Below are 72,089 nucleotides of genomic sequence, written 5' to 3'. Positions count from 1 at the left end.
GCCACCGTAGAGGGTTTACAGATGATTTTGTGCATATCTGTGGCTGGCTAATTCATACCAGAAACCTGACGTGTTCACCTTAAAATTGCCAGTGACTCACATATGATGATAAAAATTTGTTCACAACCAATGCTGTGAATTTCCTCAGCAACTGTGCTACTTGATTATTGCCTCCTACCATGTCGACTCGCATAAATACATCCATAACTGAATAAATATGAATAAAAAAGCAATGTGTAACAACCCACACTGAAATGTATGCAGAATTTCAAACTTTTTAATGGCCTCCACTGTAAAGAAAATGTAAAATTGAAAAAAAAAAAACTGAGGAGAAGAGCAGAAACTGCAATTTACCATTTGACCAGTCCCGCCTCTGTCTCTCCAAATCTATCAGCAGTTATGAATAATTAAAGAAGTAACTATGGTTTTGCCACATGTGTAAATGTGTGCCAAAAACTGCCATTTCTCTTACCGCCAAAAGCCCTTCAAAAGCTAGTTAATCCCTATGGACTCTCATGTTAAGATGGCCAGCTTCACAACAGAAATAAAATTGTTTACAGCTTGGATTTTGTTGAGGCTTAAAGTCTTCTAGAGGCCCTGAAGACCTCTGAATCATGTTAGTGTTGTTGGTGGTTATTTGAGTATATCTGAAAATGCCATGTTCTGTTGTGTGGTGCAGCCCAGAAACATTTGCTGAAGTTCTGTTGAGTCAAATTATATTTTTATTTTTATTTGCCTGTCAGATGAGATTGATAAGCGGGTATATACGTTTATGCAGTTTATAGATGCAGCTTGCAAACTAGGCTAACTGGCCTAAGATGATACTGTAGCATGCAATGCGACATGGCAAATATGGCAGCATCTGGATTGAAAAGCACAATATGTGGCCAAAACTTAATATTGTGGTTCAACTTCAGTCTTATCTGCTCACAACTTTGCAAAGACAACTTTTGAAGGGTCAATTTCTTTGAATCAAAATATTGTATCAAATGGTATGGAAGTTTGTTCCCGCCACCGAACAAAAACAAAAAAGAATAAAAACTTCATTCATAAGGTGAAACTTCAGGTCACAACCCTAAAAACTTCAACTTACCAGCTCAAAGGTTTTGAAACTAAGTAAATAACCCAAAAGTTTGATTTATGTATGGCCAAAAATTGGTTTTAATGGTGGATTCAATACAAAAAAGATGTAACAACCAAGTATGTATGCCAGATAAAATGGCAGCAATTACATCATATAAGCGTATACATTTTTCTTCAGTATATACTGCACTTGATTTGCCTTGTTTCCATATAAGATAATGACAAAAACATCTCACTCACACAGGCTCAAAAATAACATACCGGTGAAATAAAATGGTGTGTGCTGATTATTGTGATACTATGGTTAGCTCGCATGCTCCCCAGAAGTACATTTGTGATCTACATTATAGAGGTAGTTTCCATTTTTATTTTGTTTGTTAGACTCGGGAAAAAAATGAATAATAGGATTAAATCTGTACACTGTGAAAACTTTACAGTGTTTCACTGCCACAGTAGCTTCTTCCAGGTTTTCACACTGTTGGTGCATATAGCTGTAGTCACAATGGTGACAATTATGATGGCTTGATAACTTCAGTAAACATAGTTTTCTATAAGTCAACAAAAACAAAATTAGATGCAATTCACTTCAGACCACTTCCTTAAGTATTCAAAAATTGGGTACTGCAAATGCTGTAAATAGTATCTCTTTCAATCTGCAGGGTAATCTCTTCTCAAATAAAAAGAAAGTTGCTTGAACGGTTCTTTGGAGGATTCAATAAAACACCACAGACAGTAAATCAAGTCTGTCTGCAAGGGAACAGCAGCGTCTACTGAAATTGGTCTTCTTTTCTAGGTCACAGAAATGAATAAGGTAAATCAGCAACTTGTAATCTGGCTGCTGTCACCTTACTCCACAACTAAAGGTGCTTATCAGTGTTGACAGTGGCTGAAGCCATTTTGTTTTCAAGGTGTAAATAACATTACATTGGTCAGGAAGTGAGATAAGGTGTTTTGTGAAATGCGAGCCCTAACAGATTTTGACAGGTGGATGAGATTTGGTTCACGGAGGAGCGCGTCGGAAATGAAATACAGAAACATGCAGAATCCGTGAGATATCAATGCAGAAATGGGACCGTGCATTTGACACTGAGGGTGTTGTCAGTATCATTGTGGGGTTTTTCTTAAATGTGTGAACTCCAGGGAGAAGCGAGAGCTACATTTATTTATTTATATACAAGCCTTTATTGCTTTTTTTCACATGGTATGATGTGTAATTTACCAAGGCTATAATCAGCAGAGAAATGAAGGAGAAAGTGGACAAAAAGAAATGGTTGCAGGTATAGCTCCCGAGCTGCAGATTCTGTATTTGTCTACTCCCCTCTCGTTATAATAAACTCCTTACTCGCCCTGAGAAGGAAGCTTCTAGCAATGGGCTTCTTAACAGGAAAGAAAGCCACGTCTGCCCCGTGATTTGTTATTCAGTGAACCGCATCTCTGGAGAAATGGATTTACTGGCATGCCCTCTGTGGAGGGATGAAGGTCAGCCCCTACCTTGGAGATGCCATTTGCAGCACGATACAATTGTTAATACGCAGCTTTGAGAAAAGCGAGCAGAAAAACATTCATACCCGTTTGGAATTCTGGTGATGGAGAGAGATGAATACAGAAGGGTGGAGGGATTAGGAGGGCACAGGCAGAGCCGGCTTGTGGTTTCTTTCTTTCTGAGCAGTGCTCTGCAGTTTCTTACACTTGCCGCTACAACCTGCTGCTGTTTAGTGAGAGAAATATTAGAACCGAAGCTGCTGTCAAACCACATGCATTCGTGATTCTTCACCGAGCTTGAAGGAAAATTTCACTTTTGACCCCGACGATGTGTGAGGCCGCACAGCGAGGGGGTGGACATGTTTGGTTTTACACCTGGCAGTGCTTCACCTTTATTTGCATGTACATAGCCTATAGCCAGCAGGTTGCTGAACAGCATTTCACTGAGATATTACTGAGGGTTTGCTTTGTAAATCATTTATTTAATGTTGTAGCTTGAAAAAATAAATATTTATTTTAAAAAAGTCCATAGCAAGCAGATGTTAGCTTGAGTTAGCATAGAGATAGAAAATGGGGGAAAAATCGTAAAACTTCTACATGCATTCCACCTACACAAACTTCCAACGCATTATAATCGTGATGCGTATAAAGAGTCTTCCTCACAGGTTTTGCATTTTTGCATCTAAAACACACAAAACACAGAAACCTCTGAGATGACACTACAAGGTGTCCAAGAAAAAAAATACATAATGATGAATATGCTTATGCTTCACTTACTTATACTTCAGCCAACCCTAATTTCTTTATATTATACTCATAATATGGGAAATGATTAAATAATTACAGAGATATTTTTATCATTTCTTTAAGTAGTCCTCAGGAACAGTTCTTCTTGCTTCCTGAAGGACATTTAAAAGCTCTTCTTTATATGTTGGCTACCTTTTGTTCACTTCTCTTGTTCTCTTGTTAAGATGATCCCACTCCAGGCTCTGCGGAGTTTGATCCATGACTGATCGTCACTGTTCCACTGTGTGTTTTTCTATCCAGGTTTGCTTTTATGGCATTGACGGTGTTTTAAGGATCACTGTCACACTGAAAAATAAAGCCAATAAGATGTTTTCCACGTGGAAGTACATGGTGGATCAAACTGATCATACTTTTCTGCATTCATAATTCCTCCAGTTTGACGAGTGGCAGAAACAAGTGGCAGAAATGCAGCCCCGATTCATAATGTTGTACAACCACTCTCACCGTGAATTATTTTTTATTACTTTTTAAACAGACTTCCACAGGTTGTGGGGACAAAGGACCTGTGGGACTAAGAGTCAGGTTAAAAAAAAATTAAAATAAAATATCGTCTTTATTAATGCAAAAAAAATGCACAGAAAAAATGGATAATGAGACACAAAAGATTAGGAATAAAAGGCCAAAAGGCAATCAGACATCTGACACTATATCTGCACAATTCAGGAACATTGGAAATGAAACACAGTTGGGAAGAATTGCACACTAATGAGGCCAAGTACGACCAGGAACAAGAGCAAGACGTAAAACCCCAACAAAACATGAAATAACCGAAGAGGGAAAAAAATAAATAACTCAATAATAATAATAATAATAATAATAATAATAATAATAATAATAATAATAATAATAATAATAATAATAGTGGTGGTAGTAGTAGTAGTAGCAACACATGAAGAAAATGAAACTGGGGAAATGTAAATAAAATCACAAATGGGTTATAATAAAAGCAAGATGACAGCTATACATGGTCCTCACAGGACAGCAATGCTTCAAATAAGGATGGGGATCCAAAACCGGGTTTTGTATAGAACTGGTTCACAGTAGTTCAGTTCCTTTGATTTGATGGTCTCCTTGCCTATCCCTCTTATTCCTCTATTGGTTCCTCTTGCATTTGTGCTACAATCAGCTGATTTCAGTTCATGTGCTGGAGGAAGAAAATAGTGTAGTCTATGTCATGGATATGGATATTTCATTTATATTTTATTGAAGAAAGGTTGAGAGCATGATAGTAAAGTGGAAACTGTATCCAGGACCGAAACAACGGCATTATGTTGCTAATGCAACTTAAGCTCTTTGCAAGCCCTGCACAGATAGTATGCTAATGCTAAGCTCGCCAAGAACCCAGAGTGATGTTAAAGCTAAGTGAGTGCAGACCCCAGCCCAGCAGCAAGACCCTACAACTCCACAGGTAACAAAAGTAGTAATGTACCGTCAGGCTGCAGCCTCTGTTTCTGCCTGTTCATGTTTCTAAAGTAGCATCACTGTGGCAATCACTTTAACGTCTCTTTTTGCTCGTTTTTGTCTTTGCTTTGTTTTGTCGGCAAAGAATGACAAACAATATTCATTATTTGTTAAAATATATATCACATTTCCTGAGATTAAACCACAACAAGGACATAAAATATTTAAAATGAGTTCAACGTTAAATATTTGCAGTCAGGTTTTATTTTTATGCAGATTGTTGCAATCTAAAGTGCTTTACAGATTACGGACAAGCCAAGCAATAGAACAAAACACATTATATGCAATAATAAGCGATTAAAGTGGCCCATAAGTACAAGAATTTTTTAAAAAAAGATGTGAAATAATAAACTAAACATACATAAAAACAAATAAATCCAAAATAAAGACAGAAACATTAAAAAGACAAATTGTTATGATTTTCAGATTGGACCTGAAAGCAGGATGCAATAGTTAAAAAGTTAACAGGCTTTACTGACAGTCACCAGAGAATATTGCATCAACAGGGGATTAACTGACAGGAGCCAGTAAGCAAACAATCCAGAATACGTGCAAAGAGGGGTTTTCCAGTTAGGGGTATTAAGGGGGTGGCAAAGGAGAGACAAGGATAAGGGTGACGGCAAACAACAGATAAGTATGCAAACACGTTCACATTGCAATAAAAGGCCTGAGCAATGATACTCCATGATGCAGGACAACAGTCTGGAAAAGAGCAAAGGAGAGGACCAGGCCTAAATACTGCTGTTGAGTGAAGATCAGAGACAGTTGTGCTAACTGAGAGCCCTCCAGGTGTCCACCTCCTCTGTGTATGTGTGTATATCTATCGATCTATCTATATGTCAGATATATCTATATCTATCGATAGATATAGATATATCTGACATATATGTCATCATGATGTCCTGCTGAAGTTCAAACTGAGAATCAGAATGAGGAAGGATGGTGATTTAAGTAACTTTGACATGCTTGTCGGTGCCAGATGGGCTGGTCTGAGTATTTAAGAAACTGCTGATCTACTGATTTTTCCAGAAAACCATTTCTATGGATTATAAAGAATTGTCAGAAAAAGACAAAATATCTGTGGAACAGCAGTTCTTTGAGCAAAAATGCCTTGCTGATGTCAGAGGTCAGAGCAGAATACTTCTTTAATAAGCTGATAGGAAGAAAACAAAAACTCAAATAACCACTCATTAAAATCATGAACCTTAATGGATGCCATCAGCAGTAGACCGCACCAGAAACCCTTCAGCTTAAAACAGAAAATTGAGGTTATCATTGTGATTGGATTAATAGAATTGGAAAAAAGAAGATTTGAACAACCTTGCCTGTTGTGATGAGTCACAATTTCTGCTGATGTATTTCAATATGGTCAAAAATTGTCATAAACAACATAGAAGCACGGATTCATACTGTGCTGTATTAATGGTTCAGCTAGTGATATATAATGGTTGAGGGAGGTATGTTCCTGGCACACTATGGGCCCCTTAGTTAAAGCTGACCATCATTTAAACACCAGAGCCCATCTGAGTATTGCTGATGACAATGTCGATCCCTTTATGACCGTTGTGTATCCAGCTTATGATAACTGCTTCCAGCAGGATAGCACGCCATGTCACAAAGCTCAAGTCATTTCAAACTGGATTCTTGAGCATGGCAGTGAGTTCAGTGTACTCAAATGGCCTCCAAAGTCACCAGATCTCAATCCAATAGAGCACCTTTGGGATGTGGTGTAACAGGAATTTCACATCATAGATGTGCAGCTGACAAATCTGCAGCACCTGTGTGATGCTGCTATGTCAGATCAGAATCTCTGAGGAATATTTCCAGCACCCTGCTGAATTTATGCTATGAAGAATTAAGGCAGTTCTGGGGGCAAAAAGAGGTCCAACCTGGTATTAGAACAGTGTATCTATCAAAGTAACTGGTGAGCAGAAGAGGAAGACAGATGGGGACTACAACAGAAACATCAAAAAATAGAATTAAAAGTACGATAATCAGAAACCTCGAGTCAATAATTTAACACAAGTAATTCTGGAGTAAAGTGCATTATGCACATCCCAAAATGCCACAGTAAAATCAATAAGCATCACATATAACAATAAAACACCGACATGGAATATTCTTTTTCTTCTACAGAATACGTTATGCTTCAGTAAAAAAAAAAAAAAAGTAAAAAAACAAAACAATGAATAGCACATAATTTTAATAGTAGTGGGCAATTTTACACCCATCCTTCTATTTTCTTCCACTTGTCCAATTGACAGTCCTGGGAGGACTTCAGCCTGTCCCAGCTACCATAAGGTGACCACTAGGGACAGGTTCACCAGTCTGTGAAGGGGAGTTTTCACTGAGTGCTGTTGCTACTTTTACTCCAGGAAATCAATTAGCATCTCTGCTCGCCTTCCTCTAAAGATCACTACAAGTCATCGCTATATATTTAGTGTATTGGTATGCAGGGTTGTTTCAATGTCCTCATCTATCTCCTCTGTTTATGAGAATAGGCAGCAGAAGACCACAGAAGACCACACCTAGGAACACTGTTGTGCAGCAACATTTGCTAATACCAAACAGTTTTACTTGTAGTGCAGCGTTTTCACAGTGTGGTATTGCTTTTTTTTACTACAGGAAATCAACTCTGCTCACCTTTCTCTAAAAGTAACCACAAGACACCGACGTATATTTAGTGATCAGATATGAGAGTTTTTCAGCATCCTCATCTGACTTGGTACAAGACAGAAAGAAAATCGTAGAAAATAAGCATATTTCCAGAAGTTCTGAATTAGTTCTTTAATGAAAGTTCCTTCCCTAATATACAAGCTGAACTAAGAAAAAGGGCACTGTCTCAGTTTGATGTAATAATTTCATCGCCTTGCTCGGAGCTGTTTTGAATATGTAGGACAAGGTTTTGCGTGGAAAACGTCTATATGCAGTCAGCTTCAAAAACTCTTCTTTAGCCTGTCATATGCCAATGAAGCCATTGTAACACTGCCAATGTGTTTTATATGATTGCTGCACTGTTGCTGCACTTTTACTTTACTCCCTGGAGAAGCAGTTTGGAAACTCATAAAGTATTAATTCATCTGAGATGTACTGTAAGATGCTGGAGCCTCTCAAACTGTGTGAGTGACTGACTGTTTTCATAAATGCCAAAGTGTACAGTTTAAGCAATTTTATACAAAATAAAAACATACACAAAATACCTACCAGAAAGAAGAGTTTAAGACACTGGTGCATATTCAGTATCTTCTCATCATCCTTTTTCATTTTGATCCATAAATTTACCTCTATCTAGTCTATGCCTCTCTTTACTCAAGAGTCTTCCACAGGGACACACATTAATCTGGTGTCTCATGTGGCCTCTCTAAGTATCATGATGGTGTCAACAGCTCAGTTTCTAATTATCAATAAGATAAAGACAAGATGTGTTTCCACAATTGTCTGTTTAAAAAAGATAATCCTTCACTGAAGCTGTGGGAGAGTTGGAGACAGCCCTGTGTGGCACGCACTCACAGAAGCTGAACCTTTCTAGACATTACTTGACAAGCGTGCATGTGAGGATTGAAATGTCTGAGGCAGCCAGATGAGACATTAAACAATCTTTAACCCACATCTTCCATGCTCTGCTCAAGCAGCACCTTAACAAACACCAAACTGAATATCCAGAGTCATGTGAGTGCTGCTCACACAAAATTATATGCCGTGTTACATGTGAGAAAAATCTACTTTGGAAAGTGTTCCAAGCTTGAGTCATTAAACAATTTCCAGTATTTGTATGTGGGAAAAAAAAACGAAATAAAAACAAAGCCAACTGCTGTTCGTGGCTGTGGTAGGTAAAAAAAAAAAAAAGGGTATTATAACAGTGGTCACACTGTGGTAATTACTGCATGCATCCAGTGATTTTTTTCCTTGTTATTGTCATGGAAATATCTGAATGAAGCCAGCAGGAACATAACTGCAAGAGAGTTCTGATTGAGAGAACAACATCTCAACACATAATGACAGTAGTGTTACATATCTCCAGTACCTATTAAACTGAAATTGTGGTTCAGCAGTGGTAGTCCATGGACAGCCCATCTACCTGCAGAGAGCGTCTGTAGTCGATGAAGGCAGTGCACAAAGCATGCGATACAGCCAGTCTGTGGTCTATTCTTGCTTGAGCTGTTGTCGGTCCATCATCCAGCCATGGAGAAGAGCAAAGTCGTAACATATAAAGAGCTGAAGTGAGACTGAGTGTTAAAAATAATGAGAAGTGTCCACTGCAGTCACTGTGTGTGCTTTTCATGCTGTGTTTTTGATCACATTTTCCTGCTCCTTCACTGTCACTCTCTTTCCTGTTCTGGAGCCTTATCAATTAATCAGCATCCACATCGAGTGATGTGCATTTGGGATTTCGGAGTACTGCATCGGAGCACGGTGTTTGAAAATCTCACAAAAACAGCGTCAATGCAAAAGGGACACTGTCTTTTTGTTTATGCATTCAGAAAATTATCCAAAATCTCCACTCAACTCGAACAAGCTACAGGTTTGTCCACCCACAAAACAAACAAAAATCAAAAACAAAATAAGAAAAATACAACAATCAATCAACCAGTACTTTAGCTTTTGCTACACTGATGACAAATCAGTTAAAATCTGTGGAAAAAGATCAATCTTCCATGTTTTTTAGCTTGTCAGGACAGTAGTTTTTAAGTGGTTGTTTTTTGGTGTGCTTCGCTTTAGAAGGCCTTAAAAGGTTAACACCCACACTCTACACTTTTTATTAATCATTTAAAAAATTGACCTGTATAATACTAAGATGAAGGTCACCAAGACAGATGAACAATCACTAGTTTATTTACTTTCCCAAAAGGTTGATTTTGTTGAGGAAACCTGCAGTCAGCTGAGACTGAAGACGTCACTTGGATGAGTAACACAACGTTTCTCCCACTGAAAGCTCTACGTCCAGATGAACAGAATCAACCTTTTGGGATTTACTTACATGGATGATTTAACACGCATCAAGACATTCATTTATTTTCCCCACAACAATTCAATTAATCTGACTGACTTTCACTATTTATTTTTTCCCTGGTGGCCTTATGTCCCACTAGTGAGGCATAAAGTTTGAGAACCACTGATCAAGTGCACTGTGCTGTATCCCCCTGCAAAGCCTTCAGTTACTTACAAACCTCTCACCAAACCCTTAATCATATGTTCCCTGTGTGCATTTCTGCTAGGATTCAAGTCGATCATCAAACCTGACCCTGCAGATGGGCACAAAAAACAGGCAGGCACGTGGTCATCGAGGCAAACCCTCAAGGTCACCATCACAAAATTAATGTTACTTGATTTAATCACTTAAGTCACCCATTTTGTCTTTTCACCTCTTTCCCCCAAAATGCTGGGACTCTAAGGTTCCATATACTGCATTTTCTAACATGTGAAATATTTTTTTCACATCTGTGAAGTAAATTTTTTGCAGCCAATATCCAATTAGCCCAGCTGAGCATAAACATTTAGGAAAGGGGAAAAGTGAGCTGGTGATTGTGTGAGACAGATGAGCTTATTCAGTTGCTTCTAATCTTTATGCTACGCTAAGATAACCAAATTCTGTAAGTATCATGGTTACTGTGTTAGTGAATGGCATCACTTGTCTCATCTAGTAGGGTTTTTCCATTAGCCCAGGTTGGAGAGCTTTATCTGTGCGGTGCTCTGCCAAAGGTATGATGATATTTGTTTTCACAACACCTATTTAGCACACAACAAGAACGACCAAACCATGATGCTGATGGCCTCCACCCCCATCCTCAGTGACTAAACTGAACTTTAGAAACCTTTTTGTTTACTGAAATCTCCACTGAAAGGAAAAGTTTAACCTTTATGTTCAGTGGATTGTTTCTGTTGTCAAGCAGGCTAGTCTGGTAAGACCCGCAAACATTCAGGTAACTTGTTTTCTAGAAATGCATCAGAAAAATTGGGTTTGTTTTTTACCCAACAAATAATAAAGCCAGTTTCAAAAACTCCAAAATTCTTCTAATTAATACCCAGTATAAGCAAAGTATGAATAGAAACTGCGATTAAAATATATATAAAAATCAGCTTACATAGGTTACATCCCCCAACCCCCACCCTTGCCACATTATTTCCACATGTTTACATTTAAGTTTTGTTTGAATTTCACTCAAGATTTGTCCCCAGATAGACATTTTTTGCATAAAGGAAAATCCCTGCACTGACTTCTTTTTCAAAATAGAAATGCTCATTGTGACTGCTTAAATTAAAAGTTGCAGTCAGCGACTTGATAATAAAATCAGACAGGCCAGTCACGGCTTGTTTCCATTCTCAGCCCAGAGTCGTTAAATTGTCCCACAAGGGGCTCGGGTGAACAAAATAACTGTAACACTGCGACCTTTCCAATTTAGAAGCACCGGACCTGAAATACCAAACCTGCTTCAAATTTGACAAAATGTCTCTGTCTTTGAGGCCAGCCAGTGTGTGTGTGTGTGTGTGTGTGTGTGTTTGCGCACGCAAGTGTGTGTTAGATGGGGAAGCGAAGCCTCATCTGGTCTCTGCAGGAGAGTAAAAAGATGGTCTCATCTTTAGAGGTGAAGGAGTCTCGCAGCTGCTCTGTTTCAGAGACGATTTACACAAACCTTTCTGCTGAAACTCTAAATAAAGGTTTTATTTTTCTGCCTTTAATCTACTGCAGAGGAAAAAGAAAATGTATAACCTCAGCAATACACATGCTACCATTCATTCTGTGCATTCTCTAAACCAAATATGTATTTTAAAGAGAAAACACCAGTTTTATTTTATTTTTTCTTACACTGTGTTTCTCCATGACATCCAAATGACTCCATATTTCTCATTGTCTGTTGATGAAGTCACTCACGCATGGGGAAATGAAAGATGTGTGATTACTGGCACCACCAAGTGGTGGCTTTAAAAAGAAAACCTGTACATGAAGAGAAACTGACACAATCCTTTACTTATTTACTTTAGTAAGTAAATGAGACCCACAGTTAGAGGAACCATAGAATGTGCATTTTTAATCACAATTTCAACATTCATACACAGTCTGTTTTTACACATATGTCATGGGTTTGTGAAATATTTTGTAGAGAACCAAGGGATTGAAACACTTATACACAGCAAAATCTCCAGTGTTAAATTAACACTAGAGAGTATGGGTCCACACCTCTGAGTGTTAAATACAACACTGTTGAGTGTTAAATTAACACTTTTGACAGTGTTATATGTTTAAAAGTGACGTAGTCAGTTTTGAAGATTAACAATGGCTAACACTGAGCAGTGCTGATTTTCTAACACTGGAATATTTCTAACATTTTGAGTTATTTTCCAGTGTTAGAAAATCAGCACTGCTCAGTGTTAGCCATTGTTAATCTTCAAAACTGACTAGGTTACTGTTAAACATATAACACTGTCAAAAGTGTTAATTTAACACTCAACAGTGTTGTATTTAACACTCAGAGGTGTGGACCCATATAGACACTCTCTAGTGTTAATTTAACACTGGAGATTTTGCTGTGTAGATAGTAGTTTCCTTTATGACTTCCTCTTTCAGTTGAATGAACACCTCAAGGTAATGCAATACGTCATGGCGCGTATGATAAAACAGAGATAAATAGGATGAGTTTTGATCGCAACCTGTTTGCATGTTCCGCAAGGAAACCACAGCAAAGATTGAGGCATGCATCTCTCTTCATGCTGCGCATGCTATACTCTGATATGATTTTGCATTTGAAGCAAACATAGCAGAATTCGATCAAGCAAATGCTACAGGAAAAGGATGTTGTGGTTGAAAAGATTCTTTTTTAAATACATCTTATTAGGAGAAATTATTAGTTGCCGTGAACTAATTAAAAAAAGAGGTTTAAAGATATTCTGGTTTCTTTGGTTTTTTTATGGTTGTCCTTAATACATATATGTGTGTGTGTGTGTGTGTGGGGGGGGGGGGGGGGGGGGTGAGTGCCGCATAACTATATAAAGACTGTGTTGTTTAAGTGTGGCTGAAAACAGTGCTTTACCATTCCTTCCGGTTCGAGACACTTGTTGAAAGGCGCAGTGGTAGGAGTCTATTTTAGGAAATTATTTTCCTTTCATAAATCAGTTTTAATTTGTATTAATTTGTGCCAAATTCCAAAAGGTTGTGTCTTCAATAGTCATTGTTGGTCTCAGTCTTTTTCATGAAGTTTCTTGGAAATTACAAAAGTGTCAACTTTTTTTTTTTTAAACAGGCGGCATTATCCTTTTTTCAAGTGTGTAATGCAACAAGTTCAAGTTCAACATACATTTGACTGGTTAACATAATAGAAATTTATGACAAACGAAGGAGTTCTGCGTTTCATACCATGGTTTTTTTTTCAGTTTTTTCCATTAAAATAAGTATGGTATTGTTTTCTTTGCTTTTAAATTCATTTATTTATATTTTTTAACTAATTTCTGCATATTGTAAATCAAGGATCCCTCCACTGTTGCTAATTTCTTGCTTTAGAGTCCAGCGATTATCCCTCTCCACACAACTAAATGTAAACCAACTATTTCTTCTTATTTTACAGCTTTAATCCCACAGTGACACCCTTTAACCCTCTCAAGGCAGGCGTTGCCGATTTGCAACAGTTAAAAACTAACAACCTGATTACCCCACATACAGGTTTTATTTGTTTTTTTTACTCAGAAGTACCACTGCAGGACTTGGTTGTGCATTAGCAACAAAAAGTTTAATTTGAGCCTGGGAGGGTTAATAGCACTAACACCATTTACGATATCATCATCTTATAAACAATTAAAAAAGAATTCCTCAAGCATCCATATTAATTTACTTTTTTTATCCACTGAGCATTACATAAAACTCTTACTATATACAATACAAGTTGATGTACTTCTACATAGCTGTCATACTTTTTGGCCTGCACAGCAATTTAAGTAGTCTCAGCCTGGCCCCGCTTCTAAAAATTGTCTGGCTGTAGTGCTGCTTTCAGGTCCATTTCAGATTTTAGGTTATATAAGGAAAAACTGAAAAGCAGGGCATGTGGTACACAAGGTTAAAAATTATGACAATAATATTTAATATACAGCTGTTTGAAAAAACGCAATCAATCTTCCGTGTGGGGCACCTTTATTATATTTGACTTAATCCTCACCAGTATAACAAACAACTGTAATGAGGGCATCCTGTTTATATAACACATTTCCTTTCAGCCGCAGTGATAAATACTGTTAGCTAATTCCAGCTGTGGACAGTCACAGTCTGCAGAGACTCATGATGGTTTTCACACTCAGGCTGGGATCAAATCATTACAGTCATCGCACAGTCAATTAACTTCCATTCTCTGCCCCGCCGTGCCCTTTAAACCACTTGAACCTCATGAGCACATTGAGATCTTTGGCTGATATGAATGAAGTAGCTGTCGGATGTAGACACTGTAGGCAATGAGGATGAAAAAGGCTCCTCCTGCTCAAAGTTAATGTGGATGGATTGCGTCCGAGGTGATGTACTGCCACATTTACTGGAAGCTGCAGCTGGGGTGAGGACCTGAACTGATAGCCTGCTAAAGTGCAGTGTCATAATATGACTGAAACCTGCTCTCCCAAAAAGGTATTACACACACGACCAGACGAAAGGTGGCCAGGAGAGTAAAGACCAGGTTTCAGTGGTCACAAGACTGCAGGATTTAGACTCCACCGTGCTACTGCTTATGCATTATTCTTGGACTCACGGTTGCTTATTTATAATTGCTAGAGCAACGCCTTCCTCCCAAGTGAATGGTGGTATGTGTCTGTGTGTCCATACCATTTCTGAGTAGTTCAACAGTCCACAGTGTTTGCAAACTAAAGTGGATGAAGACAATGTGAATACTCTAGTTTCTGAAGAATTATTTCAATCACACAATTTCATAAACTTTACATTAAAAATGCAGTTTTTGAATCCAGTTATTATTGATTTGATTTCATTCATTATATATTCAGGGATAAGATTCCCCCTACGATTCAAGTAATTTCTTGAATCTGTGTTAATGTCATCCCTACTACCTGCGAGCTTTGTTTCCAGCTATGATCAGCCACATACATGTGGTATTAAAATACGAACCACATGATGACATCTGCAGTTTTTCATCAACACAACCCACCCACTTTAAACCAAAACACATCTTACCTTAGCTAGAAGCTATTTTAAACCTGTTTTAGGTGGTGCATTGCTGGTGCATTGTTATTCATTAATAATAATGAATAACAATGCGCAAGCATTGAAGCAATAAATGCCTGAACTAGCTGTTCAGCATCCGTCTGAGACAGGATATTTCTGATTTTGGAGAAATGGAAGTGTTCCTGGACCAGTGTGTCATGGTCCCAAGGTCTTTGTGTGATTGATTGATTGATTGATTGATTGATTGATTGATTGATTGATTGATTGATAATACTTTATTCATCCCGAGGGAAACTAGGTTAAGGCTGCCAGCCATGCCAGCACCATCTTTGTGTAGTTGGAGATCTTAGATTTTTTTTTAAAATATTAAAAACATTTTTGTTGTCGTTGTTGTTGTTTTTAGTTATTTTCATGTTTTTCATGTTGTTTTTTGATTGCTTGGCTTACCTTGGTTTTCTGTTTGTTTCCATCAGGGGTTCTTAGAGTTTTTGTGTTTATTCAATGTTATATACTTCCTTTTTTATTTTGTAACATTTGTTTCCTGCGTTGTTTATCTGGTTGTACTTTCCCCCATCTTGTTATCTTGATAACAAGATGGCCTCGTTTCCCCCCGGCTGCCTGCTCTGCCTCTCCTTTGTTCTTCGTCAGAGCATCTGTGATCCTTAAGCGTTCCTCCCTCCGTGTTCATATTGATTTTGTCTTTCTCTGGCTTTCCTGCCTTTTTGGCTTCATGTTATGGATTTTGCAAACAACTTCAATAAACAGGCACACCTTTTGATTAATCCAGCCTGCCTCCCACGTCTGTATTTGAGTGCTTAATCGTACTTCATGACCCCATGCAGTGTTTTTCATGAAGAATCACGCCTGTATTTAATGCAGTATTGCCCAAATGCCCAATAATCACCGACATCAATGCTGATTTTTGGGCTTGTCCTTTGCTTACAGAGATTTCTCTAAATTCTGTACTGTACTGTAGATTAAGAGATATTTACAGTCTTTACATTTTTATGTTGAGGAGAAATTCATCTACAATTTGTAGGTAAAGTTGGGGGTTTTTTTTTTATTATTTTTTGTTTGTTTGTTTGTTTTCTTCAGATTAGTGAACTTATACCTGTTTTTGCTTCTGAGACTCTTTGCTGCTCTAAGATGCTCTTTTTATGCCCAACCATATTACTGACCTGGTGCCAATGAACCTAATTAGCTGCAAAATGTTCCTCCAGTGGTTTATTTTAGCACCACTAACTTTTCCAGCCTATATGTTAAGATAGCCCAAACTTGTTTTAGATATGTTGCTGCCATCAAATGTTTTTCCCCACAATGGTATATTTTAGACATTTAATGCCTTTAATGTCTTCGATTTTAAATAAAATAATGCACCGTATTAAGTCTTTTTTGGAATTTTTTGAAATGTTTTCATCGTTTGAAATTTGTGATGGCAGATAATGCCAAGATATTGCTGAAATAAGTTCTGCTATATTGTGGTTTTGATATCATTTGTAACAAAAATCTGGGCGACAGGAAATGAGACACAAATCATGTAAAAGATAAGATAAAGTCACTCTTTGTGTAAAAGATTAAGTAAGTTTACCTAAGAAGCTAGGCAATGATAAGCAACTACCTTGTGTTACGTTTATATGTGGCAAAATAGAACTTAACACTATAGAGTTATGTATACTGACAACAATAACGTGTCTTACTGAGGCGTTGGGTCAGTGATTGACTGCAATGATTCACATCATGTTTAGATCTCTGGAGGAATGAATGCCTTTAATATTGGCATGGTAAATGGCCTGCATTTGTATAGCGCTTTTCTAGTCCCTAAGGACCCCAAAGTGCTTCACACTACATTCAGTCATTCACACACAGGCAATGGCAAGCTACATTGTAGCCACAGCTGCCCTGGGGCGCACTGACAGAGGTGAGGCTGCCGGACACTGGCGTCACCGGGCCCTCTGACCACCACCAGTAGGCAAACATGGGGTTAGTATCTTGCCCAAGGATATTTGGCATGCAGCCAGGAGGCAGCCTGGGATCGAACCACCGACCTTCTGATTAGTGGCTGACCTGCTCTGCCACCTGAGCTACAGCCACCCCGTGATGTTGATGGAGAGAGATCTAAAAACAGACTGTGCCGGTATTCAAAAAACCAACAGACATTACAATTGCAAACTTAACAGCACTCCAAACATAAATTTAAAACAGAACCATATTTTTAAAATGGTTCGACAGCGACCAGAAATAAAATGGAAAACAAAGAAAAAAAACGTCTCTCTGAAACTCTGAAACACAGCTCACAGGGTAAGTGGGGAACATGTTTACTTGTTTTATTTTAACAGGAAAAAAACACATGCTGATGCTATCAATGTTTCTCGCCACAGGCAGATGATGAGAAACGTACAGCTGTTTGCCAGGTGCCCCACATCAATAGGAAATGAATGCATGAGCTATGATCCTTCCAGAAATGAGAAGCTTTTATCAGTCAGGCTTTTGGTAGCGTGCTTTACACAAAACGTTAAAGAAATTGAGATTTGTCAGGGGTTTGTTTTTTTCTGATTAAAGCAAATGCATTTGCTGTAACTTAACTTTATACAACTAATAATTAGTAAATTACTTTCTAGTTAAGACACTAAATTAAATCAAATTTAACATCACAACACATAAATGTATAATTTGCACAGTTTGCAGACACGGATGTGCTAAAGTCCTAAACTTCTCAACAGCTTCTTGAATGCATTTTCACTAATGTAGTTATCTGAATGTTGTAACTACTTCAGTACTACCATGTATGAACTATACCATTTTTTTTAATAAATATATGTTACTAAAAAATATATATAGCTACTTTTTTGGTGGGGTGTGTGTGGGCAGTACCAGTGCATATTTTATTTTATACAAAATCAAATTAAACACTGAACACAAAAGCTCATCATATGTATTTTTTTTTAAATACTTTAGCCCCCAGCAGAAAAAAAAGTATCACCTCTCTTAAATATGTATGTACAGAAGTTATTGGTTTCATACAAGCTAATCTTAGAAAGTTAAAAATAACACGTTACATTACAGCTTAACTGCAAAAAGTAAGAGAGATACTAATCTATTTTTGTCTTGTACTGTAATCCAACACTTGGATAGGCACCGATACCTTATAGCAAGAGGCAGGTACACCTTGTACCGGTTGCCAATTAAACTAGAGCTAACACAGAGAGACAGACAGACAATTGCATGCACATTCACAGTTTTGGGCAATTTAGAATCACCAATTAACCTGACCCCACAAACTGCTTGTGTCTGGACATTAGGAGGAAGGAGAAATTCAGTGGACAGTGGACTCGGAACCAGCTAAACACCTGACTTTCCTTTCAATGTCTCAGCACAAACTTTATGATTTTGAGTTAAATATGCTAACAAGTATTGGCTGTAACTTCATGGCATCTGGTACAAGAATGATCACTACTGTGTATTTATGTCAGTGCTATATTTTTCCAGTGAATATGAAGCAAACACCCAGAGGAAACAACTATCTCAACAACCACCACAGCCACCTCCATCATACAGTCTCTTAGCCTTTACTTTGCATCTAGGGTTGTTATTTGGTGAAAGTGTGTATATCTCCATTTTTACTACAAAATGAATAACAAACTCCAGTCAGCTTTATCTTACCTTTGCAGTCAGTGCCAATAAGCAAATAGCATGCTAACATGCTAATCTGAGCTTTGTAAATCAAAGCAACCCTGTGCCTAAAGTCTCACAGAACTGATAGCATGGCTGCAGATTGTATGTGACAGTACTGGAATGTTTTTGTCTAAGTGCTGTTGATATAGCCATTTTTTTCCCTTGTCAGATTTTGAATCACCTCTCCAGTGGAACAACCTCGAGTTACATGCATATTGAGTGTTTTTATCACCATAAAACGAGGCAGTAAACACCTACACATTTGCATTACTGACTTGCGTCACTGGCCTGCATCAATCTCAATGCAGGGTTGGCCTTCTGATGATTTGAATGTGCTTTCTGAGTGGGTTGAAGCACAGCTCCTAGCCTACTAACAATCAGCAGGCCAGCTCTCAGCTCATTAGCCCTGGCTCCACTCACTCAGACACACATCTTCCAGAGACTCCACACCACAGCAGGGGGAATGACTGGGATAAATAAGGAATAATCAAGGAATCGTTCTGACTGTGAGTTGACCTGAATATGGGGTTCCTTGCCATCCTGGAGGCTCTGCTGACACACTGCTACCATTATAATGAATGAAGCGATGCATGGATGCAAGATTGAGAGAAAAAGACTGAGTACAGTCACACTGATGCTCAGGGTGGAGGAGGACGCTCTTTTGTGGTTAGGTTCATACAGATGCTTGTTTCAGAACAACTTTTGCATGCTGTGACATCTACCCACAAGCTAAATTTAGAGTAGCTTCATTTGCAAGCCAAACAATATTAGTTTCTATAAACATATGCAAACAATCAGTGAGTGGGCAGTTGTGCCTTTTGCAGTAGACTAAACAAAAAAAAAACTCTTAGTAAAGTTTACGCTAACAGTTGACTGTGTCTCTGTGCAGCTTACATGAAAGACATCTGGCTCAGAGAAAGCAGCAAGATAAGAGAGAAGAAAATGAAAAATCACTATGTAGGAGAGGAGAAAAACAAATCTGTCACTATGACCCTTCAAATTCAGCTCACAGACACAGATCAGGCAGTACATCCTTTAATCTGTAGTTATGATGAAGAATTTAATGACTTAAATTCATTAAATTCTTCATCATTCATCTTTAAGATGAATGTCTAATGAATCATTTTCATGACAATCTGAAAGCGTTCTTATGTGAATTAACATCACCTTTATGCATTTCTGAATAATCAACACAATATATTTATCCGTCTTTCCACATTTTTCAGTTGAAGCTGATGAACCACAGTCTTTCACAAAGTTCACATAACCATGACACATCGCTGCAGTATCAGATCAGGTATCTTCCTCCATGAGGATAATATTTCATGTACAGGACATTCGTTTTCTAGTCAACTTCAGTGATGAGCCATCGCCGGTGTCTGTCCATCCATCATCTTCTGACCTTCAGCACTGTACCCTGACGGCTGCCCGGGGCACACTGGAGAGTGACTAATGTCATCTCAGCTGCCACCTCCCCGCACCAAAGGCCTCTGATATCCGTCCAGTATTATCCGAGCCTGGCGTCTACAGATTCCTATCTCTGCTCCCAGCTTTAATTATTCACGCCACTGAATCACACGCTCATCGGAGAGATAGCCAAACTGGTCAGACTGCCTGCCCTCTCCCTCTCCGCGATCTTATCTGGCTGTTTGAAATTATCTCATCCTTCTCCTCTATCTAACTAAAGGAACAATTCTCTGCATGTATCTCTGTATGTGTACACCACACTTAGTGGGTGTATTGTTGGGGATCAAAAGAGGAGAAATGTGTGAAGTTATTTGGATGAACCGTCTTCATATTTTATGTTCTGCCAACATATTTTCTGTGATGTCCTTGCTGGCCTTCATCATCAATGGGCACTGACAGCGTGTTTACAACCATTTTCAATCACACTGTCAGCAGGCTCAGAACTCACTGACTGCAGGTCATTCAATCTTTTCCAGATAACATGTGTCTTCTTTGCATAAAGGCCATCTACTGCTATATCTAGAGCTTTTAATGTCAACTAAATAACGCGTGGCGATAAAAGTAAGTTTGTTTCCATAGTGACAAATAATGCAACAAAGAAAGAGTCACATGGTGTCATTTTTGTATCATTAAAGATTGAAGCATAATTCAAGCTAAGTGCTTATTATGGTGAACACTGACCTTTATTGACAACTTTTGAAACTTTGAAAAATGACTGTTCTAAAAGCATGCAGTCATATGTGGAATAGGTGAGAATCAAGACTGAAATTAAGACTTTTCACTTCTATCTCACTATTAGTTTATTAGGAAATACCTAAAGGAACTGAACATATTAAAAGAAAGAGGCTCTTAAATAGATCACAAATGCCAAAATGCAACAACAACAACACAAACAACAACAACAACAACAACAACAACAACAACAATAATAATAATAATAATAATAATAATAATAATATTTGCATAGCACTTTTTCAAACTCATACACACATATAATTATAGTTAGTTTCAGTTCCAGCACACAGACACAGTCAAGCAAATGGTCTTACATTCATCACACATATAAACTTCCCTACATGCATTAGATGTAAAATGGTGAAAATTAATGGAATAAAGATGAAGCAAAAGCTAATGTAGAAACATTTGTTTTCAACACTTGTTTAAAACAAACAACAGATACACATCTATTAATTAGCAGCCAGGTGCTCCTGTACTTGATTAATCGTCTGAAAAGTGACCACCTCTATTAAAGCAGAAGTGTTGATGCTGTACAGGTCTGGAACATTCGGGTGTTAACATAATGCAATGGAGGAAAAACAGTAACTCTTGCTGTCCATTAATCTGGGAAGGGTTGTAAAGGCGTTCCAAACAATTTGACATTCATCATTCTACAGTAGGAAAGTGGAAAACATTCGAGAAACTTGCCAGTCTCCTAGCAGTGGATGCAAATTCACCAGCAAATTCACCAAAGGTCAGATGGAGAAATGCTTAGAGAAATTGCAAAAGCCCCAAGAGCCACATCTACAGGCCTCATTTATCATTTCAGTAGCTACCTGGGGACTGCAGATATATCTTAAATTTTCAAGACAGCCAAGTCAGTGTTGCCAGGAGAAATGGTCTTCTCAGAACATGGCAGCACAGCTTAGGTCTGTGAAAAATTGCATCTGACCAAACAACAAAGTCCTTTCGGCAGATAAGACCAAAGTTGCCATATTTGGTGAAACCAAAGACACCACGCCAGCTCAAATATGTCATACCCACTGTAAAGCACAGGGGTTGAGGTTTTACTTTTTGTTTTGCAGCCATAGGACTTGGGCACCTTCCAGTCAAACATGAGGCCATCTGTCCCACAGCTAAAGCTTTGGCTGAAACCGGCCAATGAAAGAGGAAAATAAATCCAAGCACAGCATCAAATCTACAGCCAAAGGGCTAAAGAAGAAAAGAATCAAGGTCTTGCAAACAGGCAAAATCAACGTCCAGACCTCAGCTGTGGTGTGACTTTAAGAGATCTGTGCTAAAATGAATGCCCTCAAACCTCAATGAACTGAACACTGAAAAGAAGGATGCCCCAAAACTCCTCCACAACGATGGAGGAGACTGATAAGGTCACACACAAAATGTCATGCTTCATACTTAACTTAAGTTATTCTGCTAAATAGAGTTCTACATTCTATTAGATCATGTTTAGTTATATTTAGATTTTCACACTGCTTTGGCATTTTTAGCTTCATTTTTGTTAAATGCTTGAACTTATTTTTTGTGGGGGGTTTTATACAACAGGGCTTCAGTGAGTTGTCATTACAAAGTGCAGCATTGCCTAAGCCTCGCAGTTCCGCTAAGACGGCTTTACACACTGAGTCTTGTCTGTTTTCATTTTTATTCTTTCAGCTTTTGAGACATAAAAAAGCTAAATAAATCTTTTGATTGGTTAGAACAACAAATCAAATATAAATATCTATTGGGAAATATGTTTAAACCAATCCATTTGTGAATGTTAGGTAATTTCTTTGCAGTAAATGTCAGCCCACAGTTACTGTCACTTTGTGGTTCTTCTGTGTAGAGGAGGGCCTCCTGATACAGACTACTTCTGCAGCTGTTCAATGATGCTTCTTTACGTGATGTGGTTTATCAGCGCACTCACATGCATCCTTCCTGTGGAGCTAGGAATTCAACATCTGTAACTTAAACAAGACAACTATAAATACACTGAAGCTTAGGTTATATTAACCCTCTCAAGGCAGGCGTTGCAGATTTGCAACAGTTAAAAGCTAACAACCTGATTACCCCACATACATATTTTATGAGTTTTTTTTACTCAGAAGTACCACTGCAGGTATTCTTTTGTGCATTAGCAACAAAAACTTAATTTGAGCCTGAGAGGGTTAAACTGAAACTTTGATCATACACGTACACAAATCTCTCCCATATTCAGCCTTTGTGTTCATCACACCCCAGACTGGGACTCTGGATCTTATTTCTTGATGACAGGTCCAGGATAGAGGAGGCTCATTTTTTGGCTGCTGGGATGAGGATGAGAGTGGGGGTTGAGGACACAGGATGGACTGCCAGATTGACAGGCCAGTGGAGCTGTCACTGGGGGCCAAGGTGTAGAGATGTTCAGGGAGTTGGCATTTGTGGCTCAAAAGATAAGCATCAGTGAGAATACGAGAGGCTTGATGGTAATCTTTCACAGGAAGTCAGGCTATACCATTGCAGAAGAAACCACAGGAGAGAGACTGACCTTGTGTGCTCGTGCTGCTGCATCGCTTTTTAGAGGGGACCAGGCCTCTTACCCTCTGCAGACAGGAAGACACTTTGCTGTAGCATTACTCTGTTTAAACAGAAAGGCAGGTCAGCTCTAGAATGGATTTGCTGATCGCTGAGAAGTCGTCTGAAACTTCAGTATTTCAGTTTTTCATAACAGCAGCATTAAAAGCATTTAAATCCCCAATAATGTATAATGTAATTTATTTTTTACTCAGTTGCTCTAGGTGGCTTCTTTAACCTAAGCAACTAAAATAAACAGTACAAAGGTTAGCAGTAAGGTTACTATGTGCCCACAGACTATGTGAACTACTGTGAATGTGGGTGTTCAGCTCAGCCACTGACAGCTTATTAACCGAACTCACCAGAAACAAAATAAAAAAGTTGTTATTTTTCTTTCATGTTTTTCCTTCCTTTTGTGTTTACTTAAAAAAAAAACAAATTATATTCATAAATTATGTGTAACCTGATCTGTTTTGTTAAAATTACACTGATCATGGCCAAGTTTTCTTTAGCATGACTGACAGGGTGGTAAATATGACTAGAATTATTATACACAGAGGAAGAACATGGGATCAGGAGTCAGGTGAGAAGCTCAGGGTAGAACACAGAGACGGATAAAAATGGATTCATGAATACAAAAGCGGCAGGAAAAGGATCGAATGACTAAAGTAAACACATGAAACTCTTCCAAATATAACAGGAAGTAACTTTAAAAAGACAAAAAAACTACTTGCTCGCATGAACAGGAAGAACAGAGAAGCTGGCCCGGAAAAGAAAAATATGTGAAAAAATATTTACGCTTTTATATTACATCTTTTAATATAACTACTTTCTTTTAAAAAGTATTTATTTTGTAGAAGTCTTGGTTGTATTGCTTGTATTATCATAATCGTTTGCAAGTTAACTACTTAGATCCCTATAAAAAAATATTTACTTGGATCAAAGTACATGAAAGTCACAATTAACAGAAAAATAGCAGTTACCATCTAAGAATGAAGCAGAATTAAATGTCAGCAGTGCATTGATTCCAGGCTTTACCATTTACAGGTGGCCAAAGCAATAAAAGTGAAGCTCTAATAATGTGTGCAATCTTTGGACTGAAGGACCAAAAAGTTTTCAATTTCCCTTGCGCTAAAAGGTAATCTTAAGTGCGTGCACAGGTCACCACTTTCTGAATGTGAGAAAATGAGGCTTTTAAAGAGAACATTCGTTATATACCTTCCTGGATTTGTTCCAGATCAGGTTTTTTTAAAAAAGAAAAAAAAAACAATAAGTACTGTCTGCACGTTTATCGTGAGCTATTCTCAGTGAGCTGTGTTAATAGGGCAATAAAGCTTCACTCCAGTGTCACTTCATGGCGAACAATGACGCATTTAAAACATGATTCAGCAGATTTCCTTCATTTGAGCTATTACATTACTAATATTAGTTAGTTACATGTTTACAGCTGTCCAGTTTGGGTTTCTGGGTTTATAACTATCACATTAAATGCTAAAGGGTTGAATGTGTGAACAAAAGCTTTTCTTTTAGCAGTGCTTCCTAAGTATATCCTCAATACTTTATTAAGTGCTATAAAATGAGTAAATATTGCACTGAAGTCAAATTTCATGCTAAAATATTTACTCAGATTAAAATTTGGGCTCACCCATATGGTTGTTACATAAATGAAGCCAGTTGATGAATGGGTAAATGTCACCGTGCTTCCTTTACCGCTTGGCAGAGCAGATGTCGAAATGTCATCATGTTCCTTTTAAAATCAACAGAAAAACCTACTTTAGTAAAGATTCGTTCGACCCTGATTTACTGAGCATCTGGTGTAGTGTTTAGCTTTATGCATGCTTTTAAAATAGTGTCAAACAATAAGCTGTCAAAATCACAGGACGAAACAACACAGGAAATAATTCGCACAGAGCTAAAAGTTGCCACAGAAGCAATAAAGAAACTTAAACGAAGACTCGTGTTAGAAAGGACGCATCTGATAAATATTTTGTTCATTTTCTGAATTGACAATTTAGTGTTAGTAAAGTCAGGGCACAGATGCACAAGTAGAAACTGTCTGCAAAGAACCATTTTATTATCTAAAACAGAGAAGACCTCGAGTTATAGGCCAGTTACTCACCACACAGGAAGTTATTTTAGGTTACAGTGGGCTGCTTAACTCTGAGACTTAGAGACTTGATGCAACCTCAGTGTCTCTGCGCGTACACTGGGAAGGAAGACATACTGCAGACACTTTCTCTCTATAACCATACACAAACCAAAGAAGCACAAAACTGCTGGTCACTTACTGATGAAGGTGTGCTTGCTGTATAATCTTCAGAAAAGGTGGGTTCACTTAGAATTGAATGTTGAAATTCTGCATTTGTGAGTGTGTAAATGCTACAAAAAAACAAAGCGCGGATGTTTCTCTGTGCTAAAAATAGATGAAAATGTGTGAATAGGAAAGGGGGTCTTTAAAAGGCAAGAGCTGCTGCAAAAGATGAGAAACTCACTTTGATTAAAATTCAAAAACAGGATTTCAGTTGGTTTAAATTTTATTAAAAAGTCGTTTTATTCTGTATTATGAACATTGAACTTCCTAAAACTGAAGTGTGAATGAAACTGTGTCAAGTTAATTATGGTAAATTCTAAAAATACATATATATGTATGTTAAAAATATAAGGTGCCTCTAATTTTGATTCACAAAAATAATTACACAGAGCAAAATTGAAATATTTCACACTGCGTAACCAAATTACAGGCGTAACCAAATTACAGTCATAAAATGAAAACTGTCAATGAGCGCTTTTATTGCACAACCTAAAAAGTCAAGTGTGCTAAGTGAATTTGATAAAAGATGCACAAAGAGCGAACCAATCTACTTGCTTCTAACTACCTGCAAATCGATACAAATCGATTAACGTGTGTCAACAGAGGGAAATAACTTTTAATGATAATCATCATAATTTGTTGATGGCGCTTCCTCATACTGAGCTTATTCTCGCTCTCTGCAGTTGATACGTTCTTGATCTCCGTAGCAAAGCCAGGTCACAAATCCTTAAGTAGTCTGGTGGTTTGAGTTGCCACAATCCTCTGCACCCAATTTCCATGGGGCACAAGTTTATTTTCCAGACTAACTGCTTAACCTCAGATGCTAGCTCCATGTATCTAATCTCCTTTTTCATATGTCTCGCCCCACCCCACTTCCCGTGGCCCAGTAAGCTCTGCAAAGTAGTCAGGCAGCCCCACAGAGTGTTAGACCACAGTGCCAAATCCAATACTGAGTTTGCTGCTACTTGAGTCGGTAGCCTCTAATGTCAGCTGGCATTTTCACAATCCCTCAAATTGCTGAAATGTCCTAAATTCTATTTTGGGCAGGTTTCCTTCCTGCTTTCTGTTTTGTTTTCCTTCATGGCCAAAGAAAACTATCAAAAGCTGTCAATCAAAGACTGGTGGATAACTCGTGAGGATGTGGTTCTTTTCCTCTTCGTGTCCTTTTTGAAAACAGGATTTTAAAATTCATGGAATATTTTTAACCTCCTAAGACCCGAACTCTTCCACGGCATGCATTTTTAATTTCTCTTTGATATTTGGGCTGATTGGGGCCCGATGAATGTAAAAACAAAGAATTACCAGATTTTTTATTTTTACGTTATTTTTGTTTTTAAGAAAAATGAGAGCCACATCTGAGGATATTCGTTTAAAATTTTGATAGAACGGTAGCAGTATATTGTCCTTGTAAGTGGATATCAGGCCCTTGTAGAGCAAAATTGAGTATTTTGGTCTAAATATCCCAAAATGTGATGTCCACATATGTGGACGCCAGGTCCTAGGAGGTTAAAGTTTGAAAATTACACAAGTGAAGGAACTGTGACTGCACAAGTCTGTCTCAGTGCAGCGTGCTAATGCAAAAGCATAACAACTGTCTTTTTGCCCTTCAGTTGTTTCATTGTGAGATTGGATTTCAGTTCATTTGATCTGAGTGATCTAATGTGATCAAATTTAAAACGATTTCACAGCCACCTTTGTGATATTCATGAACTTGTGGACCACGTAAAATCTGCTCACTTTTATTCACTTTAACCCCCGTTTTTTGGCATTAAGAAAGAATGAAACCTCTAGAGCACCTAATTATTGAACTGTTAATGAGAAAACCGTCTGTGGCACATTGTGATTCAACAAGTATGTGCCTCTAAATTACAGAAGAAGTAAGACGTCTATTTTACTTTGGACATACTCTCGCTAGTGATGTGTTAACCATTTGAAATAACTGTTATCGTGAGGATTTCTGTTTTCAAACAGTGTAAAGGTAATCAGATTTAATGTATATTAAGTTTATTTGATTCAAAATACACCAGCACCAGCATGTTTGGGGTAAGGAGTGTTGACAGGTTAAATTATTCATGGATTAAATTCTCACATTGTATATGGTTGTGAGTTTAAATTTTATGGATTTTTCATGAATTAATTGTTAGATTTTTAAGACAAAAACTGTAAACAAAATTGTAAAAATCAGCAACATTATCTTGAACATACAGAGAGATACTTTTAGACACATGCAGTGATATTACCGAGTTGCAGGGAAGGCTCACGTTTAATCGTGTTTGATCTGGTCTTATTTGGGTGATCTACAACTTGTTCGGGATGCTAATTACTTTGCGTATTTAGTCAAAATCTAATGTCATGTTTCCTCTGCCTCCCATAATCCGCCAATACAGCCTTATTGCTCATTATGCTGATGACACTTGACCAAACCTTTTAGAAAAGTAAGTTATATAAAACAGTCATCACTGATGTTTAGGTATACTCATCTGTATGACTGAGGCCCTACATAAGAACACTTCTCTGTGAGTGTGTTACTCAATATTTCAAAATCTAACAGGTTATGCTTTTGGTGCATAACTATACTGAAGAACTTAAATTTTGAAAAGAATACATGACTATCTAGAGCAGCTCTGCATTGTCAATTACAGTGACCATTTTTCCCCTCAGAGTACAAATAGCAGTTCAAACTCAGCAGGTTTGACCAGAATAAATAAAGAGCTTATGACACTAGAATTACATCATCCACCAATTTATTGTAAAAATGAGCAATAACAGAAAGGTGGATACAGAAAAACGAAACTGCTCTAAATTAATCTGACCAGCTTTTCACTGTGAAGGCAAGAGTGTGTAGCACTGACGCTGGTCTAGAAAAGTTATAAACTGAGGGTCCTCAGGTATTAATATGAGTTACCTCCATAAGCACCTCCATAAATCTAAACCAGGTTACGTCTCTTCCTTCAAATCCTGCAGAACCTCATTTTAAGTAGGAATAATGTTAATATGTGAACAATTATATTTAAAAAGTCAAATATAATCATTAGCAAACTTGATCATCATCATGAATTTTAACTAATACAAGTTTTTTGGTTTGTTTCTTAGATTTTTGGGTATTTGGGGGGTGGGGTGTCAGAACTGTTGACCATAATTCAGCTATGACCAAGAAAAACTCGTTGTCAATGTTAATTTCAAAGACACTTTGTTACATGTAAACTCGGTGTGCTTAACATCAAGATAAAAACATAAACAAAGCGATACAAATCCTATCAGATAAGAATAACTGGATAGTTCTGGTATTTTTGTTTTGCTTGGTTTTTTGTTTTTGTTTGTTTGCTTGTTTGTTTTTTGCTTTTTGGCATCATCAGTCCTTCCATTTGAAGAGCAAACTCCAAAGCCAGGTGATAATGTCAAATTTCAAATGATCAACCTTCAATGGATGGATGGATGAATGGATGGATTGAGTTAACATTTTTTTAAAAAGTGTTAAAAAAATTCCTGAACAGTTTCTGTTATGTTAAAAATATAATTCAGACCCGAAAGAAAACCATCGTGGCACCAAGTGACAGCAGCAGGAGGCCACAAACGGCTCTGTTTTGTTGTATATAATGACCTCATTCCTCTGCATGTGTAACTGTTGAGTAAGAAAAGTCCAAGGACAAACTGTATTGGAAGGCCACATTCTTTTGCTGAACACCCAACTAATGATGTTTTTCATTTTTGTTTCACCCCCTCGTTAGCTGCAGATAGAGGGAACAGCCATGAGTCTGCTGTGATAATGGTGAGTTATGGCGGCCGTATCCACAGCGTTTCGCTGCTGGTTCCACATGAATGTTCCCAGGGGATACGCTGGGAGTCTGCAGCCCCCTGTGTAATTACCTTTTAGCACAGAAATGACTGAAGTGAGATTCTGCTTTGTCATTGTTAGTGCATGGTAAAAACAACACATTGTAGGCGACAAGGATTGTTCTCTGTGATTTAGTAATATTATTTCTAAACTGAATTTGTGAAATATTTTATATTAGTGTCACCAATTATACAATAATTTTCTCATAAGTTTACATGCACTCTGCTGACATGAGTTGGTTACTATTAATAATACATGATAATCAATTAATACATTATACGTCTATCATTTAAAAACACAAGAGGTTTAAAGAAATTAAAATAGTTGTTATATATTCTAGGTAAACGTATTGTTTGGGCGATTACTATATAATGTCAGCCCAAGGTATTACAAGGAAATGCTCTGTGTTTAGAGGAAAGCTTCTTCTGTACTTTCCTAAGCGCTTAGGTTCACGATGCTTCTCAGAAGTGCAGAGCAGAACGATGTTGCATAGCGCAAAGTACTAACACTCAAACTTAATGACCAAAGTCCTCTGGAAAGAGGAAACGGCTTGCATGTACATCAGAAAGGGACGAAATCTGATCTTAACTTAAAAACCTAAACGTATGTTTTTGTTCTTTTCTTATTCATCTGGATAACTCTATTGAACTCTATTGAACTCTATAATCTATATGATGATTCAAAGACTGAAAATGTCGAGTTAGAGTTGATTTCTATAACAAAAACATTATAGTTCAATCATATTCTGAAAAACTTTTTTGAACATTGTATCATGAACTACAGAAAACTACAAAAATGTGTAACAGACCTGAAGTAAAATCTAATGTTGCATATCTCAAATGTTTTCTTTTCATAAAAGTGTTTTTAGCTGAGTAGGGCTAATATCTGTTTAAAAACCTATACTGTTACTTTTTTTTTTATTTGGTTTAAATGTCGATTAAGGATTGCTTGCAATTTAATTTTCTCATTAATTAAGACTGCGTTAGTCAGGTAGTTTAGATAGATTAGTTTAATAAATGGGGAATTTAAAAAAATACATTTCCAGCCCAGTATTTTTAAAATAAAGTCTCAGGGTGCATCATTAGAGACAGAAAACATGGACACGTGGTTTCCACTTTATTCCTGTGACAAAATATTCAGGTTGGGTGCTGCACAAATGTCTAATGGTGACACTGCACCTGCTGGACACAAACATCAATTTCCTTGTGGAAAAGTCAGTCTTGACTGTTCTCCTCATTAAAAGCAAAGGAGTTCTGATGTGGAGGTTTTTTTAACTAAAAGAGAGGAGCAGGTTTGATTCGGCACGATCAATGCACCCGTTAACTGTGTATTCACCGTAATCTCACCCATCTTTCCAAATTTGCAACAGGAGGAACAAAATACCAAACATGGTCACAATGCACTTTGTGTCATATGTCATTAACTCCCAGAAATAGACACTGCTGATTTTTAACACTGTGTCACAAGCTATCACCTCTTTTTCTATGATGTGTTGGCTTTGGTGCCTGTGTAATTGTAAATGAGGAAATCCCTGGGGGACAAGCAGCGGGTTATATCACCATAGTTGCTTCCTGTGCTTAGTGTTGTGTATGTGCATCGAAACTGCAAAGAGTTGCCTGCTCAGAATATGTTACTTTATACTGATGTTGAGGGCAAGAAAAGGCAAGTTAAAATAAACTACAACAAAAAACAAAAATAATGGTAATAATAACAGCAGGCCAGTGTAATTTCCCACTCTAAAGAAGCTGCAATTTTCTTTTCACAGGATCGCAGCAGAGCAGAAAGGAACAGAACTCAAAGATATGCTAACGACGTAGAGGAACCTGAGTACGATGTGGTGGATAACCAGGAAGAAGTGCTTAATGTACGCATTCTTCCTGCGAGGCCCATAAATGATGACCAAGAGTATGCAGGTAGAAAGAAAGTCTTTCATTTCTATTTTAATGTTAGTTTTGTTAATACTAACATCTAGTACTGCTACTACCTCAGCTATAGCTTGATTTTAATTTCATGAGTTGAAAATGTATTTAAAGCATCTTTAATCAGACCACTGAGAAAAGTTGTTTATTTGGTCCTAATAAAGCACATTAAAACATGAAAGTAAGATGAGCTTAGTGGATCGGCACTTTTAGTGATTATTATTATTATTATGTTTAATAGTGTTTTATTATTTCCTTTTTTCATTATTTCTTAAATGTATACATATACAGTGGATTAAGGTCATACGTCCACAAGTAATTATTAAATGAATTTTTAAGCAGTTATCTTAATCTAAAACCACTAAAATGATTTTAATAATTCCCAAACTTCTTCAAACTTGACTTAAAGTACTATTTGTACTTGACTCAGGGACACTGAGTCTATTTTACCTTCCTACACAGAAATGCTCTCATGAATGTAATTAGAATGAAGCTGAATGAAGTGCAGGGGGGGTGGGGGGGAACAGATCTACCACAAACTGTGGTGAGAATGAAAGCAGCCTGGATCTGAGAAAGAGCTCATGCTGAGTGAGCATGATCTGCCAGTGGGTCTCCAGGGCCATCTGTTGGCTGAGTCAGACTGCAGGAGATTACAATTATCCAGCAGCTGAGGGGGAAGAGAGGGAAATGTGCAGTGCGAACAAGCTCGCTTTACTCTCCTGCTTGGATGTGGCCCGCAGCCAGGGGCCTCACAGCTGCATGTCTACAACTTTATAGTGAATGTGGCTTTTAAATTTGTTCACACTTGGAGCATTCTCCCTCTGTAATCAATACAGTCTGCTGCTGCAGTGCACTGCTGGGACTGACATCGACCGACTTACAGGAATGATACAAACTCACAGGGTGTTTAAACTGTCAGCTTACACTGGAACTTCTTAAAGTACTATCATCACAGTCATTGATGAGAGTGTTTCTTTGGCTCTTAAGACAGGGATCTCCCAAGGTCATCATCAGCTCACAACCTTTCATCACTCTCCCCTGTAAGGTTTCTTTTTTGGTCTTCTTTAATAAATATACAATTTGAATGGAACTACCTTACTGACCGTACTCCATATTTCGTTGTGCTCTTCAATCAATCAGGGTAACTCAAACATCCTCCCAAGATGTCCACCCAGAGAAACACCATTTTCAACAGGTAAACCTACAACGCATTTAAAATTGAGTGATTATTGTGGTAAAGACACTGAACAGTAGCAGTGAAATTCAAATCAGAGACATCTTTGTTTACCTTGAAAAACAAAACTATTAAATCACAGTTAATTAACAATTAAAATAACTTAATTACATAATCACGCACATCCATACTTTGCCTGGTAACAGCAGCTTGTGCTGGCAAATATGATCAATGAAAATTAGAAAACATTGGATAAATATTGAAGGTAACTTAGTCTTTGCAATGGCTTAATAATTTCTCTCTTCTTGGTTGCTGCTCATCAAAGCACAGAGTCACTTAGACGGCATTACTCATGCTGAAAACCCATATGCTGCAACTAACTTCATTAGTTAGTTGCTGTCTGCCCTTGCGCCTTTGCACTGCCAGGGTGGGCAGCGACTAGCTAATGAACATAGTGAAGCAAATACTAGCTCTAATTGTCGCTTAAAATCAAAGAAGAATGAAAAGAAAGTACTTCAAAAGAAATCTGAAGTTGTGTTTTACACTTGACTGACAAAGTAGGAAAGTCAACTCCACCTAAACAACTTGGGGATTTAGTGGTGGCTGTCGATATTCAGCTAGTTTTTAACTCAACCAGATAACATGAAGTTATGTAGTTCATTTCATCAGTCTGTATGTCTTTTAGTTGTATTGTTTGTGGTAATGCTCAGAAATGAATGGATAGATTGACATGAAAAGTTTACCAGAAATGGCACAGAGGGTGACATAGAGGTGACTGCACCACTGGGAAGGGCAAACATTTAAAATTAATAAACATTTCAAAAATGGGAGACATTGTCTTGAAATTCTTAAGAATTTTTTTTTTTAACTAAGCAGGATCTTGATATACCTCTCATCCATGCATGGTGTGGTGAGAAATATTCAGCCTCTAGTAATGTGCAGTCTTTGGCTACTCTTTTTTTCTGTTTAATTTAATGCAGCTTAACATAAAATACTTTTTTCTCATAGATTTACAACTTCTGATCTCAGTAGATTTGGCATCATCTAATACTAAAGCTGATTATTACAGATTAATTGAAGGATACTGGTTGTCTTTAGTTAAATGTACTGTAATGTTTTCCGTAAACTGAGTAAAAGCTGATTCTGTCCCAGAAGAAGTACCTTTTCACCTTTGTCTTCTGTGTTTGAAACACAGCACCTGTGATAAATAGAGATCTGAAGCCTGGCCGACAAAAGATGAAAACAGGTAACATCTCAGCTGACTGAAATTGTTTTGCCTTTCTGGGTCACAGTTTAAATCTCATATTGTATATTCACGTGGTGTAGTTACAGATAGGAGGAACCCACCTGTGCCAAAAGGAGACCAGGTAACTTCATGTGCCAAACAATACAGTATACTGTACTACTGTTTGTTTGTTTTTTAATCTTTCAATAAATTGTAATGCTGACAAACTATTAAAAAGGTGACCAACTTTTTCTCTTTCTAACATTACAGCACTCACAAAGGTAATTTGCTAAATTATAGTTTAAGTTACTCATTGTTGTATTTATCTGCCTTATGGATGCACTTACTGTTTGATTCTTTGTTCCTGCAGGAGTTTGCAATCACCATCACCTTTTACCCTGGAGTTGGTCAATGTCTTGTCTGGAAAGGCTGTACAGCAAGGTTGCAGGAGAGAGTGAGTACTGTTTTATTTTATATATAGAACCTGACACTTGTCCCAGTTCCTTGTGGTTTTAATTTGCTGGAGTTGACGATAACCCAGTGTGACTTTTTCCCCTGCAATAATGGTGTAAAGCAAAAACAACACCCCACAGTTTGTACAGTGTAGCGATGACACCATCTGCTGGTTGGAAAAATTATCACAGAAAATGCTGGAGGCTCTTCTGACATATTATTTAATGTCATTTGATTTCAGCAGAGAGCACGGGACCACTAGAAATGTAAGTAGCTAAAAATGCTGAACCTATTAGAAGGTGTATTGTTGTTTGCATTTTATTCACCATCTCTTAACAAACTAAGTCCTGTGAGAAATACTGTAAAATAAACATGCTTTCCTTATTCATATATACATTTGATTTTATTCTACAAATTTCGCCATGCATTGTCATTTAACTCAATATTTATACTTTTAACAGGCAGAGTTTAGTTCACATATGAAAGGTAAGATAAAAATTACAGCCTCTTGTTATAAAGTGTTACCAATAATTGTTTACAACTGTATTAACACATAAAGGGGTTTTTTTTTTAGGTCCACTCAGTTCTGAAAGTCTTACACACGGCAGTTACAGGCATTCACTGGATTTGGAGTCTCACTTAGAAAGAAGGTCTGACTTTATATTTTCAGGCTTCTCAAGATGCTTTTTTAAATGTTATGTCTTATTTACATGCATCTTTTCTGTCTTTTATTTAGGACCCATCAAAGTCTAGGTAAGTATCTTTGGGCTCATCATTATCAGTCATTATACAGTTACTGACTTAATAAGTCCCCCCTGACATCTACTTAAAGAAAGGGTCCCATCAAAACGCCATCACCATGAATGGCCTCAGACGAAAGAAGACTTTGACCAGCACGACTTTGTCCCAATGGAAAAGCCTCAACAGGTACATGTGCTGCTACAGTCGTGTGAAAAAGAAAGTTTTTGTTGAAGTATGTCTGTAAAGGTTCTCAGTCATCCAGGTCATCGTACTCTAAGGAGCTTGGAAAGAAGCGTCTGGACTTCTTTAAGTTTCCTTTAAGACTTTTCACCTCTCATCCAAGAAGTTTCTTCAGTTCTAAGAGCAATTGGTGGATAGTCCCAGATTCCCTGCCCTATGGGAGTGTCCCCAAGAGGGTCATGTGCCCCCTATGGATCCTCTACCTAATCACATGAGCCAAGGTGTGAAAGTGTGTGTGAGTCACAATCAGCCAAGGTTTCAGGTGAACCCATTGTGAAACCGAGCCCAATGGGTTCACAACATGGAAGAGCCACCTCCACGGGACACAACTCGCATGCATCTAAAGGACAAAGGTCATTGTTTCAAGGACGCCAATGTTCACATTTTGGATAGAGAAGACAGACGGTTTGAAAGAGGAGTGAAAGAAGTCATCTATGTCCACTGTGAACGACCATCTTTGAACAGAGAAGGTGGCTTACGACACCAACTGTCTGATATCTATAATCCAGTTTTGAGATCCCTCCCCAGACACCTTAACACCCACTCACATCCTGGGCCATTTAACCTCAGTAAATCACATGACAGTGTGGGGATAGGTTTCACAGTGGGTTCACCTGAAACCTTGGCTGATTGTGACCCACACCCACTTTCACACCTTGGCTCGTGTGATTCGGTAGAGGATCAAGAGGAGGTCCATGACCCTCTTGGGGACACTCCCATAGGGCTTAAAATCTGGGACTTTCCACCAACTGCTCTTAGAACTGAAGAAGTTTCTTGGATGAGAGGGGAAACATCTTCAAGGAAACTTAAAGAAGTCCAGACGCTTTTCTTTCCAAACTTAAAATTTTCATAGAACTCTAAAAAAGACATTTGAAAGGTTAAGTGATTCAGGATTCAAGAATTACTTTAAAGGACTTTACCAGTCCCTTGTGTCATTGTGGAGGAATTTTGGCCCACTCTTCTTTTGCTTTGCTTTCTTTTGCTTCAGTTCATTGAGGTTTGCAGGCATTCGTTCGTGTGCAGCTTTCTTAGGGTCCCACCGTCTATTTTAATCAGGTTGAGTTCTGGACTTTGACTGGGTCATTCGTTGTAGATTTGCTGCTGTACTTGGGATCATTTTCCCGGTTGCATGATCCAGTTTCAGTCATAGTTTAGCTGTTGGACAGATGGCCTTAGACTTCACTTAAGAGTACTTTGGTATGCAGCGGAGTTTATGATCAACTGCACAGGTCCTGTGTCTGCAAAACAAGACCCAACCATCATACCTCCACCAGTTGGTAAGAGGTGTTTGCACTGACATGCTATGTTTAGAATGTGGCAGCAGCAAGTATCTTTGCTACTATGAGTCACTTCAGTATTGCATAGACACAGTTCTTAACACCTATTATTCAGTAGGAGAGCTTAATTAGCAGATGCACTATTCTCTTCAGCTGGCACTTCTCCTAAAACCACTTTGCTCCACCTTTCCCTCCAGCAGCTGAGCCAAGAAATTACACCTCGCCACCACAGTTGCACAGTTCACTATGGCCAAATATCTCCACTTTGGTCTCATCAGTCCAAAGGAGACTGTTCCTGAGATGTTGTGGTTTGTTAAGATGCAACTTTGCAAACTTTAGCCATGCTACTACGTTTCTTCAGAAAGAAGTAGCTTTCTACTGGTAACCCTTTCAAAAAAAGCCAAACATGTTCATTCTTTTTCTAATTGTACATTCAAGAGCTTTGAGATTCAGCATGTTAACTGAGGCCTGTAGAGTCTAAGATGTAGCTCTTGGGTATTTTTCACTTATTTTGCAGCACCTAGCAATGTACAGTTTGACCTTGGGGTGAATTTCTTGGGGGAATCCACTCCTGGGAAAACTGTAGTATTGTGTAAACAAACACCTGAATAATCATTTTCAGCAAAATGCCAAAGCTTCTGTGTTTTTAGAGATGATCACATGGGCTGATGATCAGGTAATCAAGTGTATTGGCATCACCTGGCTGCTAATTACCCCTTTAATTCCTATGGAAACAGTGGAGGTGTATTTAATTTTTCACAACTATCCATAATTAATCCAAACTAATCCTGTAATCAAGAATGATATCCGTCACAACGTGATATTAACTAGTTTTGAATCCACTGATCAATGAACTTTTCTGGCAGACCTGTGAGGAAGATTGGTACATCGGGACATGTAATCGAGCAGATGCTGAGCACGCCTTGCACCTGGTGAACAAGGTATATCAATAAGGACTCTAAATATAAAAAATATATATAAATAAAAATATAACTGAACATGTCTTAACCTTGGGCAGATGTTAAACATAGTTATTTGGATCTATATCAGTTGAAAGTGTAAAAACAACACACCAAAAGCACAGTTTAACAGGAATATTCTTTTCTTTTTGTAACTCCTCCCATTAGGATGGTGCATTTTTGGTACGAGACTGCTCCACCAACAGCAACTTTGAACCCTTGGTATTGGTTGTGTATCATGAGAAGAAGGTTTACAATGTCAAAATTCGGTTTGTCGAGAGCACAAAAAAGTACGCATTGGGCACAGGATATCGTTCAAATGATGTGAGTGAACACATTTCAGAAAATGTTTCATTAAGAACCCTCAATCGCACTATATTTACTCTAATTCCCTTTATTTTTCCTCAGATGTTTGACTCTGTGGCAGACATCATCAAGTTCCACTCCATATTTCCAATAACACTTGTCAGTGGGAGAACCGCGATGGGAAACAAGTACCCAGACAACTGTGTGCTGACATTTCCTATAACAAAAGGGGATGTTGAACGGTTGCTACAATAACATGTGAACCTTGCCAACAAAGATATGTCAATGTGTTTCTTGTGTCATGTGTGTTCACAGTTCCACAAAAACTGTAGCACTGTCATTCTGAGCAAGTTGGGGTGGATGGAGTTTGTAAAAGAAAAATATATACGTTGATCAGACGTACCTATATTTTCTGGTTATTTTGATAATAATGTGCTAATGGTTTTTTAATTAATTCCATAGACAAGTGGTTCTCAAATTCTTTGGGTCCAGTGACACAAAATCTCCTATAATCAAAATATCGATTTGGCTGGTTCTGCCACAGCATTCGAAAATCTCCCCACACCTGTTAGCTACCAGGCTAATAAACTAGCAAGTGATTTCATTGTTGCAGTGAGTCACAATCATATCAGTTCTTCCTGTTCCTCCATAATGTGGTAGCAATTACTGGATATAATATGTTTTTGTTATTGAATCAAATTGTCCCCAATCTATAAAATGCACTTTTTAATGATCTAGCGCAATTTAATGAATTATTTTACAGATCCCTTGAGGGTCCCCGGACCCGATTATAGACCAACTTCTCTCTGACAGATAATAGTGATCTACCCTAATTATCCTAATTTAATGTCTTCAAATTGTATATTTTGTAGCAACAATCTAAAATAAAAAAGTCTGTAACTGTACAATTATACAAACCAAAAAGCTGTAACCAAATAGCTTAATCTTTGGTCATTTACTGAGAAATGAAACAATTATTAAATATTAATCTCTTAAATACTAATCTGGTTTTTGGACAGTTTATTTGGAATTCAGTTAAACACTGATCATGCAAAGAATTGTGACATATAGACCACTAAGCCTAAAATGGTTCTCTAACTCCATGTAAAAAAGTTAGCATTTTCATGTGTTTTGCCTTCTTCTATAATTTTCTTGGCAGGAATGGACTTCCATACCTACGTCACATTTTCTTTTCTTTTTTTTTCTTAAATCAGACTTACTTCCCTGGCCTTATTTTTTAAACAGCACAATACTGTTTTTCAGTCATGAACTGCATGAAATGTTATAAAGATTATATTTTTATTTTATCACGATTTTATTATAAATTATTACAAGAGTTAGGAAATTCCCAGTGCTGGGTTTAAATTAGCTTGACTCAGTGCCATTCAGTGGCTCTGGCTTAAGTGCAGTGAATTGATTTAGAGAGTGCTCTGCAGGTAAGATTTCTGTTGGTAACTTAACTAAAGATAGCAAGTGAAACCATTTATAACATTTAACTAAAGTTTACTAATTTTTACAATATAAGTGGAAAAATTGACAGATTGAAAGCCACTTTTACAAGCTAAATAGCAAATTTAAGGCTAAACAAACTACTTCAAGTCACGTGATTGATTGATTGATTGATTGATTGATTGATTGATTGATTGATTGACAATACTTTATTTATCCCGAGCCATCATGAGCACCATTTCCGACCACAAATAGAATACACAAACATAACATTGGGAAGACACGTCAGAGAGGTACGAAAAAAACAATGGAAATACACAATACACGAGGAAAGAGGAGGAGAAAAAAGATATCCTCCCAGACTGAGCTCCTGGGGGAGAGCAGTTTGAGAACAAAAAAAGACACTAGAAACACAGAAAGCACATGACTTGCAGCAGGGGGGAGTCAGGAGTTAGTCCATGTACACAGCAGCCAGTCTTCCAGTGCTAGACAGATCCGCCTGCCCACTTCGGGTGGGAGTAAGCGTGGAGGCATTTGCGTGTGTGTGTGTATCCTGTGTTCAACTTGAGAGAGAGTTTCACCCGGTTAAGCAAAAAGTCAGCAGTCCTCCAGCTGACCCATGTGACCTTGAAGGATAGGAGCAGATGGTCAAAAATAATGAACTGGTATGCATAATTACAGCCATACCAGATAGTAAGCTCATGGAGAAATGCAGTCAAAGTTAAAAACATCGATTGATTGATAGATGGCAGAGTCAAAGCAGGAGAGAAACAAAGGTGCAGAAGTGGCTCAGTAAACTTGTGAGAGCATAATATTAACAATTTTTCCATTAGTTTTACAAAACCAGAGTGAGGTCATTTAAATCTATACCATGAAGCTCCCAGTGCACAGCATTTGTGCTGATGTTAAGGAGGGGGAGGTTTCGAGGCTCTGTGGTTATTGAGTCAGCAAACCCTGTTATGCTTTGTATCCCTCAGCACTGCCCCCACACTGGTCATGATTTTGGGGGGGTTCTAAACACTTCCCCTTTCCAATAGAGATTGAAAATGTGACGTCATTCTGGGGTAAAACCGCAAAGGATTCTGGGAACTCGTGGCAAGAGGTACTAGCGTATGCAGGCTTTCAATTGAAATCAGTCACACAGCGATAAAAAGAAACACAAAAAAATGGCAAGAAGCTGTTGTATTATTAACTGCAATAGCCGGTCGCATGACAGCCACGGGAAGCCGACGGGTAAAGAGATCGGTTGTTATCGGATTACGTCGTTGAAGAGAAATTGTTCAAGCCATGTTTCCGAAGTAACAGACGGATGGCCTGGATTGCAGCCATTCAAAGACCAAATATAACGTCCTAGAACACTCCAGCTCACATGTTAGTCTGCTCCAAGCATTTCCACAAAGGTCAGTGTTTTGTAGTAGTTAATACGTCATTTTTCTTAACATAATTGGTGATATAGGTTACAAGCAAGTCTGGCGCTGAACAGAAATTGTCGCGCTATGCTCCTTTGTTTATTGTGCATAAATAGTGAATTGTCCTGACACAATATTGTGTTTCGCTTCTGTTATTACCATGGTACATTGACAAAAACATATACTTTTATTCACAGGATAAAACAGTTTTTTTTGTATCACTAACTGCCCAGTGCGATTTCAGCATACAATATTATTGTCACTGCTACATTTCTGTAATGCGTACCAGAAATTATTTCCGCTACTAATTAATTACCGTTGAGCTTAAAGGTCCTATTAATAAACGGTTAACGAATGTGTATTTATGAAGACGATTTGTGAGACTGGTAAACGTACGATACATACGATGGTCTTTCGTTCTACACGGTGCATTTCAAAGTTCTGTACCCATCCGTCGGTAAACTGTACCTGGGCTTGATGCAGTGACCTGAAGTTACTAAACTTCATGAGTGTATGCACTCACTCCAAGAACCGTATAATTATAAATATGAGCGTGGAGAAAGTTGGGCAGCACGCTAACGTCTTTTGTCCACTCTGTGCTCCTAAGGGTCTAACCCTTTCACTCCTTTGATTTTTTCCTCGTGTCTTTTCTTTGACTTTTCGTGGAGTCTGTCTTTGTACAGACCGGCATTTTTCTCCTTCATTTTGTACATTCCTTTTTTCGGGGGGCAAAGAAAAACCAAGAAGGTATTAGAACCGGAGAATGAACGTTTTGCGTTGCTGCAAATGCTTGCATTTGATGCTGTACTTGGATTGTTTTGCCACGAGTTCCCGGCATGCAATGCGCGAAAGTCACGTGGTCTGTCAATCTCTATAATAGGGCTTTGGAGTTGACATAACACCGCAATGTGGCGCCATATTTCTGGGCCACGAATCAAAACAAACACACTGTGTTGGAAAGACGGTTGCTAGGGAACATGCTTAAAATTAGTTTAAAAGAAAAAAGACAGTACAGAGACAGATTGCGTCTGGATGCAAAGAGACGGTACTTGCAGAAAATAGTGTGCATTGCAAATGTGTACTTACAGCTGTGGAATACATCTAGGAAGTTAGGAATTTCACAAACTTGTTGCAACAGTGACATCCTATTACAATACCGATTTCAAATTCAGTGAGCTGTTTAGAAACAACCTATTATTTCACAAACGTTTATAACACACTGAATGGATTGCGTGCTTGCTTTTATACACTTATACTAATGTGATTGAAAACAAATTCAAAGATTAAGAGTTGTGGCCTAATAGTGTAGATGCACAATTTAATGAATGACTTCTTTTTAGGTCATATTCATATTTGAGAGGTACTTCCCAAAATCTGACCTGCATAGGTCCGGTCCAGAGTCTTCCTTAGTCGTGATGGTTACATGATTGTTGCAGAACTATTGTTAACTGAATTAGCTTAAGCTTGAGCAGAAAAACTTAACTGGCAATGTATAAGTTTAATTCTTCATTACCGTACTTATAAACTGATCATATAGTTGTAAAAGTGCATCGGCAGAAGTCAGCTGAGGGTCACAGTGATCTCTTTGGATGTCCCTGCACCCTGTATGTCTGTCCAAACTGCAGACATTGCATTTTGTAGATAGGAGATAACCCATTTAGGACTGTGATTATTAAGTGTACCAAGTGCCGTCGACTGCATGTGTCAGGAGTATCAGAACAGTTGAGACACATTTTATCTAATGTGTCTCTGTGGCTTTTAAACCACTGCGCCGAAAATTGGTCCACCCCAAGGATCGGGTCCCCCGACACAAACAGAGTATCATAGTGTACGCTGTTAAGTGCCAGGAGGATTGCCAGGATTTATACATCGGGGAAACCAAACAACCTCTGGCGAAGCGGATGGCACAACACAGAAGAGCCACATTGTCAGGTCAGGACTCTGCAGTCTATTCACACCTACAGGCCAGAAGACACTCTGTCAATGATGAGGATGTACACATCCTGGACAGGGAGGAACGCTGGTTTGAGCGCAGAGTCAAGGAGGCCATTTACATTTATTTTTAAAAGTAACCTAGTCAGTTTTTAAGATTTACAATGACTAACACTGAGCAGTGCTGATTTTCTAACACTGGAATATTTTTTAACATTTTGAGTTATTTTCCAGTGTTAGAAAATCAGCACTGCTCAGTGTTAGTTATTGTAAATCTTAAAAACTGACTAGGTTACTTTTAAAAATACAACACTGTCAAAAGTGTTCATTTAACACTCAACAGTGTTATATTTAACACTCAAAAGAGTGGACACATATAGACACTCTCTAGTGTTAATTTAACACTGGAGATTTTGCTGTGTGTGTAGTTAAGTCCTCTGTTTTCAGTGTGTCATTGTCATATCGTCTGCTGTGTTTATAGGCCAAGAGTTCATGTCACGTTGTTTCATGTTAGGTCCATGTTCCTGTTGTAGGTATATTTATTTAATTTAGCTCACCCAGTTTAGTTTATTGTTAGTCTTGCTTTTTGCCTTTTGTTTGCAGTTATTTTGCCAGCCTCAATAAACGACTCGTGTTTGGTTATTCAAGTCACGTTTCACGTTTTGTTACGTCTGCATTTGGCTCCGCTGACTGTGACAAAAACAGTCTCCTCAAGGTGTTTTATATTGTAAGTTAAAGACCCTACAATAATCCAATAATCTTATGGTTGTCCATTATAAACAAACCTGATAAGTGCCCCAAGTGTACAGTGTAGCAGTCACAAGGCATTTGATTGCTTTAATACACATCTTTGAAGCTTGATTCTAATAGGAACCCCTGCTGTATTGATAAACTTCAATTTGCTGTGAGTATTTTAGATTTCACCAGGGATCAACAGTCACATTTGGGCCTAGTCTTCATTTCATTGTTTCATTTATTTATTTATAAAGCACATTTAATAACAACAGGGAGTTGACCAAAGTGCTGTACAAAATAACAATTAAACAATGACATTAACAACAACAACAACAACAGATAAGAAAATTAAAAGAAAATTAGGATAAAAGAATTGGTAACTCTCCTACAGTTTCGAAAGCCAGAGTAAAAAAATATGTTTTAAGATGCGATTTAAAAAGAGTAACAGTTGGGGCCTTTCTAATGTGGAGAGGTAGATCATTCCACATTTTCGGTGCCACAACCGCAAATGCCTGATGAACCATCCTAGACTTATGTAAGGTAAGGAGCAGGTGATCGCTTGATCGAAGGGGTCTAGAGGGCGCAGACAAATAGTCCGGTGCCTGGCCATTTAGCACTTTATAAGTCAATAGTAAGATTTTGAATTTAATTCTAAAACGCACTGAAACCAATGAAGGGAAGCAAGCACCGGAGTAATATGTTGGTGTTTCTGGCCTTCTAGCTCTAGAGTGTCAACAGTGAGTAGCACCTTGTTGTAAAACCTCTGTATTTAAATTCATGAAAGTACCTATTGATTGTAAAAGTCTCACAGGAGGCAGCATGTGAAACTTGACACATTCTTGTGGAATTTTGGGGGAAGGGTTAGGCTTATATTTGGTTAACTGCCTGAACCTTTTCCAGATCAGTCGTTAGCTGAAAAGTGTTGTAGTCATTAAGTTTCTTCGAGTTTTTAAACGTAGCCTTGACTTAGCCTTGAACCAGGGCTCGGCATTATTATAACTCACCCTGCTGTGTGATGGTATGCAGCTGTCATCACGAAATTGGACGTCACAGCATTTGTATACTAAATCAGACTGTTGGATCACAGTTCTCCCATTCAGTGAAGTCCAGACACGCCTGCATATTCTTTATAGCCTTATTAATCCACTCCTTGAATGTCTTTGCAGCAAGTTTAGAAAGTTTTAGTTCATGCCTGTATGCAGTGATCAGTCCACCAGTTCCATGATCCAGCCATAACTGTAAGCTTTATTAAAGTTTTTAAATTTGAATTCAAGTTTGTCACCCAAACCCAAACTAAGGCTCCACAAGAGAGGGGTTTGATAGTTGAACACTGCTTTTAGAATCTCTAGGAATCACAAAAGCCCTTTTCTATTACTCGGCACGGTCAGCAGGTACTTTTTTGTACCGTTTGTGTTGCTTATTAATTACATAAAGGGACACTTAGACGTGTTGCTATGACGACAACCACACAGGTTAAGTAGTACTGGATTGTCATGGAAAACCAGTCGATCCGAGTCGAGTTATAGCGACCCATGGCGAGTCAATCTGTGTAGGAACTAATGGAAGAGAGGGCTAAATAAACCTTCACTTAGACCAAAGTGTTCTGTTGAGATAATAAAATACTGTAAGGTCTTTAGGATATGATGTACCCCGTTACGTACAACTTTGTATGTCTGTGAAGGTTCTCAGTCATCCAGGTCATCGTAGTCAAAGGAGCTTGCAAAGAAAAGCGTCTGGACTTCTTTAAGTTGCTTGAAGACGTTTCACCTCTCATCCGAGAAGCTTCTTCAGTTCTAAGGTCAAATGGTGGGGAGTCCCAGATTTAAACCTAGTGGGAGTATCCCCCCGCAGAGGGACAAAAGGACCCCCTGATGATCCTCTAATCGCCTGAGCCAAGGTGTGAAACTGGGTGTGGGTCCCAATCAGCCAGAGTTTCGGGTGAGCTCATTCTGAAACCTGGCCCCACCTTATCATGCGAATTCCTGAGGTCAGATGGCCCAGGATGTGAGTGGGCGTTAAGGCGTCTGGGGAGGGAACTCAAAACTGGATTATAGATGGCAGACAGTTGGTGTCGTAAACCACCGCCTCTGTTCAAAGATGGTCGCTCACAGTGGACATAGATGGCTTCTTTCACTCCTCTTTCAAACCATCTGTCCTCTCTGTCCAAAATGTGAACATTGGCATCCTCGAAAGAGTGACCTTTGTCCTTTAGATGCAGATGGACTGCTGAGTCTTGTCCCGTGGAGGTGGCTCTTCTGTGTTGTGCCATGCGCTTGTGAAGTGGCTGTTTGGTCTCTCCAATGTAGAGGTCTGGGCATTCCTCGCTGCACTGTACCGCATACACCACATTGTTAAGTCTGTGTTTTGGAGTTTTGTCTTTCGGGTGAACCAGTTTTTGTCTGAGCGTGTTGCTGGGTCTGAAATGCACTGGGATGTCATGCTTGGAGAAAACTCTCCTGAGTTTTTCTGATACACTGGCTACATAGGGGATGACAATGTTGTTGCTTCTGTCCTTCTTAACCTCCCTCACTGGTGTCTGATCTTCTTTTCTGTGCCTCTTTGCTGACTTTAAGAACGCCCATTTAGGATAGCCGCACGTTTTGAGTGCTTCCTTTACATGTGTGTGTTCCTTCTTTTTTCCTTCAGGCTTAGAGGGAACATGTTCTGCCCGGTGGTGTAGGGTCCTAATTACTCCAAGTTTGTGTTCCAGAGGGTGATGGGAGTCAAAGAGGAGGTACTGGTCCGTGTGTGTGGGCTTCCGGTAAACTTCGATGTTGAGGTTGCCATTCTCTTCAATGTGCACAGCGCAGTCCAGGAAAGGCAAACAGTTATCCTTTGTGTCTTCCCTGGTGAACTTGTAGGTTGTGGTAAGGCAGAGGTCACACTGTTAGACCTCTGCCTTACCACGACATACTTCAAATACAAAAAGGGTTCTACAGACAAAAACATAAGACAAAACTCCAAAACACAGACTTAACAATGTGGTGTATGCGGTACAGTGCAGCGAGGAATGCCCAGACCTCTACATTGGAGAGACCAAACAGCCACTTCACAAGCGCATGGCACAACATAGAAGAGCCACCTCCACGGGACAAGACTCAGCAGTCCATCTACATCTAAAGGACAAAGGTCACTCTTTCGAGGATGCCAATGTTCACATTTTGGACAGAGAGGACAGATGGTTTGAAAGAGGAGTGAAAGAAGCCATCTATGTCCACTGTGAGCGACCATCTTTGAACAGAGACAGTGGTTTACGACACGAACTGTCTGCCATCTATAATCCAGTTTTGAGTTCCCTCCCCAGACACCTTAATGCCCACTCACATCCTGGGCCATCTGACCTCAGGAATTCGCATGATAAGGTGGGGCCAGGTTTCAGAATGAGCTCACCCGAAACCCTGGCTGATTGGGACCCACACCCAGTTTCACACCTTGGCTCAGGCGATTAGAGGATCATCAGGGGGTCCTTTTGTCCCTCCCCACCATTTGACCTTAGAACTGAAGAAGCTTCTCGGATGAGAGGTGAAACGTCTTCAAGAAACTTAAAGAAGTCCAGACGCTTTTCTTTGCAAGCTCCTTTGACTACAACTTTGTATGCGACAAGATTGATTTTGAATTCAGCACTTGATAGCCATGTCTGTCTGAACAAAACATTACTAACTCTTCAACAGAGTCACCATTGCCCCAGCAGAGAAAACAGGCCCACTGTATGCAAATGGAGAATTCATACAGTGTCACTCAGCTCCTGCCCCTTCCTTTGTTGGGAGATTGCAGTTGTTAACAGGTTGTTAAATGGCATCCTCTCCCCAAGTGTTGTTAATAGGTGGAGTGACTTTACTTTTGACTGGCTACTGTAACCCAGTGAGTTTACACGACTCAGTAATGCAATACAACATTGTTATTGTTAATTGGGATTTATCATTACTCTGTTAATCACTGAGTTGAGCTAAAGTAAATCAATAATAAAAGATAAATACTATAAATATAAGAATAAAACCCAAAGAGTATATTTAACACCCCTACTGGTTAGGAAGGAACAAGCCCCGCCTTCCCCTGCTCTGTACCGTCACGTGCTCAGACACAGAGAGAGACAGAGGTGCACGAGACCATCGCTGATTTTCACCGCCAAGCTTGTTGCTGGAAAATAACTATTAACTTGATAAATTGAGCAAATATCCATACCGGAGATCTGCATGGACCTTGGAGAAACTGACCTAATTTGTTGTGAACATTTTGGACTTTGAAACCATAGTGGTGAGTCAGAAGCTGTTAAGCTAACCTTGAAGCTAAAAAGCTAACAAGAAGTTCACGGGGAATATAATGGCCTAATTTCAATGTTGTAGATCTGCACGGGAGCGGATGAAGTGGACAAGATCCTCTCTGAGAGTTGAACATTAGAAGTGTGCTGGTGAGTTAAACTGGGACTGGGCGAATCAGGCTAATTGAAAAGCTAACTAGCCTGATGCTCATAGCTGTAGCTGTAACTAACCACATTTTCACTGTGGGAGAACACACGGGTTTCTCACGGAGTTCAGCCATTCTGAGCACTCAGCTTGTGTGCTGATGATGTTCTAGTATTACTTGTTGAATATTAAATGCACTAAAATAAGATGATGGAATAAGTTAATGTTGATCTTAAAGGTCATGAATCTACTTTATTTTTGTTACATTTGATGCTTGAGCGGCACTGGATAGATGTCCGTGTGTATTCTTACTGTGCTGATACTTACCACATACTGTAAAACTACAGCCTGTGGGTTTTTGTATATTCTTTTGGTAATTTTATTCTGTACATTGAGTGTAAATAATATATTGCTTCATTGCTATGCAGTGTAAAGCAATGCTCCTGTAATTCAGTTAAAGGGCAATACTGTAAAAAAATAATCTACCATAGTTTATGGTTTATTTCTGATTTCTGATAGAAATGTGCACCTTGATGATATAATAAGCTGATTGTGATTTAAAGATTGCATTCATGATTAAGATGCACTGTATAGACTATAGTTAGAAATTAGAATTAATGTTTTGTGCTTGTTTTGTTATAGCACTTGCATTATTTACACATATGGCCATGTATATCATTAGAGTGTGAACTGAATTAGTAATAGTCCTGTTGTTTACAGGCTAGGTTTTTTATGGGATCGTGAGACCTGGATCTCTTCCTGACAAGGAAGATGGCGAGCCTTTCCCTTTGAACCGAACCACAGCCATTCCGAGTTGGCCCAGAAGGGCAGGTTGCTCTTCTCTCACGAACAATTGGAGCAGTGCGGTAGGACGAAATCGCACCAATCACAGACTTTTGACCTATTGGATTTGACTTGACCGAACACTGACTATTAAGCCGGCAAAACTGACATATCTGAGCTCAGATAGGATTCTGATTGTTATTATTATTGCTGTCACTGTATTTTATTTTATGTTTTCATTCCTGTTCATGAAATGCTGTTAAATTGTTGCTAAATAGTTTAATACAATTCATAGCAACTTTACCTGTGACTCCAGTCATTCTTCTCCACACAACTCACTTTATCCCTCCTACGAATCTAGCTATTGGTCCATTCTCTCCATCTTACTTTAACTTCCCCTACCCTATCCTGTACTTGGCTACACTACCATTACAAAATATATCAGATTTTGTGAGGTGAGGACTGTACGTTGCTTTGTGAACAAACCACGGATCACTAGCTACCTGAAAAAACTGTTTAATAAAAAAACAAAACCCTTCAGGTCTGGAAAAACAGAAAAAACTGAACATGCAGCATACAAAAAAAGGGTGAGCCAACTCTGAAGCTGAAAGGCTTGAACATGAGTGCCAAAATGTTGAAGTTCTTCTTTTAGTCAGATTGTGGTGAGCTCCTAAGGGACATGATTACGTGACATCCTCTTACTTTGCTTGTGTAACCTGTAGGGTTCAACAAGGTTCAGTCCTGGGTTCATTATTATTTTCCTTGTATACATTTTTGCTAGCCAGTATCATTCAAACTTTTTCTGGCAATTCTTGTAATTTGTATGCTGATGACATTCAGCTGTACACATCTTTTAAGCCTGATCAGCTGGATAGGTTGTCCACTCCAGTTGATGGTTTATCCTGGATTTCCCCAATAACCTGATTATTTTGAAGTTTGGCAAGATTGAGGCCATGTTTGGGATCTTTAGTGTCTTTCTTTGAACTATAAAACATTGCTTTTGCATTTAGATCATTGCACCTCAATTACTCTACCACTGTTTTTCAGCTTAGACAAATCCTCTGTCACTCCTCCAGGCAATGCAAAATGCTACAGCAAGACTCCACAGAACGAGCTCATATTACCCCTATTTTATTCTCTTTACACCGGCTCTCAAAATGATACTTCCAATGCTAAAATAAAATTATTGTAATTATCCATTTGACTTATTTTAATTTACTGAGAGTTTTATTTACTATTTTGCAAAAAACACTGAAAAACTTGTGAAGCACATTTGATTAACATGCCAAATTACAGTTATTTACTTTCACTTCTGAACATACAAATTACTTTTAGTGACCAAAATGTTAATTAAACACACTGGACCTTAATTAAATCCAGTGTACCAGCTCAAATTTGACTATAAAAGCATGAATTCACAAATTTTTGAAAATATTTATAATTTCTAAAATATTTTATTTTCTTGTTTTTATGACAGGTGGTCTAATACATTTAGTAAGCACTGTATATATTATTTACACAAGGAAACAAGTTCATACACTACCAGTCAAGAGTTTGCACACACCTTCTCATTTAATGTTTTTTCTTTATTTTTACTTCTTTCTACATTATAGTTACAAACTGAAGACATCAAATATATGAAGCAAGATACATGGAATTTTGTAGCAAAGAAAAAATGATTACTAACTCTAAATATGTCTTATATTTTAGATTCCTGAAGGTAACCACCATTTGCTTTGTTCACAGTGCTGCAAACCCTTGGCTTCTCTCAGTGAGCTTCATGATGTAGACATGGTTTTCACTTCACAGGTGTGCTTGTCAGGGTTCGTTTGTGGAATTTCTTGCCTTCTTAATGGGGATGGGATCAGTTGTGTTGTGCAGAAGTCAGGCTGGTACACATCTGACAGCCCTATTTGACAACTGTCAGAATTCATATTATGGCAAGAACCAATCAGCTAAGTAAAGAGAAACAACAGTCCATCATTGCTTTAGGAAGTGAAGGTCAGTCAGTCTGGAAAATTGCTAAAACTTGTGTCTCTCTAAGTGCAGTTGCCAAAAACCATCAAGCACTACGACAAAACTGGCTCACGTGAGGTCTGCCCCAAGAAAGGAAGACCAAGAGTCACCTCTGCTGCTGAGGATAAACTCATTTGAGTCAGCAGCCTCAGAAATTGCAAGTTAACAGCACCTAGAGACCAGATAAATCCCACACAGAGTTCCAGTGGCGGACACATCTCTACATCAACTGTTCAGAGGAGACTGCACCAATCAGGCCTTTATGGTCAAATAGATGCTAAAAAAAACATTATTTAGGAAAAGCAACAAGTAGAAGAGATTTTTTGGACAAAGAAACACAAGGAATGGCCATTAGACCAGTGGGAATTTGTGCTTTGGTCTGATGAGTTCAAATTTGAGATCTTTGGCTCCACCCGCCGTGTCTTTGTGCCACCCAGAAAAGGTGAACGGATGGTCTTTACATTTATGGTTCCCACCGTGAAGCATGGAGGAGGAGGTGTGATGGTGTGGGGGGTGCTTTACTGGTGACACTGATGGGGATTGATTCAAAATTGAAGGCTCACCAATCCAACATGGCTACCACATGCCATCCCATCCAGTCTGCATTTAGTTGGACCATCATTTATTTTTCAACAGGACAATGACCCCAAACACACCTCCACGCTCTGCAAGGGCTATTTGACCAAGAAGGAGAGTCCTCCACGGTCACCTGACCTAATCCCATGGACCACAGAGTGAAGGCAAAAGGGCCGAAAATTGCTCAGCATCTCTGGGAACTCCTGCAAGACTGTTGGAAAACCATTTCCAGTGACGAGCTCATGAAGGTCATTGGGAGAATGCCAAGAGTGTGCAAAGCAATAATCAAAGCAAAGATAAGATAACCTTTATTAGTCCCACACGTGGGAAATTTGTTAAAAGGGGTGGCTTTTTTTGAAGAATCCAAAATATAAAAAGGGTTTTCAGTTATTTCACTTTTTGTTTACTACATAATTTCATGCGTTCATTCAGTTTTGATGCCTTCAGTGAGAATCTACAATGTAAATAGTCATGAAAATAAAGAGAAAACATTAAATGAAAATCTGTGTCCAAACTTTAATGTGGTTTGGACACGCAGGTTTAATATAATCTGGTATAACCTTTTATAAAGGATTATCAGATGGATCCTCTGCTAAATAGGGTAATAAAGAAAGCATTCAGTCATGTGTTTACGCTTGTTTACCTCTTATTACGGATACCATCAATATACACCCAGGTAGCCAGGAGTGTTCCTAAGCAAATTTGACTATCTGAGTGTTGCCTGGACTTTGTACATTAAGATATTTGCAGAGATTAGTTTGATGTTGAGCATGGTGGCTCAATGTCACAAACAGGACAATACAGGGTATCAAAAAACAAACAAAACCAAAAAAAACTGAAAAAAAATTACCACGTATGCTTTAATAGATTTAAACTACAGTGAACTTTAAGTGATGGGTTTCAGTTGGTGGGAAAAAATATACAAGTCAAACCGTTGTCAATTATACTTTTTTTTAATAAAAGAGGAATTACACAATTGTTATTATAAAAGCATGGATCACAATGATAATGAACACTGAGAATGTAATAAAACATTCTCAGTGTTCAGTAACGGTCTCTGGCTTGCAATTGTAAATCCATTCGCATTGGAATTCAATCACCACAAAACTCTGAGCTCATAGAGGAGCAGAGAGGAGGATAGAGAGGAGAGAATACTTATCCATCTCCATCTCAGTATCACCAGACCATTAAAATAAAGCAGCTGGTTTTTCCCTTGCTGGCTCAGTCTCAGGTGTCCAGATGTGAGGGGCTGCTGGGGTCAGAGCAGGCTGTGTGGTCGGAGCAGGCTGTGAGGTGGGGGGGCAGCGAGAGAAATTGGTGAGAGGTAAGTGGGTGGTGGGATGGGTAACCTGGGGCAGGGGTGAAGACATGGGTTGAGGGAAGGTTGGGTGGGTTGCAGAAAAATCCTGTTACACCTGACCGCTTCACCCTTCCCTCCACCTCGACCCCACCCAACTGCCTGTGTCCTTCATGGCCACGTGCATGCTGAGCAGTGCACTATGGGAGCACCAGTATTGTGGCAGGTAGCAGGCTGAGGCATCCTGATTTTGTCAAGGAGAGTAAGATCACCTCTGTTTCCCAAGTGTCAGCAAAAAGGGGAGGCAGTCCACAGTGAGACAGACATACCTATGACAGATATTTGTACATTCATATACAGTACATACACAGGTGTAAATATCATACACATAACATAATATAGTAGTTTTATATTTAAATATTGATATCTGCCTTAAATCTAGATCTTTTTTTCCCCACTGGTGCACAACCTTGTTCCATAACACTACTAATGGTCAAAAACCCCACAGGGTACCAGTGTCAATGCACAACAATGGGACTTATGGCTGATTTAAATATCACACTATTCACAGACATGCTAAACTAGTTTAAAACTTAAACAAACCCCACTGAGAACCTCAGTTCTGGAGAAGACTTAATGCAGCAGTCTCTCCATCATCAATACAAGAAAATTACTGCAACTCTGGACAGAAATAACTGTTGTAACACTGTGTTCTTCTTGTTGAGAAGATGCCTTGGTGAATGCATGCTGTAATCAAAGCTAAAGGAGGTCAAAGTAAATATTAGTGTGACTGTTTGTTTTTGGCGGGGCGGTGTATGTGCTGTTTATCTGCAAGTCATAGTGAAAGGAAACCTGCACCTACAGTGCATCTGTGGAAACACACAATCACTGTTCATTCTGCTGGGGTTGAACATTATTCTAACTTTACTGTGCATCGTCTCTGATCAGACATTAAGATTTTCTTGTTTCGTTCGAGGAGAAAAGATTCATGAGAAACAGGTTGGTTCAGTTTGACAACAGGAAATATTTTTCCACAGAACTCCACTCAGGTTTTATCACCTGTGATTCATCTGTGCTCTACCTGTCGTCTGATATAATTCTAATCACATATACTAATACTGATGTCATATCTCCAGGAGAGGAAATAAAATCAGCTCTGATTTTACTGATAACAAACTTTGGTTTACTGGATCAGTTTCCTTCAAGATGTAGAAACGTTCAAATCTCTGCTCCTTCAAATCAAAGCTCTGCAGGTTGTCAATAATCAGTTAAAACAACAGAGGAGAGATCAATAACACACTTCCACAGCAACAAACAAAATTCAGATGATTTGTTCTGCGTGATCAGACCCAGGATCAGACAGTAAACTCAGTCTCCTCTCTCTCAGTTATTTCTATTCTCTGTTCACAGACTAAAATAAATGTGAAAGTTTTTTCACTCACGTCGTCTCTGACTCGGACCTGGACTCAGTTTGATTCAGTCTTCATGGACCTGGATCAGCTCCAGCTCTGTCCCCTCTCTCTGGTTCCTCTTTCACCTGAAGTCACGTGACCACACCTCACCTCTGTTTTACCTAAGTGTTCTGCCAGGTGTTACCATGACAACACCATTTGATTTCTTATCAAGTGGGAAGTGAAGCTCAGATGATGATAAGCAGTCATGTTACTATCTCTGACCTCATATATTTATTTATCTATTTATTAGTGTTGTTGTTGTCAAATTTAACACTATAAAAACATATTAATAATTATATTCTAATATCAATAAATATTAACATGTATTAATGAGCAGGTGGCGGGAGCGTGAGCTCTGTGGTTGTGGCAGCAGGTGGCAGCACCGAGCTGATTTTACTTGGTGCAGTTCGTGCTCCGTCCGCCGGCGGCAGCACCGAGCTAATTTGCTCGAGTAGGACATCTACTGGACGAAAAAATATTAGTTGGCATGAATTTGAAGAGTGTGGCATTTTGCACACAGCCTGTAAACGTCAACAACAAAAGGAGTGTGTAAAACATGTATATTGTAGTGATGGCAGTATACTGTGTATATTTATACTGGCAGTATGGAAAATGATTATTTGGAAATGCTTAAAATGGAAATGATAATTTACTGTGAGGTGTGGCTGGGGTATGGACAGTGGTTGTGCTTTTGTAACGTTGAGGTATGGCCAGCTACACACTGAGGCGTTGAGCCTCAGTCCTGCCTGTTCACATTTTATTCTGTAAAAACTAAATTTTCACTGCTTTTATGAACTTTTTAGTGGGGAGAACATAGCTAGGATTTAAATATTTAACAAATCTTTTAAATCTTTTGTCCTCCACAATGCTAAATGGCTGGGAGTCCTCAATCACCATGCTAACCAGGTCTTCATCTATTTGAGATTGTTCACCTGAGGAAAGACAATAAAAACAAAGCACAAATATAAATATCACACACATAACTTATTACAGTTGTATAATATTGTCTGTGAAGGTTCTCAGTCATCCAGGTCATCGTAGTCAAAGGAGCTTGCAAAGAAAAGCGTCTGGACTTCTTTAAGTTTACTTGAAGACGTTTCACCTCTCATCCGAGAAGCTTCTTCAGTTCTAAGGTCAAATGGTGGAGAGTCCCAGATATAAACCTAGTGGGAGTATCCCCCCACAGAGGGACAAAAGGACCCCCTGATGATCTTCTAATCGCCTGAGCCAAGGTGTGAAACTGGGTGTGGGTCCCAATCAGCCAGAGTTTCGGGTGTGTTCATTGTGAAACCTGGCCCCACCTTATCATGCGAATTCCTGAGGTCAGATGGCCCAGGATGTGAGTGGGCGTTAAGGCGTCTGGGAAGGGATCTCAAAACTGGATTATAGATGGCAGAGAGTTGGTGTCGTAAGTTGTATTGTATTGTATTGTTGTATAATATTGTTATATCATTTAGTAACATTACTGCATGCTATATTATCATGGCATTTGATGGCTCACCTGGTCGTGCTCCACAGTCGGTGTTCCCCTTATTCTCATGCAAAGCTCTGTAGTGCCTAAGCATGGATGAGGTGTTGTTGTTATATCCCAGCTCCCTGGCACATAGCAAACACTTCACCTTGTGCAAAAGTAAAAACAGCTTAACATAAATTGTATTGCACCATCAGTATTATGAAAATACATCTTCTGTAGAAATGTACATACCTTGTTGGGAGATATAAGATCAAAATGTTCCCACACAGGGGAGGACATCCTTCTCTTCTTAGCTGGCTCCATTCTCTCCTTTCTCTCCTCACTCTCCTAAACCTCCAAACTGTCTCCAAACTGTCTCTAACTCTCTCCAAACTGTCTCCAACTCTCTCCAAACTCTCACTAACCGCAACTCTCCATCAAACACCCACATTTTGAATGAAGTCTGAGGGGTTTATATCGCTGTCATAGCTCGCGGCAAAGTTCGAACCACTTCCTGAACCAGCCACGTGGTACAGCCGGGCAGCGAGGCTTCGGACGTCATCATTTTCAGCTCCTCCCATAAATGAAGCAAGCCTCGATACGCGCATCGCGGAAACGCCCCCTCCATTACTCGACACAAGCTTCGAAGCCTCGATACAGAACGTCACATCACTAATTTAAAGTTCAAACGTTAAACCAGGTTCAGATCCGTGTTAGAATCACACTTTCCACTCTCTGTGTCCCCGCCGTTTCCGCGCGGCACTGCGCAGGCGCGCTCCGGCAGCCCGTCGTCATGGAGACGGTTTGTTGTTCCTGACTCAAGAAGACACTGAAAACTCCTGAAAACACACACACAGGGAACCAGCTCAGGTAAGATGATGCAAGTAAAACTCACCTTTACCTGTCAACACGGCAGCTAACAGGAGCTAGCTGCAGCTAGCTTTAGCTTCAAAGATGGTTAAATTGTGACACAGACGGTTCACCTGTTGACTCACCTGTGTGTGTGTGTGTGTGTGTGTGTGAACAGCGGCTGAGCTGCGTTCAAAAACAACACGTTCAGTAACGTTTATAATGGTCTGAAACCTCAGAGCAGCTCTCAGTAAAGTTCTGTCTTCTGCCTCTACTTCTTAATTTATTTCTATTAATTTTTATTTTCATTCTTTCTAAGCTCCTTTTAGTTTAACCACAAACATCTCTATATACTCACTACCAGACTCCATTGACAAAAACAGGGATTTAACGAGGAGCTGCTGGAATACCACTGCCTCCATCTGTTAGTGTGTCTGTGTTACTGTGTGACTTTCAGTGGTGGAAGTAATCAGATACTTTACTGAAGTAAAAGTGCCACACAGTAACACAAACACACTAACACACTAACAGATGGAGGCAGTGGTATTCCAGCAGTTCCCAGTAAAATCCCTGTTTTTGTCAATGGAGTCTGGTACTGATATATACATACATATATATACATATATATATATATATATATATATTAGGGGTGCAACGATATTCATATCGATATTGAACCGTTCGGTACACTGCTTTCGGTTCGGTATGCATATGTATCGAACAATACAACATTTTTAATTTATTTTATCAACTTTCCTTCTGACATGCTGTCTGTGTTGAGCGCTCAGTGGATCTGCGCTCGACAGTGCAGCCTAGGCGGAGTAGTCGAACGCAGATTCACTGAGTGCAGGGCAAGCTAGCGAGATAGAAGTTAAGCTCTCCTTGCAACATGGCAAACTGAACCTCCCCCACCCTCATTCAGATCTGGCGTTTGGAACTATTTTGGTTTTCATGTGACGTATGACCCTGAAGGTAAGCGTGTCATGGACAAAAGTAAAACAGTATGTCGGATGTGACACGCAATGCTCAATTGACTATGTACACGTTAGCATATGCTACTTCCGGTGCGGAAACTCCTGTGGGGAGCTTTGTTTCCGGTGTCCTATTGGCGCCTGGTTTACGGTCCAAAACAAGTTAAGCAAATGAATGAATCAAGCGGCGATTTACATTTCTATAGATGTCTTGGGCATTTACCCAATATATCTGTAAATGATGTTCATTGACTTGTCGATATTTTTTCCCCGCGCCTCAGGGCAAAAGAGAAAATGGATTCAAATGTTATATTTCTCAGCTGTCCCTCGTTTATCACGGGTGTTATGTTCTAAAAATAACCAGCGATAGGTGAAATCAAGTAGCCAATTTTATTTTTTGACGGTGCAAAACATTTCGTGGACATCGTGGACATACAGTACTGCACTTCAGAGTCACACTGCTAGCGATCGATGTAGCGATTGTGTACTGTACAGGAGAGACGGCACGGAGGAGATCGTTTGCAGCGATCAGGGCGCATGACACAATGTGATGTAAAAAAAAAAAGCATGCAAACTTGCACTAAAAAATCTGCGAAACAGCGAGGTGAAAGGTGAACCGCGAGGGACCACTGTAATTTTTAAGGTAAGTCACAACATACCCTTTATACATACTAATGTATAAAAACCCTTACCAGCAATCATTCATTTTTTGTGTGGCTTTTTTCACAGTTTGTTAACATGCTGTGTAGGTGTGTACTTGACTAGCTGATCTCGACATAATGGGGGAAACATCTGGTTTGACTATTCTTCACCTGTAGTTTGAATGCTGAACATTTGCCTGTTTAAATCATAAGACCAGTCACTATACAGAGATGTGCTTCTGAATGTGGACGATGTGTCTTCTGCATGCAGTAATGCAGTTCTGCTTGTGTTGAGTGATGTAAACAACTGATCGATCTAAACTCTTTAAACGTCAAAATTGATCATTAGATTTTTTATGACACAACAGTGGTGAGTGTTCCCACCTTCTGCTCTTTGTAACTTAACGCGATCTTTCCGTTTTCGAGTTTTGGACATGATTTTGGAGTATATCTTCGCAGTAGCGATTGACCGCAAAGTAAAGCTACCGGAAATGTACAACCCCACATCCGGTCTCAAACCAGGAAGTTAGCATTTTCTCATGCACAGGGTCAATTACATTGGTGGGAACTAGTGCTTTAGCGCAGTTAGCTCGTTAAGGTGTTGGCCATCCAGCCCCACGCACCGGGCGATCCGCGGTAGCTCGTTAACGGAGATTTGCCGTGTTGTGGCGTTAACGTCATTTCAGATTAACGCTGACAGCACTAGTGGGAACACAACGAATATGACTGAATATGACTGCACATTTACGCCGACATCATCCTAGTGCAAAGACAAGTGGAAGCAGACAAAAACAACAAGCACGCATGCTACAAACTTTACCCGAGTCATTTAGACAGCTTAGCACATGATTCTCCTTATGGGGACCTGATATGTTTAATATGCTGCTGAGAATATAGCCCAGAAGAAACGTATAGTATAGCTTTTATTTCGGAGAGAGCCATTTCTCTGTAATAAACTCTCTTTTCCAAAGATGAGTGATTTCTCGATCAGATAGATTTTTTTTTTTTTATTACTTTGTTGTTTCAGCAACATTAAATTTAAAAATTGTACTTTTGAGTTAAAATATATATTTATAATTTTAATAAATGACAAATTAAAAAGGCATGAACATGTTTTTGTATCGAAAAAATATCGAACCATGACACCAAAGTATCGAACCGAACCGTGAATTTTGTGTATCGTTGCACCCCTAATATATATATATATATATATATATATATATATATATATATATATATATATGTGTGTGTATATATATATATATATGTGTGTATATATATATGTATATATATTAGTGCTGTCAATAGATTTAAAAAAAATTAACTAACTAATGTCACAGTTTTCTGTTATTAATTGCGATTAATCGCAATTACTTGATTAATAGCCTGGCTCCAATTACATTTTTTTATTCTTTATATTTTAAGATTGTAACAGACATTTATGCAACACAATGAAGTAAATGCAGAATAAACACAAAGAATGTATGCTGAAATTCAAAGAGAATTTTAATAGTTTTCATCAATCTTTAACACAGTGAAAACTTACAAAAACCTTTAAGGCCATCAACAGTGACCGAACCCAGGCCTACAGGTTAAAGTGAATATCATAACAATAAAGGGTGCACAAAACTCAGTATTTAAAACACAAAAAGACACGGCTGAAAACCCAGAATGTTGAACATTTTTCACTTCAAAGGAGCGATCTGGCTTAGTCCTTCTTTGCACTCAGCCAGTTACTGAGGCAGACTATTCTGTTTACATTGTCTGATGACAAAGAAGCACGCTTCTTTTGGATGATGTGACCTGAGAGTGAGAATAATCTCTCACAAGGCACTGTGGTTGCAGGGGTTGACAGGTACTTGCGTGCAATAGGTGCCAGCCTAGCATGTGCTCCTTCTCTCTTTAACCACCACTGTAGTGGACACTCTCCTATGTCAATTTTGGGCTCTGCTTTGTACAGATTCAGACAGCAGTCTATAGCATCTTCCTCTTCCTCTGTATCTGAATCAGGAGAACCCAGCAAGCAGATGGACATCTTGCTCTTCTTTGGTGAGGGTTCCTCTTTTGTCTGAGCAGATGGTTGGTGTGCATCCGTCTCTGACATCAGAAGGTCATGTACTGATGCCCACACCTCTCTTCTTTCATCTTTGGAAAGGCATTTAAGGTCTTTAAACCTGGGATCAAGGGCAGTAGCGATCTTCAGCCATGTGAGATTGCTGCTGTCCCTCCGCTGAGCTAGGTCTGTGATAAAAACCTTCTTAAACCTCAAAACGTAGACTGGGTCATCATCTAAGGGCTCCATAATCCTGAACAAATGACACAAGGCTGGCAACACCATGGAACAGGAGACATACCGCTCTCCCCCCAGCAGTTCGGTAACATATCTGCAATAGAAAGATCAAGTCTGTATTTTTCTATTAATCACACAGAGACAAACATAAATACCACATATGAAAATACACAGAGGTGGAGGTGGAGAACATACTTGAAAACAAAGCTAGAACGCAAAGATAGACACACAATCATGAGAAACAAAATGATTTACCTGCAAGGTTCCAGTAGTTCCTCCAGCTTTTGCAGTCTGTCAAGCTCCTGGTCAGTCAACATGGTCACCTTGCTGTTTTGTTGAGTCAGGATGGTGGTCAGCCCAGATTTGTTTCTCTGGATCCGCTTGATCATCTCTAGGGTGGAGTTCCATCTTGTTGGAATGTCCTGAACAAGCGGTTCTGCTTGATGTCCATGTGCAGCTTGCTGTGCCTTTAATTCCTGAGCGTTTGCTGGACTATGCTTAAAATGTCCAACAATCTTGCGACATTTGGCCAGAGCCCTTTCAAATGCGCTGTCATTAAGAGAAACTGTGACCGTTCTTTGCAGAATGTGGGTCATGCAGGGCATGTGTTCAAATGGAAGTAGTCTGGCGGCTGCAACCATGTTACGAGCACTGTCGGTGCCAAGCGTGGTTACCTTGTCCTTGATTTTCCATTCGTTTGCAACATTCAGAAAATGGTCAGCACACGCCTCAGCATAGTGTCTCTCTTCAGTTTTACTCACTGTTAGTGCAAACGATTGCATAGTCCAGTCGTTATCAATAAAATGCGCCATGACCCCCAAGTAATTATCGTTGTTCACCGAAGTCCAGTGGTCTCCGGTGAGAGCGACGTTCCTTACTTGCACAAGCTTGCTGCACTGCTGAGCCCTCTGGTCCCCATACAAAGTGTGCAGTCTCGACACAATGGTTCCTCTCAAGGGCAGATTGTAACACTCATCTCCTGATGCAGCGCGAATGACTTCTCTCAGTCCATCATCTTCTACTATGCTAACTGGTCGGCAGTTTTTAGCTATCCAAACAACCAAGGAATTGGTTAATTTTTCTCTCACATTTTTTGTTATTCGTCCACGAGCACCATACTCCTGAAGCGTAGACTGGCGAGGTCCCGTAGAGGTGGATTCAGTTTGGTGTTTTGCTCTCAGGTGATACGCCAGTGATGAACTGCTTCTGTGGTACCTGCATTCAGCTTTGCAAATTGTGCATCTTACTCTCGTTTTGTCCAACAAGCCATCAGGCAACTTCTTAAAGAAAAACTTTCCACCCAAAAGTCCGCCCTCGTCCATGCTTGCGTGTGTTAGCTAGTGTTAGCTAGATAGTAGCATGGTGTCACTTCTTCTTCTTCTAATCATTTCTGTCAGGCCAAACGCCAGCATAGCACACTGTTGCCCCCTCCTCCAGAGGTGCTCATGAGTTTAAAGGTCTTAGATTACAGGAAATTAATAAAAAAAAAAAAATCAGCGTTAAATTTTTTTAACGCGTTAAACATTTCGCGTTGATCTTAACAATTAACGCAATAATTTCGACAGCACTTATATATATATATATATATATATATATATATATATATATATATATATATATATATATATATATATATATATATATATATATATATGGAGAGAGAGAGAGAGAGAGAGAGAGCGAGAGATACTCACATGGTACCCACAAAAAAACTTGAAAGGTGGGGCCCGGGTGGGTTTCTGTGTACTTTGCCTAGTTGGGGCCCATTTAGTTCCCAAATTTTACCAATATAACACCGAGATGGGCTTAGAAAATGGGGCCATTTTGGAACCCGCAGACAATCCCACTTGAAACCCACTTTTTAGCCTTTGTGGTACCCACATGGTACCCACAAAAAACTTGAAAGGTGGGGCCCGGGTGGGTTTCTGTGTACTTTGCCCAGTTGGAGCTCATTTAGTTCCCAAATTTTCCTAACATAACACCTATATGGGCATTTAATATGGGGCCATTACGGAACCCGCGGACAATCCTATATGGGGCCCATTTTTCAGCCCACTTCCAAACCATATGGGCCCCACATATAAATGTTGGCTGGGGTGGTACCGCCCCCGCGGGGGAGCAGCCAATGACGCGCCTCCGTCCTCTGGAGAGCGATGCACCTGAGGGATCAAAGTGAAGCAGGTTTTCTTTCATGGTCTCATGGCTCTCGGTTCTGTGACCTGTCCTGAGCTCTGATTGGTCCCACCAGCGACATGTCAAAGGAGAAGGCGGGGCTTCTAGCTGACAGCAGCGAATCAGGGGAGGGGGAGGAGCCTCGCATGGCCAGGTGGAGAGGTGAGCGGGCCGAGTGTAACGGACTGTCCTGTGACACAGCATTGCCATGACAATGTAAACATCTTTAACATGACGACGTTAAACTTTGACATTAACCCAGAGTAACGTTCGTACCTTCCTGTCGAGGCTGTCGTCGCCCTCCGTCGAGCTCACGCTGTCACGGTAACGGGACCTGGAGGGGCGGTGCCATCGGGCTTTGACGGACAGCTGGGCTCGGCCTTTCTGGATGCTGTTGTCCAGCAGCTCAGTCTCTGGGATCGCCTCGTTCAGGTCTGAGACAGGGACAGAGACCAGGATAGAATGAATGGATGGATGAATGAATGGATGGATGGATGAATGAATGAACGGATGAATGAATGAATGGATGAAAGACTGCAGGCTGATGTTTATGCTGCAGGATCGTTTGTGATGTTTTCAACATAACAAGCTGCTCCTCCTCCTCCTCCTCCTTCTCCCTCCACTCACCTCATCAAATATTCAACATGCTGACCACACTCACACACACATCCTTGTACACCTATCTTTGTGGGGACCGGTCATTCAGCTCTTGGACTTGTGGGGACTGTGTCCTGCTGATTTGAGTTGTTGTTTTTTCACATCATTACAAATGTTTCCAGTGATTTTTTAAACCTGAGAAATCTGTGATTTCATTCAAGGTAACATTTCATTTAGTCGCCTGTAGATGGCGTCACGTCCCCTTTTGTCCATGTGTCAGAGTCTAATTTTTAAAATACACTTTTTAGATCTTGATGGTTTTTAACCAGATGAGCAGCAGAAACTCTGATTTGTAACATGAAACAGTTTTTACTGGTTTTCATCAGCTGGTCTGTTTGTCTTCAAGACATCATTAAACTATTGTTTTAATTGAGCAACCTGTAGTGACAGAAAACTGTCTGTGTTTAATAATTTTAATATTTAATATTTAATTCTTTAATTTCAAGAACTGTAAACAGAAGAACCAACAAACCTCTACTGACTGAGACCAGAACAGCTGAAAATACATTCAAACAATAAAGAAAGTTCACGTGTCAGACTGAATGAGGACTTGTGGTGTTTGAAAAGTTCAACACTAAATGTGAATAACTTTGGTTTTATACAGAGAAACACCAGAGGTTTTTACATTTAGAAGTGATCTAAGTTACTTATATATCATGTTTAACCTCAGTAGCGAAATCTGTATTAATAAAAATACAGGGAGTGCAGAATTATTAGGCAAGTTGTATTTTTGAGGAATAATTTTATTATTGAACAACAACCATGTTCTCAATGAACCCAAAAAACTCATTAATAGCAAAGCTGAATGTTTTTGGAAGTAGTTTTTAGTTTGTTTTTAGTTTTAGCTATTTTAGGGGGATGTCTGTGTGTGCAGGTGACTATTACTGTGCATAATTATTAGGCAACTTAACAAAAAACAAATATATACCCATTTCAATTATTTATTTTTACCAGTGACACCAATATAGCATCTCCACATTCACAAATATACATTTCTGACATTCAAAAACAAAACAAAAACAAATCAGCGACCAATATAGCCACCTTTCTTTGCAAGGACACTCAAAACCTGCCATCCATGGATTCTGTCAGTGTTTTGATCTGTTCACCATCAACATTGCGTGCAGCAGCAACCACAGCCTCCCAGACACTGTTCAGAGAGGTGTACTGTTTTCCCTCGTTGTAAATCTCACATTTGATGATGGACCACAGGTTCTCAATGGGGTTCAGATCAGGTGAACAAGGAGGCCATGTCATTAGTTTTCCTTCTTTTATATCCTTTCTTGCCAGCCACGCTGTGGAGTACTTGGACGCGTGTGATGGAGCATTGTCCTGCATGAAAATCATGTTTTTCTTGAAGGATGCAGACTTCTTCCTGTACCACTGCTTGAAGAAGGTGTCTTCCAGAAACTGGCAGTAGGACTGGGAGTTGAGCTTGACTCCATCCTCAACCCGAAAAGGCCCCACAAGCTCATCTTTGATGATACCAGCCCAAACCAGTACTCCACCTCCACCTTGCTGGCGTCTGAGTCGGACTGGAGCTCTCTGCCCTTTACCAATCCAGCCACGGGCCCATCCATCTGGCCCATCAAGACTCACTCTCATTTCATCAGTCCATAAAACCTTAGAAAAATCAGTCTTGAGATATTTCTTAGCCCAGTCTTGACGTTTCAGCTTGTGTCTTGTTCAGTGGTGGTCGTCTTTCAGCCTTTCTTACCTTGGCCATGTCTCTGAGTATTGCACACCTTGTGCTTTTGGGCACTCCAGTGATGTTGCAGCTCTGAAATATGGCCAAACTGGTGACAAGTGGCATCTTGGCAGCTGCACGCTTGACTTTTGTCAGTTCATGGGCAGTTATTTTGCGCCTTGGTTTTTCCACACGCTTCTTGCGACCCTGTTGACTATTTTGAATGAAACGCTTGATTGTTCGATGATCACGCTTCAGAAGCTTTGCAATTTTGAGACTGCTGCATCCCTCTGCAAGATATCTCACTATTTTTGACTTTTCTGAGCCTGTCAAGTCCTTCTTTTGACCCATTTTGCCAAAGGAAAGGACGTTGCCTAATAATTATGCACACCTGATATAGGGTGTTGATGTCATTAGACCACACCCCTTCTCATTACAGCGATGCACATCACCTAATATGCTTAATTGGTAGTAGGCTTTCGAGCCTATACAGCTTGGAGTAAGACAACATGCATGAAGAGGATGATGTGGACAAAATACTCATTTGCCTAATAATTCTGCACTCCCTGTAGTGTACATGTATGTCTTAATAAAAACAAGCAGGTGAGATGTTAGAACGCCTTTATTTTTATTTTAGTACAATAGACAGCTGCTGGGGTTTGGGGTTTGTTTAACCTGAGTAGCGAAAAGACCGCGGGGGGGTTGAAAACGATGTGCCGGGAGTCCGCTGTTCTCGCCGGCTCTAGTGATCCTCGACCTCGCTGTCTGCTATGGAGCTGGCGGGTCACAGACGTCTCCGAAAACATCGGAGCATGTTTGGAAATATATGATATCTTGATAAATCGAGCAGATATTTGAAGTTTACACAGCTACATTCTCGCTTGAAAATAACTTAAAAGTTTATTTTGTGACCCAGAAAGAGTAATATTTAAAAGTTTTCAGCCCCGCTCATCCGCCATTGCCGCGTTTAATTTTTTGACAAAATGCATTCTGGGATATTTAGCTGTACCAAGTACACACAAGTCACCACCGATGCATGCTCGATAAAACGGGCGGAGCGAGAACACATCCGGGACTTTTTCGCGTTCTCGGCTTGATGCATACTTCGGATTGGAACAGTACTTGGTCCCCGACTGATGACATATCACGAGTACACGAGAACGCAAGTACGCACAAGTACGCATATTGAGAAAGGGCCAGAGTCACAACGAGGCTGTAAAGGTGGACTGGTGAGTAGATGGGTGTTCATGGTAACGTCCCCGACAACCTCTGTAGTCTCATTTAGACACTCGTTAGCAACCGCCTTTTTTAAGACACGTAAAAGCTTCAAACATCAGGAGTGGGGGATTTACTGACCCATTTTATGTCGGAGAATAAAACCTGAAAATGTCTTGAGCTTGTGTTAAAACCACAGACCTTATTTCAGGTATTTAACCAGAAACACACCTTGGGACAAGGGAACAGGAAGTGCTAACATGCTAACTTACTTCCTGGTTTTAGGACTTAGTCCTGCAGTTCCTGGATGATACTGCACTATGATTGGCTAGTCTGTGCTCGAGGGGTGGGACTTAGCAAAGGGTCAGTTTCAGTAGTAGTGTTGTGTTCGGGGCCTAGTCTTTTCCACCGGACTTGTTTGTTATTATTCGTGTTGCATTCATGTGTTGTCTGCTTAGTCGGGGATGGGGAGTTGTGTGTGTGAGACTCACCGACTCAGTGTCGTCGAGGCCGGCAGACATGGCTCAGCAGTTACTGTTCAGACAGAAAACAACAGGAAGTTAAAAGACAGTCAGACTACGGTGGCACAGGAGGGTCAAATCAACGGCACCATGAGGAGTTGAATCAAACACACTCAGAGGACGGGCAGTGTCTCAGCGACGCTGTCGCCCTGGTTTCCAAAATAACAACCAGAGACAAACCAGAAGATCATTTCACGTCCCCACAGGTTCCCAGACTCCCACAGTTCCCTCCTCCTCCCCCTCCTCCTCCCTCACAGAGCGAGTCCTGACACAGGAAGTCAGGAGGGAGACGACGGCACCCAGCTGATCCTGTCGACCCACTTCCCTCCTTCCAGCTGTTGGTTTCTACTCACCTCTATTAAAATCTCTTTCTACTGATGTAATAACAACGACACTCAGAGGAAACAGCTTCTCGACTGAGTAGAAATGTTCTCGTCACATCGTCACATGACCTCGTCAGAGCGAGGTGTAGATCCTGACGTTAACTCGCTCTGTTCAGATCTCTGTAGTCTGGACTCTCCTTCTTCTACTGTTTTATTAATGCGTTTGTGCTGGAGGAGACATCGTTGAAAATTTTGAGAGTAATAGACTGGGTTTCACTGTCAAGTATTTAAAAATGAAATAAAGTCAAACTACATTAGCTAACGTTAACATTTTTAACATTAATGTTAGCTATTACGTTAATGTCTGCTAATCTTAATGTCAGCTCATGTTAATGTTAGCTAACATTAACTAAGCTAACATTAACATTAGCTAACATTAACATTAGCATTAGCTAACATTAACTAAGTTAACATTAACATTAGCTAACATTAACTAAGATAACATTAACATTAGCTAACATTAACTACGATAACATTAACATTAGCTAACCTTAACTAAGCTAACATTAGCTAACATTAACTAAGATAACATTAATATTAGCTAACATTAACATTAGCTAACATTAACATTAGCTAACATTAACTAAGATAACATTAACATTAGCTAACATTAACTAAGATAACATTAACATTAGCATTAGCTAACAATGTTACTGGTCTTATATTAAAAAATAATGTTATTGATACTTGATGTTAGATTTACATTAATGATCACCTCTGCAGTGATGTTATGCATGTTGTCATGCACTGATAAAATTGATAGAATTGATTGATATTGATATAAATTGATATTGTGGATAAATTAGTTCGGGGGTTAAAATATTTTCAGTTTGTTGAAATAAACAGAGTAACTCCCTGACTCCACAGTCAGTACTGTGGAGGGACGGTGGTGAGGATTCAGAGGTGATGTCAGGAAAAAAAGGAATGGGCAGGCAGCCCAGGAAAAAGGCCATCTGCTGCTTCACCCGCTGCCTCACCTGCTGCCTCACCCTGCAGACACTGAGAGAGCAGTAAACAGATGGACAGTGTGGACGTCCTGTACCAGACAAACAGAGACTGACAAGGAGACGAAACAATAAACCAATAAAACCAGAGAGCGAGAGAGAAGAGAGGAGGAGGAATAAAACACCAGACTCTGAGTGTCCACAGGTATTCAACCTGCTCAAAACTCTGATGATCTGATCTGATTAAAACATGAGGCCTACGAACAGTATGACAACGGTTCAGATGTCGTTCAGCTGTGTTGAAAAATGGACGCTAATTCTGTCAGTTTCTGACGAATTTAAGAGACTCTAACAACAAAATGTCAAACTGTGACTGTGACAGAGTCAGGGAGGTTTGTCACATGTTCTCTGGATCCTTCATTTGTAATATGAGATGTAAGGACACAGAACACATGGACACAGGTAGAAGGTCATATCCACTGTTAGTGGATTTCCCAGTTTATAGTAATATGAGGTTAGTTCAGTTTTGTTTCTAGTTTCTGTATAGTTCAGGTCATTACTGTCTTTCAGCAGCAGTTATGCTGTGTTCCATTTACATTGGAAATCAGACGTCAGAACAGCTGACGTTGGTCCATTTGAGAAATCAGAGAAACATAGATGCTCACAGGAAAGACTTAGTTTGGAGTTTAGACAACTTCCCCTGAAGAACACCTGAGCTATTAACACTTTAAACCTGGAACATTAAACATGAAGGTGAACTGATTCAGACGTATCTCAGACTAGCTGTTGTTAGCAACAGCTGCTAACAACGCTCTACAAACAGCGTAGCAACATGTCCACAGATAAAACCTGAACAGTTCTCTGTGTCTGACTGACTTCATGTGAAACTAATGAGACTGAGCTGCTATAAACAGGAACATTAGCAGAGAGTTCACTGCTGTTGATGAGGAGCAGCCATCTTGGATTCTGATGTCGGGGTTGGTGGAGTTTTTCTGATTCAGGAGGCGTTCAGGTTCAAACTTCTGACTAGGAACTCAGAAATCCAGACTTCAGAGAGGAACCTTAAGGCAGCATTAAAGCAGCCTCTCAGCTGTGTGTTAATCAGGACGTTACAGCTGGAGTTCACACAGTGACCTCACTTCATGGTACAGGCCTCAACATGAACTCATGTTCGTTGTCACTACCCGATCCGTACCGGAAACACGATCGGTACCCCGCATGCGCGAAAGGTGTCTACGTCCGGTCGAAGCGCTTTACGATAGTTACGGGTCAGAGTATCTGTTAAGATGTTAAGAATAATAAGTATCTCTTAACATGTTTCCAATAAGGAAGCATTTCAATATAATGTAGACAAAAATGAAAAATAAAAAGATAGTGACGGATCAGGACTCCCCGATCCTTACTGCACATGTGCAAAGTCGGACCGTACAAATCGGGTCTACCCGATCCGTACCGCGTATGTGCAGGCGTTTTCTTCTTCTTCTGTTCGTTTAATGCCAGTTTACTCCCCAGTATAAGAGGATACTGCCACCTGCTGACTGAGCAAATAAACCCTATGTAAACTGAATTAGCATCATTACAAACGTGTGTTAAATTTGATTTAGTGATAGTCGAGTGTGTTTATGCTTGTCTGTGTGGAGAAGATTGATTGGAATAGTGATGATAATGTCCGCTTACACTGTCAATTGTCAGTAAACACTTAATCTGGCTGATGAATCTACACGTGAGATATTACAAAGTCTCTATTATTAACTCTGTAATTAGGCGCCATTCTTCTTATTTTGTTCAATCGGGGGACGCTCTCTGTTGAGGAGAAAAGCATGAATTTGTTTGTATACGGATTATCCATTGTTTAAATGTCCCGGTAGTCGAAAAGGAGGCAGAGCTGCTGAGAAATGCTAGGAGCTAACTGGGCGCTAACCGTATCATTCAAATATATTGAATGTCGCAATGTTGGCAAAGAGAGGAAGTGACGTAAGATTTGCGCATGCGGGGTACCGATCGGGTTTCCGGTACGGATCGGGTAGCGACATTCGTAACAGGTGTAAATGTGTCTGTACCACCTGACCTCTGACCACTGACCCCTGACCACTGACCCCTGACCTCTGACCTGATGAGGGTGTAAAGACAGAAGCTCTGACAGATCCAGTTTGTTTGGTGTCGTCTGTTGTCTCGTGTTGTGTTGTTGTGTAACAGTTGAAGGATGATTTTTGTGTTGCTTTGTGTTGTCTCGCTCTTCTCATCGTCTCATTGTGTCACATGGTTTCACATTGTGTTGTTGTGTTGACTCACTTTTGTGTTTGTTGTCATGTTGTGCTGTTTGGTTTGGTGTTATGTCACTCCATGTTGTGTTCCTTTAATTTTGTTGTTGTGTGTCATTAACATGTTGTTTTGTTGTCAGGTCTCTCTTTGGTTTGTGTTTGTGTCACTTCACGTCGTCTCGTCTTGTTTTGTGTTATTTATTGTAATGTTGTGTTGGTTTGTGTTGTGTTGTCACTCCATGTTGTGTCATTTGTCATGTTAGATAATTCTGTTCTGTGTCATTTCATTTGGTGTGTTGTGTGTTGTGTGTATCTTTGTCTCGCATCATGTAACGTCAGTTTGAGTTGTGTTTAACATGCTGCTTTGTTGTCAAGTCTTTTGCTGGTCCATGTTTTGTATCATGTGTGTTTGTGTCGTATTGTGTGTTGTACTTTGTAATGTGTGTGTTTGTCTCATGTCGTCACCTCATGTTGTGTCTCTCTGTGTCATTTTGCTTTGTCTGTGTTTGGTGTTTTTTGTCGTGACTTCTGTCTTTTACTGCCGTGTTGTGTCATACAGCGTTGTATTGTTGTGTATCGTGTCCACTCAGCTGCACAGAGCAACAATCACACCTTCTTCTAAAACCAGCATCAGATTGATGCATTCACTGCCGCTCAGACTGGGTGGAGATGGTCACACACACACACACGCACACACACACACACACACACACACACACACTCAGATCTAATGAGACAAACACATTGACAACAAAGCACAGCTCATTCCCAGAAGACTGAAGCTCCAACAGGAAAATGCACCGTCAGACCGAGATGGAGGGGAGGAGGGGAAAGAGGAGGGGGAGGAGGAGGGGGGAGGATGTTTGACAGAAGAAAAGATGGTGGATGAAAAAGATGAAAGCAGTGATGACAGAGATGTACAGAGAGAAGAAGATGAGGGGGAGAACATGATGACAAACAGAGAGCGGGAGGGGGGGGGGGGGGGCGAGCTGAAACACAGGCAGGTAAACAAACAAACAAACAGATAAACTCACCTTTCTCTCTCCCTCTGACGGTTATCATGGCACGTCACCCCCTCTCTCTCCCTCTCTCTCTCTCCCTCCACCTCTCCCACCAGCCAGCCGACGAGGACCACGACTCCCAGGGTTCAGTGGGACTCGGCTCCAGGCCGGGCGACAGTCCGGGCCGCGGCTGGAGGATTGTGGGCGCTGTAGTTTCCTCTCCCAGGACTCTGAGGGGCTCGGCTCGTCTCTCAGGCTCGGCTGAAGAACGTCAGCTGACGGCTGGAGGCAGAGAGGGAGGATGCTGGATCAACGCTACTAAGCAGAATCAGCATCTAAGAATCTCCATCTAAGACAGCAGCACCGAGGAGAGACTGAGAGAGGAGGATGTGCAGGGAGGAGAGAGAGAGAGAGAGAAGAGGATGAAGGGAGGGAAGACAGTGGAGGAAAATCACATGATGTATTCAAGAAACATATAGATACATGAAATAATGACCTGACAATCATTCAGAACAATAAATAAATGAATTAAAAAAATAGAAATGATTAAACAGAGAAATATATTTTAAATGATGTTTTGGAGAATCACATGATATACTGATAATTGATGAGGATCAGAGACAGAGTTAATGAGAAATACAGAGGCGACACTTGTCTCCACTCATATCGTCTGTTTACGGTTTACTTTTATACCGCGATATTTTTGGTTCCCACCTGTAATGTAGTCCTCTGACGGGCGGAACTAATCGCGCCAGTCAAATGTTCCGCCTGTAATTAATTAAATAAACACTGTGCAGAGCAACGTGCCAAGGAGACCAAAAATATAAAACAGTTAAATAAACAAAGACGACATGTTCAAGACTTAACACACCAGGTGCGTTTGGTTCCAGTGTGTTTTGTGTTCTGTAAATAAGTTTAGTAATTTTATGAACATAATGTTTTATTTCTGTTTTTATTTGATTGATTTAAAATGAATCATTTACATATGGTGTGTGAGTGTGGTGTGGTTAGCTTATGCTAGTGCTACATGCTATCTTGTGTTCAGCTACAGGGATATGAATTGTAAATATAAGAGAGATGTTATTTAGTCTTTTTATTTTAATCTTTCAGCTCTGACCCTGTTTGTAACTCTGACCTCGTGTCTGTTCCTGGATGAAGCCTCAA

The 72,089-nt window shown here is 39.5% G+C and overlaps 2 protein-coding genes and 1 long non-coding RNA gene across 4 annotated transcripts; 1 reads left to right on the top strand and 2 right to left on the bottom strand.

Annotated features, from left to right (window-relative positions):
* The first annotated feature begins 25,576 nt into the window (after window positions 1–25,576).
* Window positions 25,577–39,097, top strand: LOC146392686 (uncharacterized). Of its 2 annotated transcripts, none has more exons than XM_084952033.1 (17): window positions 25,577–25,711; window positions 29,426–29,466; window positions 31,298–31,445; window positions 32,439–32,491; window positions 32,592–32,646; window positions 33,821–33,871; window positions 33,952–33,992; window positions 34,121–34,131; window positions 34,221–34,304; window positions 34,548–34,569; window positions 34,765–34,789; window positions 34,878–34,953; window positions 35,040–35,056; window positions 35,136–35,230; window positions 37,428–37,502; window positions 37,689–37,844; window positions 37,929–39,097. In XM_084952033.1, exons 2-17 carry the CDS (start codon window positions 29,464–29,466, stop codon window positions 38,079–38,081), a joined length of 1,065 nt encoding a protein of 354 aa, XP_084808159.1. In that variant the 5' UTR covers window positions 25,577–25,711; window positions 29,426–29,463; the 3' UTR covers window positions 38,082–39,097. The 2 variants fall into 2 exon arrangements, with proteins under 2 accessions (XP_084808159.1, XP_084808157.1); XM_084952031.1 differs by having other exon boundaries at window positions 34,545–34,569; window positions 37,929–39,095.
* Window positions 39,098–52,063: 12,966 nt separating this feature from the next.
* On the bottom strand, window positions 52,064–71,563 carry LOC146392684 (uncharacterized). The gene is made up of 6 exons (XR_014802354.1): window positions 70,959–71,563; window positions 66,307–66,349; window positions 62,533–62,690; window positions 61,779–62,446; window positions 55,382–56,172; window positions 52,064–55,258 (listed from the first exon to the last, which is right to left on the bottom strand). It is a non-coding gene; the product is annotated as an uncharacterized LOC146392684 (long non-coding RNA).
* On the bottom strand, window positions 59,283–61,666 carry LOC146392685 (E3 SUMO-protein ligase ZBED1-like). The gene is made up of 2 exons (XM_084952029.1): window positions 60,340–61,666; window positions 59,283–60,178 (listed from the first exon to the last, which is right to left on the bottom strand). Exons 1-2 carry the CDS (start codon window positions 61,404–61,406, stop codon window positions 59,503–59,505), a joined length of 1,743 nt encoding a protein of 580 aa, XP_084808155.1. The 5' UTR covers window positions 61,407–61,666; the 3' UTR covers window positions 59,283–59,502.
* Window positions 71,564–72,089: the final 526 nt, after the last annotated feature.

The sequence above is a fragment of the Perissodus microlepis genome, chromosome 2 (genome assembly GCF_051167445.1).
Source record: "Perissodus microlepis isolate ML-2025 ecotype Zambia chromosome 2, ASM5116744v1, whole genome shotgun sequence".
Lineage (NCBI taxonomy): Eukaryota > Metazoa > Chordata > Actinopteri > Cichliformes > Cichlidae > Perissodus > Perissodus microlepis.
Note: the sequence above shows the minus strand (reverse complement) of the source record. Positions and strands in the feature narration are given on the sequence as shown.

Coding starts and splice junctions, on each gene's coding strand:
- LOC146392686 (XM_084952031.1), top strand. Junction 34,305..34,544: donor CAGCAAGGTTGCAGGAGAGA/GTGAGTACTGTT, acceptor ATTTGATTTCAG/CAGAGAGCACGGGACCACTA. Junction 37,845..37,928: donor CAGGATATCGTTCAAATGAT/GTGAGTGAACAC, acceptor ATTTTTCCTCAG/ATGTTTGACTCTGTGGCAGA.
- LOC146392685 (XM_084952029.1), bottom strand. CDS start 61,406: ATGGACGAGGGCGGACTTTTGGGTGGAAAGTTTTTCTTTAAGAAGTTG. Junction 60,179..60,339: donor GAACTACTGGAACCTTGCAG/GTAAATCATTTT, acceptor TTTCTATTGCAG/ATATGTTACCGAACTGCTGG.